The following is a 71,844-nucleotide window of genomic DNA, read 5'->3' as shown; positions in this document are numbered from 1 at the left end:
AGAGTCCTGGCCTCGTGGCAGTTGTTTAGACTGTGGAATTCTAGAATCACTAGGCCTTACCTTCTGGCATAGCCAGGCACAGATGCGGAGTTACATTTTTTGTCTGATGTCCCATGGGGTATTTTTTAACACTCGCCTGGAGGTGAGTGAGCTTCTGAAGTTGGAAACACTCTGCGGCATCATAAAAATTTTCTAAACCTGCTTATTTTGAAAAAGTATTTGATTCCATGTAAAATTAAAAGTACCTTTAGCAAGCTTTAGGATAGAAAGGCCTGATCACTCCTCCATTAAAGGTCCAGAGATGTGGAGTTTTCTTCTTTTCCTTTTAAGATTTCCAAAATGAATTTGGACTAATGGAATTCAATTAAATTCAATGGATATTGTACTTGGAGACTAATTTTTTTTTAAGAAACAGTATGATACTAGTGATGATACATATATATACATACACATATGCACATACATGAGAAAAGAATCTGGAAAGATACACTGAATCAAACTCAATTCTTTTTTTAAAGAATGATTTTACTTTTGGCTGCACTGGACCTTCATCGCTGTGCAGGGGCTTTCTCTAGTTGGGGCGAGCAGGAGCTACTGTCGAGTTGAGTTGTGCGGGCTTCTCATTGCAGTGGTTTTTCTTGTTGTGGAGCATAGGCTCAGCTGCCCCACAGCATGTGGGATCTTCCCGGACCAGGGATCGAACCCGTGTTCCCTGCACTGGCAGGTGGATTCTTAACCACTAGACCACCAAGGAAGTTACCCACATGAACACATACACACAGCCAAAGTGATTTTCCAAACTGCATTTCCAAACGAAATCGGGTTTTAAAGGCTCCCATTCAGACTCACATTAATCAAAATGCCACAGAGCAACTGGGCCAGTTCAGCTGAGCACAATACCTCCCATGAGGTCCTATCTTCCACTGGAGTCTACTGGGCATTTCTGCCTGAATGGGAGCCTGGGACAGGCAGCGTCCCCCGGATCAGCCCAGGAATACATGGAGCAGGCTCCATCTTCAGGAAGCCAGCAGACTCCTGGCAAAACAAGGGGGCAGAAGAGAAGGGTGGGGGTTTGTAAAGCCAGGAGGCCCAGGAGAGTTCCTTGGGTTTTTTCCTTCTAGAATGAAGTGCATTCCCTGTGTCTTCTTTATGACAGCCTTAGAAGGCTGGTGATGAAATCTGCTGCTCCACGGTGAAATGCCCACCAGCATTGCTTTCCTGGATGCCTTTTCCCTTGCTCTGGGGGTGAGAGCATCCTGTTAGGAGGTTTTCCAGGGAGAGAGGTACAGGAAATCATGTGACGCTGTTAGTGATTTTATTTATGCAGCACTTGCCCCCAGGATGAGGGAACAAAGGTGAGAGACTGACCCCCTAGGGCCTTGGGAGCAGAGTGCCTGCATGAATGGCAGTGTCCAGAACTTAATCCGTTAGGGGGTGCTTAGCTGCCTTTGTGTTGGAGGTGACCAGATAACTGGGCACTTCAGCTTCCTTCCTTTGGTAATATTCAGCTATTAATTCACACACTGTGACCAAATCAGCCTTTTTCGTTTTCTTTTCTTCTTGAGGAAACATGGGTAAGAGACAAAATGAGACTTCCCTGGTGGTACGGCGGATAAGAATCCGCCTCCTGCCAATGCAGGGGACATGGGTTCGATCCCTGGTTCAGGAAGATTCCACATGCCTCAGGGCAGCTAAGCGCATGTGCCACACCTAGTGAGCTCCTGTGCCTACAGCCCATGCTCCGCAGCAAGAAAATCACTGCAGCGAGACGCCCGCACACCACAATGGAGAGCAGTCCCCAGGCTCCACAGCTAGAACGCCCGCGTGCAGCAGTGAAGACCCAGCGCGGCCAAAAAGAAAGAAATAAAAATTTTCTAAAAAGATTGAATAAACCCACACTGAAAAGGAAGGAAAGACAAAATGATTTCTGTCAAGCATCTTCTTTCCTTCATTTTGGCAGCTAAGCTGGTTTTTAAACAACACGTACCTACGTTTCTGTCTCTAAACCATATTTTGATGTTACAATTGTTCTGATAGTGATAACTATCACTAATGGGGAAACTACTGAACACCTGTGGCTGCATCCTCTCATGTAATTTCCACACCACAGATGAAGCATTACTAGTTCCGTTTTATAGATGGAATTTATAGAAAAGCAAGGCAATCAATGAATGGGGAAATTCATTAATGAATGAAAGAATTATGAATTAATGAATGGAACAATTAACCAAGGAGCAATTAAATAACTTCCAGTTTATATAGCTACTAACTGAGGAAGCCAGAGTTTGACCTCAGCATATCCTCCTCCACCCACCATGTACCTTCCTTTCGACCCACCACCTCCACAAAATCTGCAAGATTTATTTTCTGTATAACTGACTTCACTCATACTTCACTCCATTCCGTTTTAAATAAGATCCCTTCAAGATCCCAAATAGTCTGGGAAATGTGTCCGTTGTAGGCTCAGCTCTCCAGCAAGTCCAAAGCAGTGTGGTATCTGTCGTTGAGGAAGGGGGATTTGTGCGAAATTTGGTTTTGTGACCATAAGCTGGCTGTAGGGCTGACACGCCACCTTTCCAGGCCCCATGAAACCCCAGCAGAGGACCCTGACAAGCTTCTCCTTGTGCTTTGAGTCAGGATTTCACAGACAGTGAACACAAAGACCTATCACCCCTGCAGAAGGGAGAGCAATGCTCTCCTTCATCCTGGTTCATGACAGCCAAGCCCCAGGCAGGCCCAGAGTGGGCCCTGTAGGGTGGTGGGCTGCCCACTGCCTGGACCATCCTCCTGGGCCCCTCGGGTCCCATGGAGGCTGATGCTCATACGACGCTTCTGAGTCAGATCTTCCTCACTGAGTGGAATTTAAGCATATATTCCACTATTTCAAACCCCCTGCCTCCCCCATGCTGCCTGCCTCATGGAGCTGACATGGCAGCTGCAGCAACTGGTGGGGTGTTAGTGACTGGAAATCGGTAAGTGCCGCATACCAAGAAACTGTTCTCGTTGTTGTTTAGTTGTTAGATCATGTCCAGTCTTCTGTGATTCCATGGACTATAACCCGCTAGGCTCCTCTGTCCATGGCATTTCCCAGGTTGGAATATTGGAGTGGGTTGCCATTTCCTCCTCCAGGGGATCTTCTCGACTCAGGGATTAACCCTGAGTCTCCTGCATTGGCAGGTGATTGCTTTACCACTGAGCCACCAGGGAAGCCCAGACCAGCGAGTAGCATTTTCAAAAATAAACATACGAAACCCTAAAGGGAGAAAGAAATGGATGGTAAGCACAGGCTCACTGTAATGCGGATGATATTGGGTGAAATGTGGCTTAGAAAACAGTCCTCATCCCTTATCCCACTTCCCAAGCTCCACATCACTGTCCCAGTGACGCATGACCAATTCCAGGGTAACTGTGCCCATCTGAAGATGGCCTGAGAAGAGGCCTTTCTAACCGTCTAAAGCCAAGGACGTCCCTTGTGTGTGAGATATAGATCATATACACATAAATCCCTCTGTTTCACAGGGAAGCGTTAAACACACGGCCCATACATAATAATGTCTGTCATTATTCAAGAAGCAGTTGTTGAGGATCTACTATTAATATGTGCCAGGCATTGGAAGAGACCAATACCTCCAAAAATTATTATAACACTGTCGTAAGTGCTGTTTCTCACGGGGTATTGAAATTAGAAAATAATAGTGGATTATATACAAAGAAATACAGGATCCCATAGAAGGAAGCAGATAAATCTGTCTGGGAGAGCTAGGGAACATGCCACAGAAGCTGAGCTTCGAGCTTTGTTTTAAAGGCACATAGGAATTCATAGGCAGAGAATTCGCAGGTTACATCAGGGAAATATTGTTGTTATTGTTTAGTCCCTAAGTCATATTCAACTCTTTTGTGACCCCATGAACTGTAGCCCGCCAGGCTCCTCTGGCCATGGGATTCTCCAGACAAGAATACTGGAGTGGGTTGCCATTTCCTCTTCCAGCAGATCTTTCTGACCCAGAAATCAAACCTGTGTCTCCTGCAATGCAGGAGATTCTTTACCCACTGAGCCACTGGGGAAATCCTTAAATATTCATTAATTGGGCTTCCCTGGTGGCTCAGATGATAAAGAACCTGCTTGCAATGCAGGAGACCTGGATTCCATCCCTGGCTTGGGAAGACCCCCTGGAGAAGGGAAAAGCTACCAACTCTAGTATTCTGGTCTGGAGGATCCCATGGACTGTATACTCCATGGGGTCGCAAAGAGTCGGACATAACTGAGCGGCTTTCACTTTCACTTTTTAGCTTTGCTAAGCAGCATGATGTGTTTATGATTGCACATTTGAGAATGAAAAGCCTGAGAGAACTGAATTTGTATGGTTTAGCATAACTTTTGGAGAAGGCAATGGCACCCCACTCCAGCACTCTTGCCTGGAAAATCCCATGGATGGGGGAGCCTAGAAGGCTGCACTCCATGGGGTCACTAAGGGTCGGACATGACTGAGCGACTTCACTTTCACTTTTCACTTTCATGCATTGGAGAAGGAAATGGCAACCCACTCCAGTGTTCTTGCCTGGAGAATCCCAGGGATGGGGGAGCCTGGTGGGCTGCCGTCTATGGGGTTGCACAGAGTTGGACACGACTGAAGTGACTTAGCAGCAGCAGCAGCAGCAGCATAACTTTGAGAGCCAAGGTAATGTGCATAGGAGAAAGAAAAGTCTAGGGGCTGGTTTGCGGGAAGATCACAAAGAACAAACTTTATTCATTAATTCATTTATTCAGAAAATATATATTGAACTTTATTCATATCCAGAAACTGGAGCTAATAGTAGCGAATCTTAAGAGGACTTAATTTTAATTAGATCCCATTTGTTTATTTTTGCTTTTATTTCCAGAATTCTGGGAGATGGATCATAGAGGATCCTGCTGTGATTTATGTCGGAGAGTGTTTTGCCTATGTTCTCCTCTAGGAGTTTTATGGGATCTAATTAAAATTAAAAGCTTCTGCACAACAAAGGAAAATATAAGCAAGGTGAAAAGACAGCCTTCTGAATGGGAGAAAATAATAGCAAATGAAGCAACTGACAAACAACTAATCTCAAAAATATACAAGCAACTTATGCAGCTCAATTCCAGAAAAATAAATGACCCAATCAAAAAATGGGCCAAAGAACTAAATAGACATTTCTCCAAAGAAGACATACAGATGGCTAACAAACACACGAAAAGATGCTCAACATCACTCATTATCAGAGAAACGCAAATCAAAACCACAATGAGGTACCACTTCACACCAGTCAGAATGGCTGCGATCCAAAAATCTGCAAGCAATAAATGCTGGAGAGGGTGTGGAGAAAAGGGAACCCTCCTACACTGTTGGTGGGAATGCAAACTAGTACAGCCACTATGGAGAACAGTGTGGAGATTCCTTAAAAAATTGCACATAGAACTGCCTTATGACCCAGCAATCCCACTGCTGGGCATACACACAGAGGAAACCAGAATTGAAAGAGACACATGTACCCCAATGTTCATCGCAGCACTGTTTATAATAGCCAGGACATGGAAACAACCTAGATGTCCATCAGCAGATGAATGGATAAGAAAGCTGTGGTACATATACACAATGGAGTATTACTCAGCCATTAAAAAGAATTCATTTGAATCAGTTCTGATGAGATGGATGAAACTGGAGCCGATTATACAGAGCGAAGTAAGCCAGAAAGAAAAACACCAATACAGTATACTAACACATATATATGGAATTTAGAAAGATGTCAATGACGACCCTGTATGCAAGACAGGAAAAAAGACACAGCTGTGTATAACGGACTTTTGGACTCAGAGGGAGAGGGAGAGGGTGGGATGATTTGGGAGAATGGCATTCTAACATGTATACTATCATGTAAGAATTGAATCACCAGTCTATGTCTGACGCAGGATACAGCATGCTTGGGGCTGGTGCATAGGGATGACCCACAGAGATGTTATGGGGAGGGAGGTGGGAGGGGGGTTCATGTTTGGGAACACATGTAAGAATTAAAGATTTTAAAATTAAAAAAATAATAAAAAACTAAAAAACTAAAATAAAATAAAATTAACAGGACTTAAGGAGAACAGAAATATCTACTACCATGCAGATTTCTAATCCCTGTCATCTCTCCTTCTAAATTTTCAGGAAAGTTGGTGTTCTCGTTAGCCTTTTGGTCTAGGGCTGGAAACTGAAGGCTGTATTTTCTAGTCCAAGGATGCAATGGATCATGGAGACCACTTCAGAGCTGAAGATGCTAGGTGTCAGATGCAGCCAGAAAAGAGTGAGTCCTTGGAATCTGCAGAATTTGTACAGGACGCAGGAGTGTGGAATGTGGGGTCCAAAGCAATTCTGTCTAGGTCTCTAAGGCCAGGGAGTCTCAACCCCAAATCCGTTCTTTCCTTTCTTGCGTCATCTTTTCCCACCACGTCCTAAATACTGGTGTTTAACAATGTTCTCCTCTTACTGCCCTCTTTTCTCAGTCTGTATGTTTTTCCAAGGGATTGTCAATCCAGGTCTGTAGCATCAGCAACCACTCCTATAATTATGACTCATAAATCTCTCTGGTTCCTGCCTCTCTTCTGAGCTCCAATCCCCTGTTTTTAAATTTGATACTGGACATCTCTTTTTGAACATCCTTCATGTAGTTAAGAATGAAAAACCAAAAGCATCATCTTCATCTTTAGTTGTGTTCGCCTATGTTCCCTGTGTTGGTTAATGTCTCCACAAACTGCTGAGGATGTCTTTTAATACGTCTCCTTCCAGTCAGGCTCTGAGTCCCATTAATTCCTAAACATTCCCTAAATTCATCTTGTTCTCTCTACCTGCTATGTGATCACTGTTGGGATTCATCATCTCTTACCCTGTCAGTTACAAAAGAGCCCTATTGGCCTCTCCTGTCCTCCTAATCGAATCCATCTTTCATACTTATAACAGAATGGAAAATACAATTACTGGTTTTCTACCCAAGATCCATTAGCTTATTTTTCCTTCCCGATGACTCAACTTATTTCTTCCTTCTTAATGGAACCTCAATTTTGTTCAGGCATCCTCCCCTCCCCATATAACCTCTGTGCCTTGGGGGACGCTGACCGCAGTCCTAGTTCTAGGAATTAGTCCAGTTATATAGGCGGTATCCCCCTCATTGTCAGCAATGAGTTAAAAATTAGTATGAAATCAATTCTGCCAAATGACACAGGAAGAGAGGTTTGTTGGAAGCCACTAGGAAATTGCTTCTTAGTCTTCTTAGAGGGCTGTGGGAAGCCAATCAGCAGACGTGAACAAGGAAACATTTAGTCTCAGTTGCTACTGGCAGCTGTTCTCCAACCAGTAGAAGAGCCAGCTTTAAAATGATGCCAGCAGTGTGGACAGCAGAATGGAGAGACAGATGGGCATCACCAGCTTCTGTAGTAACAGACTTCTATCATCTCTAGACTGACTCATTTCAGGTCAGTTCAGTTCAGTCCCTCAGTCGTGTCTGACTCTTCATGACCCCATGAATCGCAGCACACCAGGCCTCCCTGTCCATCACCAACTCCCGGAGTTCACTCAGACTCATGTCCGTCAAGTCAATAGGTGAGTCAATTGCCATTATGTCACTTAATTTAGGGGCTTCCTCAGTGGCTCAGCACTAAAGAATCCACCTGCAATGCAGGAGACGTGGGCTTGATCACTGGGTTGGGAAGATCCTCTGGAGGAGGAAATGGCAACCCACTCCAGTATTCTTGCTTGGGAACTCCCATAGACAGAGGAGCCTGGTGGGCTACAGTCCATGGGGTCACAAAGAGTTGGACGTGACTGAGTGACTAAGCATGTATGTAGTTAGTTTAAGCCTGTTTTAGTTGGCTTTTCTGTTACTTACAGCCAAATGTATTCTATCAGAGAACACAGAATGATTCTCAGAATCACAGAGTGATTTAACATAGAGATCATGTTATATAAATCTACCTGAAGCCTCTCCACTCCTAGAGACAAAAATCCCTTCTCACTGCTTCAGGGCAGAATGCACTGGAGGCTGCCTGCATGACTTGCAAGAGCTGATGGCAAACACCCCTTCTCAGATCTGCCTTTGGTGATGCCGTGGGGCACCCTGGAGTTGGTCACTGTGGGAGTATTTATACTCAGGAAGTTGGAAAATCCTGAAAGTCAGGGCTTTTTCTCCAGAGAGCTGTTGTTAAGCATTTGCCAGCACAGCGCTGCCTTGGTGTAACGTTCGAGACCTTTCTTAGTTGGCTCAGGTCTGCCTCTTCAGCTTCTTCTCCTTCCCTTAGTGTCCCTGTAGCTCTAGCCGGATTGAACTTGTCATTTTGAGTTCTTACTGAGAATGCCTTTTCCTTCATCCTCAGGGCTGACTTCCCCACCAGGCACATAAGTTACTGTGCATGGAGTCCATAGAACTTTCAGGGACCCATAAAAATGTCTTAGCTTCTTTTAAAATCAAAAGAGAAAAATGAACTTTTAGATAAAAGTGCTTTACAGAGGAGAAATATCATATGACAACATTTATATGTGGAATTTAAAAAGAAATGATACAAATAAGCTTACTTGTAAAACAGAAAGAGACTCATAGACTTAGAAAATGAACTTATGGTTGCCTGTATTTAAAATGGATAACCAACAAGGACTTACTGTGTAGCACAGGGAACTGTGCTCAGTGTTACGTGGCAGCCTGGGTGGACGGGGAGTTTGCAGGAGAATGGATACATGTATGGAGAAGGCAATGGCAACCCACTCAAGTACTCTTGCCTGGAAAATCCCATGGACAGAGGAGCCTGGAAGGCTGCACTCCATGGGGTCGCTAAGAGTCGGGCAATGTATGGCTGAGTCCCCTGGCTACCTGAAACTGTCACAACATTGTTATTTATACCTCAATATGAAATAAAAAGTTTAAAACATGGAATTAAAAAAAGAAAGTGCTTTAATATGTAATATTATATATTTGTCTTCCACCTGTTCCATCAGTAAAATGTAATTTTAAGTTATTTCTTAGGAGGAGAAAGCCCACAAGAACAAGTGTCCAGATCTCATGAAAGTTACAGTGTGACCCTAGCTCATCTATCTATCAAATTCATCCCAGTGAAGTTTTTCTAAACTCCTCCAAATTATTTATCCTACCCATCACAATACTGTGAAATATACTTTTGAAATAATTCTCAGGATAAGGTGTGATGTAAATAAATAAAATTTCTGTATAATAACACATCATAACAACACTCATAGGTATATAAATATCTACCCTCTTCACAAACCTATGAGTGTTTTTGAAAGCAGCCATTCTATTTTATTCTTCTCTGTAGCTCCAGGCTCTTGAATAGGCCTTTCACAACAGGTGCTATACGTCTTTTTTTTGAATGAATGAATGAGTGGATGAAAACCTATGTGTATTAGTTTGCTTAGGTGAACTAATAATAATATAATTAGTATAATAATAATATAAAATAATAGTACCAAAGTACCACCCACCAGGTGCTTCAATAACTATTTTTTAGTTTTGGAGGCTGGAAATCCCAGACCAAGATGTTAGGGCGTCCCTGGTGGCTCAGTGGTAGAGAATCTGGCTGCCAATGCAGGAGACACAGGTTTGATCCCCAGTTTGGGAAGGCCCACATGCCGCGAAGTAACTAACCCCATGTGCCACAGCTATGAGCCTCAGCTCGAGAGCCCGGGAACTGCAACTGTTGAGCCCATTGCCGAACCTGCTGAAGCCCATGCGCCCTAGAGCCCGTGGTCTGCAACCGGAGGAGTCACGGCAATGAGCAGTCCGCACACTGCAACGAGGGTAGCCCCCACTCCCCACAACTAGAGAAAAGCCCCACAGCAACGAACACCCAGCACAGCCGAAAGTAAATAAAGATTTGAAAACATCACACTGGTTTAACAAACATTAGATGTCAGCGGGGTCGATTCCCCTGAGGCCTCCTTCCGACTGGCAGATGGCCACCTTCTCCCTCTGTCTTCACAGGGTCTTTCGTCTGTGTGTGTCTATGCCCTAATCTCTTGTTTTTAACTCGATTACTCCTTTAGACACTTTTCCCAAATACAGTCATTTTCTGAGCTACTAACAGGACTTTGGCATAGGAATTTGGGGAGACACAGTACAGCCTGTAGCACTATGCTGTAACCTCTTATACTATTTGTTTTCATTTTGGCTTCCTCCCTGGGCTAGACTGTGAAGTCATGAAGGGCAGAAACTCTTGAGAGCTTCCTGTCTCCATTACCTAGTGGAGCAGTGCAGCCTTACCTGAGCGCATGGGTGGAAAGTATCATGGGAACATTGTGCACGGCCAGGAAGGGGGCATACTTCATGAGGCACACGCTTTGGTCACAGGAGACTGCAGAGGCTTCTGGGAGCCAGCAGCAGTGGGAGAGCATTGAGAGCGGGAGCTTGACCAGTCTGCCTTGAGCAGGAGCAGCTTGTGTTGCACTGCTTTACACTTTTGACTTTTGACTCTGACTTTTGACTTTGATGGATGCTTTAGAGACAGGCCTTAAAAAGCAAACACAGACTTCCCTGGTGGTCTAGCAGCTAAGAATCTGCTTGCCAATGCAGGGAATGTGAGTTCGATCCCTGGTCTGGGACAATCCCACATGCCAAGGGGCAACTAAGCCCATGTGCCACAAATTCTAAGCTGACACTCTGTGACAAGAGAAGCCACCGCAATGAGACACCCTGGCATCCCAACTAGAGAGTAGCCTTTTCTCCTCCTGACTGGTGAAAGCCCCAGTGCAACAAAGAGGACCCAGTGCATCCAAAAAGAAAAAAAATGCTTCTGGGTTTTTAAAAGCTTATTTATTAACAGTGATTTGCATAAAATAGTTTTGTAAAAGGGGGAGCTGTTTTCTTTTTTCCAACAGGTTTGTTAGGATGTCATGAATCACAGGAACACTGTCTGATTGTACCATCCCCAAAAGATGATGTATATACAGCTCAGGGTAATAAGAATGTTTTTGATGGGATGATGGGTTAAAATCCCAAGCCATTTCTTTCCACTCAAGCCATATCTTTCCACTGCATTTCTATCCTTCAGAAAACTGGAAATTATTCTAAGCTTCTAAGATGCCAAGAGGCCCTGCCGTGTGATACACGTTCTTTGGATTATATCCCATTTTTGATTCTGGTCGTTTTCGCTTCTCATCTCAGATCACTGAATGATGGAGCTGAAAATCCTTTTCCTCGTGTTCCAGCTGAGGAAACAGAAGGTCACGGAGTGGGTGAGGGGTTGAGTGTGATCTGAGTCTGTACCTCACAGTCTAGGATTATTTCCACACGTTCTGTTTCCTCTACCACCCAGTTCTCAGGCTTTGCTTTCAATCCCTTCTGAAACAGAAGTGGACTTGTATGTGAGTAAGAGGTCAAGTATCAGGTAGATAGATAAATGGCTGTGTGTGCATGTGAAATGCTTCAGTCACGTCCAACTCTTTGTGACCCCATGGACGGTAGCCTGCCAGGCTGTCCTGTCCGTGGGATTTCCCAGGCAAGAATACTGGAGGGGGTTGCCATTTCCTCCGCCAGGGGATCTTCTCAACCCAGGGATCGAACCCCAGTCTCTCGTGTCTCCTGCACTGGCAGGTAGAGTCTTTACCACTGTCCCACCTGGGAAGCCTGAGGCCTGAGGGTTAAAAACAAACCCGGGGGACCTTCCCTGGTGGTCCAGCAATTAAGAATCCACCTGCCTAAAGCAAGGGGTGTGGGTTCAATCCCTGGTCAGGAAGCTAAGACCCCGTATGCCTTGGGGCCAAAAACCAAAACATAAAGCAGAAGCAACATTGTAACAAATTTAATAAAGACTTCAACAATGGTCTGAGTGAACTCCGGGAGTTGGTGATGGACAGGGAGGCCTGGTGTGCTGCGATTCATGGGGTCGCAAAGAGTCGGACATGATTGAGCGACTGAACTGAACAATGGTCCACATCAAAAAAATCTTTAAAAAAGCAAACACAAACCAAACCTGGCTGGAGACAGTCATGCATGGAAAACAGCATTGCTGTTCCGCTGTTCACTCCTCAGCACGCCACGAGCTCCTCCAGCATGTTGATGCTGCTGGGAGCAGCAGGCACAGGTCCCCAAGTCACCCAGGATCCACAGCAATGGCTTGCAGAGACACTGCCACTGTTTGAATTATACTCTGTGTCAGTTTCCAGGTGTGCTGTGGAAAGTCACTTAGGGACCAGACTGTGGTTTTTCTGTCCCCGGTTCAGCGTGTGTTATCATGCATTTGCACATCAGACTGTCTGCCACAACTGCCAGGCTTCCTAATATGTGCTCAAGGAGATTTTAATAGTCACTGCAATTGAGGTTCCTAAACAAACCTGAATGGACCAGCAATGAACACTAAATGAGCCTAGAAATCAGGGAGTTTTCTAAGTGGAATTGCAGCAGTTCCTCTCGCTTCCAGAGAGATACAGAAGCACCATCCCCGTTTCCTCCCCAGTGACAGGATGCCTGGAGAGGCGGTTAATTGTTGTTGTTCAGTCATTCGGTCACGCGTCCAACTCTTTGTGACCCATGCACTGCAGCATGCTAGACTTCCCTGTCCATCACTATCTCCCAGAGTTCGTTCAAACCCACATCCATTGAGCCATTGATGCCATTCAACCATCTCATCCTTTTTCATCCCCTTTTCCTTATGCCCTTATCTTTCCCAGCATCAGGATCTTTTCCAATGAGTTGGCTCTTCGCATCAGGTGGCCAAAGCAGTGGAGCTTCAGCTTCAGCATCAGTCCTTTCAATGAGTATTCAGGGTTGACTTCCTTTAGGAAGGACTGGTTTGACCTCCTCGCTGTCCAAGGGACTCTCCAATCTTCTCCAGCACCACAGTTCCAAAGCATCAGTTCTTCAGTGCTCAAGCTTCCTCATGGTCCAACTCTCACAACTGTAGGGAAGTACTGGAAAAACCATAGCTTTGACTATATTAATCTTTGTTGGCCAAGTGATATCTCTGCTTTTTAATATGCTATCTAGGTTTGTCATAGCTTTTCTTCCAAAAAGCAAGCTCTTGGTAAAGTTTGGTAAAATGAGGGAACTTCCTGGTGGTCCAGTGGTTAAAATTCCACATTTCCACTGCAGGGGGCTTGGATTTGATTCTTGGTGCTGCAAGTGTGACCAAAATAAGGAGGATTATTTCATTAAAATGAGGCAGATTCTGCTGAGAGCCTTGCAATCTTGTCTCTGGACAAAGCTTACCCCAAGCCCACAGAATGCAGGCTGCAAAGCTCGCCTGGACACACCCCGTCCACTCTCCAGGTGTCTTAGCCGCAGTTGGCTTCAACTTCACAGCGTGCTGGGTCTTTCCTGACTCTATAGGGTGTCCATACACCTCCAGGGAAGCCAGAGTCATGCTTCAGCATTTGTCATAACACTTTCTGCAGTCGGTAATGACTCTGAAGCAGGAGGGAAGGGGCAAAGGGGCAGGGCACAACCTCTGAAAGAATGACATAGCCTGAGGACACAACAAAACAGATTAGAGTCAAATGGGTGCCACACGGCAGACAAGTCAACTTCAACTAGACCTTGATCCTCAGTATACGCTCCTTGTAACACATCTGCAAGCTAAATCACACACCCAAAGGATCCATGACAGTTCCAAAGCTGACCATCAAAGACCAAAAGGTGGTTGTTGTTATTGTTCAGTCATAGAGTTATGTCTAATCTCTGCAACCCCATGGACAACAGCATGCCAGGCTCCTTTGTCCCCCACTATCTCCCGGAGTTTGCTCAAATTTATGCCCGTTGAGTTGGTGATGATACCTAACCATCTCATCTTCTGCCACTCCTTCTCGGTGGCCCTATTCCTGGAAATCTCTGCTCTTTCCCCCCAATAGTTGGAATAATCCTCCCACTCACTAGCCTATGAAATTACCCAGGCCATGAAAGCTAACCACACCACATTTTGAGGCTGTGCTTGCCCTCTGTGATGGCTCAAGCACTTGTCTATAGAGTGTGTTTCTCCCAAGGCCTCTGTTGCCTTCTGAGATGGCCCACACTCTGTGCGTGGGGTGAGTTTCTTCTAAAAAAATCCACTTCTTACCCACCACTTTGAATCTTACTGAATTCTTTCTGCAATGAGACATCAAGAACCTGAGCTTCATTAGGTCCTGAAACCAGGTGTGTGATCTCAGTTAGAGTTTCAAAGAATAGCAAGGAGAGATAAGAAAGCCTTCTTAAGTGAACAATGCAAAGAAATAGAGGAAAACAATAGAATGGGAAGAGATCTCTTGAAGAAAATTAGACATACCAAGGGAACATTTCATGCAAAGGTGGGCATGAAACAGAAAGATATTATGCTCTAACAGAAACAGAAGATATTATGAAGAGGTGGCAAGAATACACAGAAGAGCTGTACAAAAAAGGCCTTAATGACCTGGATAACCACAATGGTGTGATCTCTTGCCTAAAGCCAGACATCCTGGAGAGTGAAGTCAATGGACCTTAGGAAGCATTACTGTGAACAAAGCTAATGGATGTGATGGAATTCCAGCTGGGCTATTTCAAATCCTGAAAGACGATGTTGTTAAAGTGCTGCACTCAATATACCAACAAATTTGGAAAACTCAGCAGTGGCCACAGGACTGGAAAAGGTCAGTTTTTTCCCCAATCCCAAAGAAGGACAATGCCAAAGACTGTTCAAACTACTGTACAATTGCACTCAGTTCACATGCTAGCAAGGTAATGCTCAAATCCTTCAAGCTAGGCTTCGACAGTACAAGAACCAAGAAATTCCAGATGTACAAGCTGGATTTAGAAAAGGCAGAGGAGCCAGAGATCAAATTGCTAACATCCATTGGATCATAGAAAAGCAAGAAAATTCCAGAAAAACGTCTACTTCTGTTTCATTGACTATGCTAAAGCCTTTGACTCTGTGGATCACAACAAGAAAATTCTTTAAGAGATGGGAATACCAGACCACCTTACCTGCCTCCTAAGAAATCTGTATGCAGGTCAAGAAGCAACAGTTAGAACCAGACACAGAAAAATGAGCTGGTTCAAAACTGGGAAAGGAATACATCAAGGTTGTATATTGTCACCCTGCTTATTTAACTTATATGCAGAGTACATCATGCAAAATGCTGGGCTGGATGAGACACAAGCTGGAATCAAGATTGCTGGGAGAAATATTGATAACCTCACATATGGAGATGACACCACCTTAATGGCAGAAAGCAAAGAGGAACTAAAGAGCCTCTTGATGAAGGTGAAGAGGACAGTGAAAAAGTTGGCTTAAAACTCAGCTTTCAGAAAACTAAGATCATGGCATCTGGTCCCATCACTTCATGGCAACTAGATGGGGAAAGAATAGAAACAGTGTCAGACTTTATTTTCTTGGGCTCCAAAACCACTGTAGATGGTGACTGCAGCCATGAAATCAAAAGATGCTTGCTCTGTGGAAGAAAAGCTATGACAAACCCAGTATGCGTGCGCATGCTAAGTCATTTCATTCATTTCTGACTCTTTGTGACCCTATGGACTGTAGCCCACCAGGCTCCTCTGTCCATGGGATTCTCCAGGCAAGAATACTAGAGTGGGTTGCCACTTCCTACTCCAGGGGATCTTCCTGACCCAGGGATTGAACCCACATGTGTTACGTCTCCTGCACCGGCAGGCTGTTTCTTTACCACTAGTGCCACCTGGGAAGCCCCAACAAAACTAGACAGCATATTAAAAAGCAGAGCCTTCACTTTGCTGACAAAAGTCCATATAGTTGAAGCTATGGGCTTTCCAGCAGTCATGTACAGATGTGCGAGTTGGACCATAAAAAAGGTTGAGCACCAAAGAATTGATATTTTTTGAACTGTGATGTTGGAGAAGACTCCTCAGAATCCCTTGGACAGCAAGGAGATCAAACCAGTCAGTCCTAAAGGAAATGAACCCTGAATATGCATTGGAAGGACTGATGCTGAAACTGAAGCTCCAATACTCTGGCCATCCGATGCAAAGAACTGACTCATTGGAAAAGACCCTGATGCTGGGAAAGGTTGAAGGCAGGAGGAGAAGGGGACGACAGAGGATGAGATGGTTGGATGGCATCACCAACTCAATGGACATGAGTCTGAGCAAGCTCTGGGTGTTGGTGATGGACAGGGAAGCCTGACGTTGCTGCAGTCCATGGGGTCACAAAGAGTCGGAAATGACTGAGTGACGAACAACAACAACCTGCTACTCACAAGCACGTAGTCCCCAGATTCGTTGGATCCAGAAGTTTGATGATGTTGACTCCCAATTACCTCACTACCAACCAATAAGAAGAATGTCAATGAGCTGATCACACACCCTACAACTGCACTTCCTTACCATGTCTTTCCCTGAAAACCATTAGGGAGTTTGGGCCTTTTCAGCACCAGCTACTTGGACTCCTTGCTTGATGCCTGCAATAAATGTGGCATTTTTGTTCACCACTGTGGTAGGAAAAGACTCCTCCATCAAGGGGACTTGGGGTCCTAATCACTGAGGTTCTCCTAGCCTCTAAGGCCCAGAGAGCAGACGTGAAGCTACAAGTAAGGGCTATAACATCAGCTTCACTACAAGGGCAGAGAGAATGTCTTTCTGTGGCTTTCAAATCTCATCATGCCCCTACCAGCCCACTCTGTGAAGAAGGATCATACAAGGAACCTAGGCCTGAAACTTCTCTGGTTTGGTTCAACAGCAAATCAGCTGAACAATCCCCCAAGCTATGTTCTCTGTCTATTGGGGAAGCTTTGATGGTGAGGAACCTGCTGCCATTGATGCCACACAGGGTCCTGTGTGCTCCTGGGCATGGAGGCCTTTTTGTCTCCCATTTCTTATAGGCAAGACTCCAGCCTCTATGGTCTTCTCTGAATCCCAAAGGGCAGAGTGGTTACTAATCAAAGGAAAAGGAGCCATGAAACCACCTGAGGTGAGATTTAAGGGATGAGAAATGTTCATCAAGATTAGGAGAGGACCACCTGAGACCCTGCACGTACCCATATCTTGTCAGCAACCCCACCCTTTTGAAACTGCAAAAGAAAGAAGAATGCAAGATTGTCACTGCCTTGATCCTTATCATCTCTCCCCACTCACCAGGGAGGGGGCCCAATTCTTGAGGCACGACCCTAGTGTGTTCCCCCTCCACCTGGCAAAGTCATAAAGCCACACTTTCCTTCTCCTCCATAACTCTGATCTGATATTTCTGTTTGGCATTGGTGCACAGAAAGCCAAGATTTTGGCAACACCATCAGAGGTTGCAGCTTCTGTGCTGGGAGGTGGGCATCCTATTCGGCTCCAGCCTCTTCCTAACTCACCTGGGCAACTGCCTTAGACATCCTGGTGTCCTCCCCTGCAAGCAGACCCGCCGCTGCTTCTAGCTCTCAGTGTGCACACACGGCTGAACACGCTGCCACGTGTGCCAGACAACCTGCCCCTGACAGCCCAGTGGAGAGAGGAGGCTCCTCTGTCCATGGGATTTCCCAGGCAAGAATACTGAAGTGGGCTGCCATTTCTTTCTCCAGAGGATCTTCCTGACCCGGGGATTGAACCGAAGTCTCCTGCAGTAGGAAACAGATTCTTTGCCATTGAGCCACCACGAAAGGCTGCTGTGAAGCCCAGTTCCTCCAGGAAAACAGACCGTAGCCCCTGAGAACTGCCAACCAGCTCCCTCCCTCCCTCAGGAGCTGTTTTCTTTGTTCTCAGGCACAATGGTTGACCAACACCCTTTCCTCTGAGGTCCTCTCCCCACCTCTCTAGAGATTTTCTTTTATAACAAGGTTCACTTGTGCGTGCTTCAGGGAGCTTGGGCCAGGTGGTCCCTGGGGCTTTTTCTCTGCAACTGGCCCCTTGCCTTGTTAAAGGAATAGGGACATCCCAACAGTCTCTGGTGGTACTGCGGGGAGCCTAGGAAAGGCTGACGTGCCTGGGTCCAAACACAAGAATAAGTTGCTCTCAGAAATCACTTACGAGCATTAGCCCAGATTAGCACAGAATACCACCTAGGACAGTAGCTGGTAAAGGATGTGAAGACACAGTAGTCAGAGGAGGGGAAAGGGGACCTTTGGTAAATATTCCTTAGCAGCCGCCCTCTCCAGCTCTCTTGCTCCTTTACCAATCCATGGGTAAATGATTTCTGTGACTTTGGGTGGGGGGTGCCCAGAACAACATTTTCCCTAGCAGTTCAGACGGTAAAGAATCTGCCTGCAATGCAGGAGACCTGGGTTCAGTTCCTGGGTTGGGAAGATCCCCTGGAGAAGGGAATGGCTACCCACGCCAGTATTCTTGCCTGGAGAATTCCATGGACAGAGAAGCCTGATGGGCTACAGTCCATGGTGTTGCAAAGAATCAGACACGACTGAGCGAGTGACTTTCACTTCACTTCACAGGACAACATCAGAGACCCCCCACCTCCAGGCAGAGTCTATGGGTAAAATTGGGATTAGCAGAAATACGGCAAGATGCTGAGGGAGGTAGTGTTTCTTGTGTCTGTTGATAGGCACGTTAAAGAGAGCCTTGGCTTAAAGAGAAAGGAAGGAAGGGAAAGGGCGTAGCGGGGAGGGAGGAAGGAAGGAGAAAAAGAAGAAAAAGGAAAAAAGAACTCAGCCCAAAATTACACACCATGAAGAGGAGAAAATATATTACAATCCAGAGAACCGCAATTGCATATGTCTTTTTTAAAATCAGCTCACCGGATTTTTCTGTAAAAATTAAAAAAGAGCAAGCAAATTAAAATTCCTTCCTGCTTACTTCTGAAAGAGTCTTAATCTCACAAGGGCAGACGATAAACAGAGCTCTCTTTCAGCAAACACTGATCCATTGATACAGAAATTGTCTCCTTTTCAAACAAAGGCAGATAGACAGGCCAGCTATGATCCCTTGTGTACCATCCTGTATGCCCCCTGCACCCCCCTGCCTTGGATACCTGCCTTGACCTGTTGCCAGCAATTGCTTATAAATGGCATAATGAGATTGTGCCAAGTTACTGAGCTTTGACCAAAGAAAATTCAGGCAGAAGGCAGGGTATATTGTAGACACATCTGCTTTTATTTGTGGCCCTCGTACAGAGAGAGTTTCAGGTTCCCATTTCCTGCCTTTCTTTGAAAGCAGCTTCGTCTTTTTCCTGGACTAACGCATTCATTGTATTTGCTGTAATCCAAACTCCAACATATAGAGCAGCCATTTCTAAGGTGGCATCTGCTTTTACGGCTGACACCATGAAAGCATTGCAGGCCCGAACTCCTCACCCATACCTAGCTATGTGTTGGTTTATAGTCATGGGGAGAGAGAAAGTGCTGGTTATTTGGTGTGTTAGTACACCGGCCCTGCCAGAACAAAGTGCTGCAGACTGGTGGCTCAAACGACATGCATTTCTCCCAGTTCCAGAGGCTAAAAGTCTGAGATCATGGTGTCAGCAGATTTGGTTGCTTCTGAGACCTCTTGCCTTGGCTTGCAGATAGCCACCTTCTCCCTGGGTCTCCATTAGGTCTTCTCCGTGTGTGTGTGTGGGGGGGGGGGGGGGGTGGGATTTGAGCCCATCCCAATGACCTCTATTTAAAAACCAATCTCCAACTACAGTTACATTCTGGGTTCCTGGGGGTTCAGTCTTCCATATATGAATTTTAGGATACACAGTCCAGCCCATTCAGTTCAGATCAGTTCAGTTGCTCAGTCAAGTCTGACTCTTTGTGACCCCATGAACTACTCCATGCCAGGCTTGCCTGTCTATCACCAACACCCAGAGCTTGCTCAAACTCATGTCCATCAAGTAGATGATGCCATCAAACCATCTCATCCTCTATCGCCCCCTTCTCCTCCTGCCTTCAATCTTTCCCGGCATCAGGGACCTTTCCAATGGGTCAGTTCTTCATATCAGGTGTTTGAAGTATTGGAGCATCAGCTTCAGCATCAGTCCTTCCAATGAATATTCAGGACTGATTTCCTTTAGGACTTCCTTTGATCTTGCAGTCCAGGGGACTCTCAAGAGTCTTCTCCAACACCATCAGTTCAAAAGCATCAGTTCTTCAGCACTCAGCTTTCTTTATAGTCCAACTCTCACATCCATATGTGACTACTGGAAAAACCATAGCTTCAAAAGCATCAGTTCTTCAGCACTCAGCTTTCTTTATAGTCCAACTCTCACATCCATATGTGACTACTGGAAAAACCATAGCTTTGACTAGACCTTTGTCGGCAAAGTAATGTCTCTGCTTTTTTAATATGTTGTCTAGGTTGGTCATAGCTTTTCTTCCAAAAGCAAGAACCTTGTAATTTCATGGCTGTAGTCACCATCTGCAGTGATTTTGGAGCCCAAGAAAATAAAGTCTATCACTGTTTCCATTGTTTCTCCATCTATTTGCCAAGGAGTGATGGGACTGGATGCCATGATCTTAGTTTTCTGAATGTTGAGCTTGAAGACAAACTTTTCACTCTGCTCTTTCACTTTCATCAAGAGGCTCTTTAGTTCCTCTTCCCTTTCTGCCATAAGGGTGGTGTCATCTGCATATCTGAGGTTATTGATATTTCTCCCAGCAATCTTGATTCCAGCTTGTGCTTTATCCAGCCCGGCATTTCACTTGATGTACTCTGCATATAAGTTAAATAAGCAGGGTGACAATATACAGCCTTGACGTACTCCTTTCCCAATTTGGAACCAGTCTGTTGTTCCATGTACAGTTCTAACTGTCGCTTCCTGACCTGCATACAGATTTCTCAGGAGTCAGATTGAAATTGAAGTCTTAAATTGAAGAAAGTAGAGAAAACCACTAGATCATTCAGGTATGACCTAAATAAAATCCCTTACAATTATACAGTGGAAGTGAGAAATAGATTAAAGGGATTAGATCTGATAGAGTGCCTGAAGAACTATGCACAGAGGTTCATGACATTGTACAGGAGGCAGGGATCAAGACTATCCCCAAGAAAAAGAAATGCAAAAAGGCAAATTGGTTGTCTGAGGAGGCCTTACAAGTAGCTGTGAAAAGAAGAGATGTGAAAGGCAAAGGAGAAAAGGAAACATATACCTATTTGAATGCAGAGTTCCAAAGAACAACAAGGAGAAATAAGAAAGCCTTTCTCAGAAATCAATGCAAAGAAACAGAGGAAAACAATAGAATGGGAAAAACTAGAGATCTCTTCAAGAAAATTAGAGATACGTTTCATGCAAAGGGAATATTTTCATACAAAGATGGGCACAATAAAGGACAGAAATGGTATGGACCTAACAGAAGCAGAAGATATTATGAAGAGGTGGGAAGAATACACAGAAGAACTATACAAAAAAGATCTTCATGACCCAGATAACCACGATGGTGTGATCACTCACCTAGAGCCACACATCCTGGAATTCGAACTCAAGTGGGCCTTAGGAAGCATCATTGCGAACAAAGTTAGTGGAGGTGATGGAATTCCAGTTGAGCTATTTCAAATCCTGAAAGATGATGCTGTGAAAGTGCTGCACTCAATATACCAGCAAATTTGGAAAATTCAGCAGTAGCCACAGGACTGGAAAAGGTCAGTTTTCATTCCAATCCCAAAGAAAGGCAATGCCAAAGAACGTTCAAACTACCGTACGATTGCTCACATTTCACATGCTAGCAATGCAATGGTTTGCTAGCAAACCTCCAAACCAGGTTTCAATAGTACCTGAACCATGAACTTCCAGATGTTCAAGCTGGATTTCGAAAAGGCAGAGGAACCAGAGATCAAATTGCCAACATCTGTTGGATCATACAAAAAGCAAGAGAGTTCCAGAAAAACATCTATTTCTGCTTTATTGATTATGCCAAAGCCTTTGTGTAGATCACAACAAACTGTGGAAAATTCTTCAAGAGATGGGAATCCAGCCCATAACATTTGGTAAAAATTATACTGTTATTTTGACTTTAACCCTTTTTCATATAGAGAACAGCCTAGAATATTAGAAACAAAAATGAAAGAAAAACACCGTTTGACCACGTCTGCAGATGCCAGTTGAGGATCTGGCCTATTCAAAGGGAACTTGCCATTTTAAGTATCATGTTGTGGGAAACTTTCTCTGTGGTAAATCAGGAGATGAGTTTTTTCATGTGATGCTTATTCAGTGACCTCAGAGGACTTGATCAATTAGTGCACTAAAGTGATGGATAAATAGATCCCTTAAGCACACAAGACTTCCTTTAAGATATATGTATGGAGCAGACCATTTATTGGGCTTTTGGGCTTAGAACTTGCCACTTGTGAGTCTAAATCAAATGCCTGTCTTTGATCAGCACATTTTCCCTTGTTGGGGGCTGTTAATTTTTTTCTTTCTAGATGATATTGTTCCATTTAGGTTTATTAGACCTTTCAAACAAAGGCTTTAAATCAGTCACATAATGCAGCATTATGACATAAGAATTTCTTGTGTGACCAATCCTAGGAGAAAAAAAATTATTAATTTTATTGAAGAAAAGACATGTGATTCTCCTCTGCACATGCTAGTGGAAGATCAAATCTTTAGACTAGTGTCTAGGAGATCAATAACCCAAAATAATTCTGCTGCAATGACAGGGCCCATGTCATCCTCAGCTTTCTCTTCTCAGTCTACCCTCCCACTTCCAAGCTTACATCTCCCACATCTAACTAATTCTCAGCTGGCATTGCTCTTGTGAACTTAGATCCCAGAGACTTCTGAGTACTACAGTTGCCCCCTTAATTCTCCCACAGACAATTTGAACCCAACATGATCCAAAGAGTCACCATTATTTTGCTCCCAAACCTGCTCCTCCTCCTGTATCATCCCTGTTTGGTCAAATGACACCATCATCCATCTGGCCTCCCCACTATTCAACTTCTAATTCGCTAAGACTCTACTTCATAAGACCTCTTGAAAGCACAATGTCTCTCTTTCCCTATTGCTGCTGTCCTAGACTCTGCCCTCAAGTGTTCTCCCACAGAGCACTGAAAATCTAACTGGTACAGGGCATATCATGGCTAACATCATGGTTAAGAGCTAACCAGTATCATGATTTGGACTCTGGAAGGTCTGGATTCAAATTCCAGTTCTACCACTTAATAACTGTGTGACTTTGGGCAAGGTACTTCATCTCCACAAGCCTTGACCTCCTCATCTGTAAGATACAGAACATGTCTAATTTCACATGAGATACCATATGCAAAGTACTTATTACAGTGCCTGAAATATAGTTCTTGGATCTGATCATCAAATTCTTCTGGTTGTGATGTTCCAGGGACCTCAGATTTCCTGGGAAGGGCACATAAGGCCAGACCCATCACCTGTTTCTGTCTCTTGAACCCTTTTACCAACCTGCTGTATCTCCACCATGCTGAACTCTCTGAAGTTTCTAGAATGAGCCAGGTTTTCTCTACTGGCTGTAACTTTATGTAAGCCAGATGCCCTCATGACCTGATCACATGCCTTCTTGTTCCCACCTTCTCTATCTTCAAAATCCAGTTCAGGACTCACCCTTCTAGGAAACCTGCTCTGGTCCCTTCAGGTTGAGCCTCATACCTCTTCTCCTCATTCTAGTAGCTTCCTCCTGTCATAGCACTGGTCACACTCAATTCTATTCCTTTCTGTGCTTATATCACTCCCTTTTCTTACTAGACATTGCCTTATGCCTTGTGTGGGTAATTCCTGTCACTGAGGCTTGTATATTGAAGGAATGGTAATAGCCAACACTTATTTAGCACTTAGCATGTGTCAGGGTAATATGACCCTAATTTCTTTTTGTTGAGCCCCACTAATGTTGAGTTTGTTTTGTTTCCTGGGGGCGGGGGGAGTAGGGAACAAAACCCTTTTTAAAAGTGTTTTGGTTATCTGATAAGATTTGGAAAACTTTAAGCTTGGCAGAAATCTGGTTTATCAACTAATAATGCTACTAGAGGTCTCCGTCTTCATGGGCTTCCCAGGTGGTGCAGTGGTAAAGAATCTGCCTGCCAATGCAGGAGACACAGATGACATAGCTTAAAACCAGGGTTCAATCCCTGGGTCAGGAAGATCCTCTGGAGAAGGAAATGGCAACCCACTCCAGTGTTCTTGCCTAGGAAATCCCGTGGAGAGAGGAGCCTGGTGGGCCACAGTCCATGGGATCGCCAATGAGTCAGACATGCCTGAGCATGCATACGCTACTCTCGTACGTCTCTGTATTCGTATTTGTTGCATATCTGTAAGCAGGAAGTTCATAGGGAGGAGGCTAAGACAGGTCCCCAAAAATCTGTTCCTCAAGCAGCCCTGAGTACTGAGAAGTCAGACGCTTTTTTCTTAGACCAGCGTCCTTTGGACTGTATTTGTCCTGGTGGTTGTTGTTTAGTTGCTGAGTTGTGTCTGACTCTTTTGTGACCCCACAGACTGTAGCCCTCCAGTCTCCTCTGTCCACGGGATTTCTCAGGTGAAAATACTGAACTGGGTTGCCATTTCCTTCTCCAGGGGATCTTCCAAACCCAAGGATTGAACCTGCATCTCTGGCATTGCAGGTGGATTCTTTACCACTGAGCCACCTGGGAAGCCCCTCTTTTGTCCTGGGTCACTCAACAAAACCTTATGAAATAAAACTCAAGAACACGGTGCTAAATGGAAGAAGTCAGACCCAGAAGATCGCACGTGGTATGATCCATTTATATGGAAAGTCCACAATTGCCAAGTCCACAGAGATATAAAAGTAAATTGGTGGTAGCCTAGGGGTGAGAGTGGGAACAGGAACTGACTGAAAAAGGACAAGAAGTGATTTTTTGGAGTGACGAAATGAACTAAGATTGGATTATGCTGCACAACCAATATAATCCTTGGTTGCACAACTGTGTAAATTTTCTAAAAAGAACTATCTAATTGTACATTTTAAATGGATTACTTTTATAATATATAATCTATACCTTAATAAACTTATTTTTGTATTAATTTCCTCTGAGAACATTCCTTAGTCCTACCTTGACTCCATGAGAGTCTGATTCCAGGAGCTGTTTTTTCATTCAGTCCCTAAGTCCTATCCAGCTCTTTGCGACCCCATGAACTGCAGCATGTCAGGCTCCCCTGTCCTTCACTACCTCCTGAGTTTGCTCAAACTCATGTCCATTGAGTCAGTGATGCCATCCAACCAGCTCATCCTCTGTTGCCCCCTTCTCCTCCCTTTAATCATTCCCCACATCAGGTTTTTTTCCCAATAAGTCAGCTCTTGGCATCAGGTGGCCAAAGTACTAGAGCTTCAACTTCAGCATCAGACCTTCCAATGAAGAGATCTCTCCAAACATTCCACCCTCTGGGAACTGCAAGTAGGTTTGGTTTGTGGTTTTACAGCTCAGCTTGAGGAAATGGAGATGCAATACTTTGAACCAATTATTCAGAGACTCTGAAGAAGTTATCTCAGTCTGTGACACATACCCTCCAGGGCACAATCCTACCTCTCACCTATGTTTATGCTGTAACTCAGATTCATGTACTTACCTTCCTAAATGGCATAATTTCACCAAAGATAATTTGGCATTATTGTAGCCACCCTCCAGGAAATTTTGAAAGAAATAAAATTATTTATTTAAGAGATATCTTAGAGCAAAAAGGAAGCATTTCCAAATATCCAATATTCTACATTTTTTGAATTGGTATGAGAAAGTGGGAAATTCTAAATTCTAAAACTACCTTAGAGATTCTTTGGCCAAGGCAAAGAAAAATGTGAGCAACATAAAACTGTTTCTCCATTTTAATTTCTTGCTGTGCTGTGCTGTACGACTCTTCAGACATTACAGACTGGAGCCCACCAGGCTTCTCTGTCCACGGGGATTCTCCAGGGAAGAATACTGGAATGGGTTGCCATGCCCTCCTTTAGGGGATCTCCCAACCCAGGGATCAAACCCGGGTCTCCTGCATTGCACGTGGAATCTTTACCGTCTGAGCCACCAGGGAAGCCCAAGAATACTAGAGTGGGTAGCCTGTCCCTTCTCCTGGGGATCTTCCCGACCCAGGAATCGAATCGGGGTCTCCAGCATTGCAGGCAGCTTCTTTACCGTCTGAGCCACCAGGGAAGCCCCTTTAATCCCTTAAGCACAACTAAAATATGATAGCCTTTCTTCTCACTAGTCCTCTTTCTTCACCCTGCGCTCCTCTATCTTTTCTGCCCCTGCCCTACCTCAATCGGCCCCTTTCCTTCCTGAAGAGCCAGAAACTTCAAAGTTCAATTATTTTTTCAATGTAAATCCTCCTCAGAACAGAGACAACCCCTTACAATTGATATTAAGCCCTCTTCTTGCTCTGAGCTGAGGGCCATTGTCAAAGTTTTTCCAAAGTCTTTGGAGCAATTTACAGAGGAGTTTAAAATAGTCTTAGGGGGACTCCCTGGTGGTGCAGTGGCTCAGACTCTGCACTCCCGATACAGGTGGCCCAGGTTCAATTCCTTGTCAGTGAACTAGATCCCACATGCTGCAACTAAGACCCACAACCAAATAAGCAAATATTAAAAAATAATAATAATAAAATAGTCTTAGAACATGTAATCCAAAACTCACAGATCTATACCAGTTAGTTCATGTATTAGCAGGAACATCAGATGCAAAATAAATAAATAAAGGTTGAAAAAGCAGAATGGGAAGATCTAAGGATGACTTAAAATGGCACAGGAAATCAGAGGAATTTAGAAAAGCTGCAGGTGTTGAACAAGATTTTTTGAAAGCTCCTCCCAGCTCTTCCCTATGAAAACAGATTGAGCTCTGATTCAGTCCTATATATCCATTGGAGAAACTAGAAACAGGCTCTTTTCCACCTATAGACAGCATTCCAAAGTAGATCCTTAAGCAATTGTGACCTCGCTTTTTATAAATGGCTTTAATCCAGAAATAAGGGATTTAATATACATGCAATAGCTAGAATGGAAAAGAGCCCCACTGCCAGACCTCCAGCCCCTTGCTGAGCAATCCAAAAGGAAAAATAAGGCTCAGAATAAACTCAAGATCTTACAAAAGTTTCAGTAAACTACAGTCCATGGGCCAAGACCCTGACCTTCTGCCTGTTTTTGCAAATAAAACTTTGATGGAACACAGTCACCCTTATGTTTACACGCTGTCTTGCTGCTTTCACAACACAGAGTTAAAAGACCGCAGCAGAGCTGCATGGCTTGCATAGTCCAGAATGTCACTATCTGCCTGCAGGAAAAAGTGGCCAATCCTTGGTATCACAAATAAAATAGTCATTAATCCCCAAAGGAGGGAATCTCTAGGCAAAGGCCCTTCTAGAAAGAACGAGGTAAAAACAGTTGTTCTGCCTTAGCTAAGAAACTAAAGGGGGAAAAAAATGAAGTGATTGACCAACTAAAATGCTCCAGTGGGAAAGTAAGCACTTAATTTTATATTTTATCCTTAAATCAGAAGGAGAAACCTCTTTAACTATTAACAGACAACACTGCCAAATTTTAATTAATTCAGGTGCTATAGAATAAAAATAATAATGACATAATATATAAACTTTAAACCTCCACTGTCTTAGAGTCAACACCAAGTCAGTTGGTGGGTATCTCTAATAACCTTCAAATGTTCCCAATGCCAAAACAGTCTCCCTCCAGACCTGTAACCAAGGTACAATCTTTCTTCCTCCTGAATCATCAGCTTCAAATGTAACTTAATAGGGATGGGTTACTGTGCAAATAAAATGCCAGATTAAATGTTCCCCAGGGGGCTTCTTCCTTGAAATCCCCCCAAAGTCCCCTATCACATGAGATCGTAGCTAATCTGGATGTTGACTTACTGTTACTCTAGTATCTGAATTAAGCCCAGATTGAAGATATCGAGAAGGTCCAAACATTTTTTAGGAATACGCGGGATTTAGGAGCTACAGTGAAGGTTCAGATTGATTTCTCTAAATCTCTGTTCAAACTGTGCCATGGTAGGCGCCGTGCAAGCCAGTTGTGTCCGACACGTTGCAACCTTCTAGACTGTGGCCTGCCAGGCTCCTCTGTCCATGGGATTTTTTAGGCAAGAATACTGGAGCAGGTTGCCGTTTCCTGCTCCAAGGAATCTTCTCAACCCAGAGACTGAACCCATGTCTCCTGTGTCTCTTGCACTGGCAGGTGGATTCTTTACCACTGGGAAGCCAAAATACATAGCATCCTGTTAAACAAGAAGCTAAAGAAGGACTTTGGAAAAGATCCTAATTCTGGGAATGATTGCGGGCAGGAGAAGAGGGTGACAGAGGATGAGATGGATGGATGGATGAATGGCATCACCCAGTCATCGGGCATGAGTTTGAGCAAACTCTGGGAGATAGTGAAGGACAGCGAAGCCTGGTATGCCATAGTCCATGGGGTTGCAAAGAATCAGACACGACTTAGCGACTAAAACCAATCACTAAAAGTCTTAACTAGGGCTTCCCTGGCGGTCTAGCGGTTAAAACCTGCCTGCCAATGCAGGGGACATGGGTTCAGTCTCTGGTCCGGGAAGATCCCACCTGCCAAGGAGCACCTAAGCCCATGTGCCACCACTACTGAAGCCTGTGCCCCTAGAGCCCGGGTCTCACAACAAGAGAAGCCATCACAAGAAGCCCTTGAACCTCAGCGAGGAGTAGCCCCCCGTCACTGCATCTAGAGAAAGCTCATGTGCTGCAACGAAGATGCAGTGCAGCCCCCAAAGATTAATACTAAAAAAAAAGCGTAACAGAAAAAGCTTTTACCAATCCACACTCAAGGTTGTAAATAGAACAGACATTCCTTGCTTCCCTGTAGTACCAAACCACATCTAATTTCATATTAGTGCCTCCTGAGGCTGCATATTTAACAGCTTGTAGATTTGCCTTCTGCTTACCTCAGCGCCAGGGCTTCCCTAGTGGCTCAGATGGTAAAGACTCTGCCCGCAATGTGGGAGACCTGGGCCCGATCCCTGGGTTGGGCAGATTCCGTGCAGGAGGGCATGGCAACCCACTCCAGTGTTCTTGCCTGGAGAATCCCCATGGACAGAGGAGTCTGGCTGGCTACAGTCCATGGGGCTGCAAAGAGTCAGACACAGCTGAATGACTAAGTATAGCATGTACCTCAGCATCAGTACTGATTTATTTTCATTGCCCAGGGGCAAGGAGCAATATGCCAGGCCCACTGTACCCCAGGGGTTTAGAATCTCCCTCCTACTTTTCACAAGTCTTCAGCCATGGTCTCAAGGACCTTCATTTCCCTAGGACTTACTCTTTCCTGGGCTTCCTAGGTGGCACAGTGGTAAAGAAACTGCTGCCAGTGCAGGAGGCGCAAGAGACTCAGGTCCCGACCCCTGGGTCGGGAAGATCTCCTGGAGTAGGAAATGGCAATGGGCTCCAGTATTCTTGCCTGGAAAGTCGCATGGACTCAAGAGCCTGGTGGGCTACAGTTCGTGGGGTTGCTGTGAGAGGCACACAACTGAGCAAGTATGCGCGCGCTACTTTTAACCACTATATCATGACTTTTTGCTGTGTTCTGAAGATGAGGGGAGCTCTGAGACTGTTTCCATCTGTTTCAGTGTTTTAGCTCAGAAAGGGGGAAGGTTTCCAAAGAGAAGTTACAGTTTTGTCAAAGTAAAGTTAATTTCCTAGGACATGTTTCATCCCAAGATATCCTGCAGGGGCCTGTAGCACAAGGCCTCTGTGCCCCCATCTCTTTGACTACAGGAAGCAGTATTCATTCAGCCTCCACGACCTTCCCCAAACTCCAATGGGCCGATTCAAGCAGTTGTTAATTGAGGAAGGGAGGGATGTGAGACTAGAGAGAAACAGTCAGGTAGGCTTTAGGCCAGGTCCTGCTTCCCCATCAAGGGATACATATAATAACATCTTTGAGCTATCTTGCCGATACTTAACTCCCCCTTCAGGTGGGGAAGTTAATGACTAATGATGGTATGCTGCCCACAAGCATGTAGGCCCCGGACCAGTTGGACTTGAACGTTGATGATGCCGACTCCTACTTATCTCACCACCAACCCAACAGAAGAATGTCCATGAGCTGATCACACCCTCTTTGGACATTAATATGAAACTTCTCCCGATCTTCCCCAAATTTGGACGCTTGGTTTGAGGGCATGAGCCCACTGGGTCCCCCTTTGCCTGGCAAAGCAATAAAGCTATTCTTTTCTACTTCATCCAAAACTCTGTCTCTGAGATTTGATTTGGCACTGGTGCACAGAGAAGCTGAGCTTTCAGCATCACCAAGGAGGTGACACACTGCAGGAACTTCAAAACTTTCCGAGGCCGGTTATTAAGAGACAACTAAGATTTCAGATCAATTATACTTCAATTTAAAAAACAGAAGAAGATTCTTGGGTCTCACTGGCAGCTGCAAGCTGTGGCTTCCAGCTTCTCTGAAATTGCCTTGTCACCATGAGACTTTACCAAGTCCTTGGTAAGCAAATATCTTCCCCGGGACTCTAAACAGGAATGGGGCTTGAATGAGTTAAAATTAGCTCTTAACTGTCTCCCTCTCTGGCCTTCCTGGTTACTATAAGCCTTTCTATGTATTTGTACATGAGACTCACCTCCATGAGGATCATCAGAGGCCAGTAATCTACCACAGTCTGCCTTGGTCCAGTGGCAAAGCTAAGCCACGTAAGTGCAGTAACCACAGCAGCCCAACTAGCCAAACTTGGTTTGTCTGTGTGCATTATTTTTTTATTTTAATTAGCTTATTTATTCATTACTGCAAATGGGTCTTCTCTAGCTGGAGTGAGCAGGGACTATCCTGTAGCTGCAGAGCTTGGGCTGCGCATTGCGTTGACATCTCTTGTTGCAGAGAATGGGCTCGAGGGCAGGGGCTTTGGTAGTTACTGCTGCATGTGGGCTCAGTAGTTGGGGCTCACAGGTTTAGTTGCTCTGGGCCATGTGGGATCTTCCCAGGACAGGGATCGAACCCATGTCTCCTGCACTGGCAGGCAGATTCTTAACCACTGGACAACCAGGGAAGTCTGGTGTGCATGTTTTTAATTGTGTGAAATAAATGCATAGGACCTGAAGTTTTCCATTTGAATCATTTTAAATTCAGTGACATTAATTACAGAGGCTATGCTGTGCAACCATCACCACTATTTATTTTGAAGTGCCCTTTCATCAACATTTCATCTTTCGAAACAGAAACTCTGTAGCCATTAAGCAGCAACTCACCATTCCTCTCCCCACACTCCCGGGCAACTTCTAATCTGCTTTCTTTCGCTAAGATTTGGAGAGTTTACCTAAGTGGAATCATACATTTGTCCTTTTGTGTTAGGCTTATTTCACCTAGTATAATTTTTTCATGGTTCATCTCTGTTGTGGAATACATTAGGATCTCATTTCTTTTTATGACTGAATAATATACTGTTGCAAATACCACATTTTGTTTATTTATTCATCTACTGATAGATACATGTGTTGTTTCTATTTTTGGCTATTGTGAATAATGCTGCTATGAACATTGATGTACAAGCTTGTGTACTGCTTAGGTCCCTGATTTCAATTCTTTGGGGTGTATACCTAGGAGTGGAATTGCTAGCTTATATGGTAATTCTGTTTAACTTTCTGAGGAACTGCCAAACTTTTTTTCACAGAAGCTGCACAATTTTACAACCTGATAGGCAGTGTATAAGTGTTCCAATTTCACTGCATCCTTGCTAACACTTGCTATGTCTGTTTTTTTTAATTATCACCATCATAATTTGTGTGACGTGGTAGCTCATTGTGGTTTAGATTTGCATTTCCCTTCATTCACTGGGTCAGGAAGAGTGAAGAAGGAAATGGCAACCCACTCCAGTATTCTTGTCTGGGAATCCTAAGGACTGAGAAGCCAGGTGGGCTACAGACGATAGGGTCACAAAACAGTCAGACACGATTTCCTGACAAAACAACAGATTGACTAATGGTATCTAGCTTCTTTTGATCAGCTAATTTTTGACTTGTATAACTTCTTCAGAGAAAAGTTTACTGAAGTCCTTTGCCCATTTTAAAATCAAAATATCTTCTTGTTGAAATATAGTTCTTTAGATATTCTGAGTATTAAACCGTTTCACATATATGATTTTTTTTATTTTTTATTTTTATTATTTATTTATTTATTTTTTAATTTTTATTTTTACTTAATTTTACGTTACAATACTGTATTGGTTTTGCCATACATTGACATGAAACTGCCACGGGTGTACATGAGTTCCCAATCCTGAACCCCCCTCCCACCTCCCACCCCATATCATCTCTCTGGATCATCCCCGTGCACCAGCTCCCAGCATCCTGTATCCTGTATTGAACATAAATGATTTGCAAATATTCTCTTCCATTCTTCAGGTTGTCTTTTAACATTCTTTAGTGTCCTTTGATGCATAAATGTTTTAGTTTTTTTTTCTTTTTTTAATTTATTTATTTTTAATTGAAGGATAATTGCTTTACAATATTATGTTGGTTTCTGCCAAACATCAGTGTTGACTAGCCATAGGAATACATACGTCCCCTCCCTCTTAAACCTCCTGTCCAAGTTTTAGTTTTGATGACATCCAACTGATTTTTTTCTTTTGTTGCTTGTGTTTTTGGTGTCAAACTTAAGAACACATTGCCAAATCCAAGGCCATGAAGATCTTCCCTGGGGCTTCCCTGGCAGTCCAGAGGTTGAGACTCTGCACCTCCAATGCAGGGGGCTCAGGGTTCGGAGAAGGCAATGGCACCCCACTCCAGTACTCTTGCCTAGAAAATCCCATGGATGGAAGAACCTGGTAGGCTGCAGTCCATGGGGTCGCTAAGAGTCGGACACAACTGAGCGACTTCACTTTCACTTTTCACTTTCATGCATTGGAGAAGGAAATGGCAACCCACTCCAGTGTTCTTGCCTGGAGAATCCCAGGGATGGGGGAGCCTGGTGGGCTGCCGTCTATGGGGTCACGCACAGAGTCGGACACGACTGAAGTGACATAGCTGCAGGGTTAGTCCCTGGTCAGGAAACTAAAATCCCACATGCCACTCGGCACAGAAAACAACAATTTTGCTCTTATAGTCTGACCCATTTATTATTTTCTTTGATCCATTTTGAGTTAATTTTTGTGATTGGTGTGAGGTAAGAGTCCAGTTTCATTCTTTTACGTGAGGCTGTCCAGTTTTCTCAGTACCATTTGTTAAAGAGACTGTTCTGTCTTCATTGAATGGTCTTGGCACTCTTGTGGAAAATCAGCTGACCGTGGATGTGACAGTCTATTTCTGGGCTCTCGGGTCTATCTAGTTCATTGGTCTGTGTGTCTGTCCTTATGCCATTTCCACAGTGTTTTGATTACTGGAGCTTTGTAGAAGGTTTTAAAATTGGAAAGGGTGAGCCTTCCATGTTTGATCTGTTTTAGGATCTCCTTTAAATCTGATGGTCCTTTCTGCTGAACAATCTTTGTTATTCATTGAAAATACACATTTCTCAGTATGTAGGTTTATCTCCTATGAAATCCTGTTTCTTCTCCCTTACTTATTTCCATTCATCATTACAATACCTTGACCCTGGTATTCTTCTTCTATTACTTGATGGGAAAACTCATAACCATCTAACTTCTGTTCATGAATGAATAGATATATCAGAAATTTTAGCAAAATGAAGACTAATCGTGTTGGTTGATGGGCCATATCATCGGACTGAACCAAAAAAATACTGTGTAACACATTTACTTTATCTCTAAAACCTGATCTTTTGGCAGTTGGAAAATCTGCCCAGATGGCAGAATTCACTCACCAGGGCTTGCCAGATAGCTCCAGATGAGAAGGTTTAATATATGCACAGAGGTTGTCCGTGGTTTTGGAATGCTTTCGAAACAAAAAGGATTCTTACCCTCAGCAGAAAACCCAGTTAGGAATGGGAGCATATCCAAGAAGAACAGAGTAAGGTGTGGGGGCCCTGAGCAAGAGTGAAGACCACCCCCTCTTCCCAGTGTTTGTGATCCATCCTGTGTTCTTTTTTTAGATGTAAACACTGAACCTAGTGTAAAGCTGCTGGCATATTATTTGTTTGCTTGTGTTTTTTTAAATTTAAGCAGACAATTTCTCTTAAAATAAAGTTGGCAAAGGGGGTGAGAATGAGGCTGAAGACAAACCTTGTTGTCTCCTGTGTGGCTGGGACTTACTTTACTCCTAACTCACTCTGGCTGATAGGGCACCCTTACAATCCGACAGAGGGTTTTGGGCTCTAAGTACCTGAAAGGACAAGCCAAAGTCTGGGAAGGAGTTAGGCTGCCTGGAATCCCCCATGCTGCTTTCAAAGGCAAAGAAGACTAAAATACAACTGGAAGAAGGATTTTAAGAAGGATAGACTCACTGAGAAATCAGTTATTTTAAAAATAGCAGATTTGAGAAATGAGAGAATTCTTTATTCATCTTTGATTTACAAAATAACAATTTAAATTTCAGATGTTCCCCCCTCTTAGCTGCATCCTCAAATTATCTCAGTGTAATTCTTGATCTGGGTTACCTTGCTCTCTCACCTAGCCTGTGATATATAAACAGGATGTCCTCCTCTCCTTCTTAAAATCTACTACCCCAAAGTGAAATGAAACCCACCCTCTTTCTTTGACTCAGGAGAAGATGGCTATTTCTGAATACATTTCTTTTTACTTTCCTAAAAGTTTTCCCTTAACTATTTAAGCCTAAAAATTTTATTTTCTAGTTACAGATGAACTATTTTCTTGGCCTTTTTTCTACCTTAATGGAAAAGCGAACTGAAGACTGTTTGGGGAACAGTTCCTTGGGAACTTCAGCTCCCAGAGACTGGAAACACCTACAGTCAGGGTATCTGAGCTCAGGTCTGGTTTCCTGGTCTTTAAGCCAGTTGTTCTCAGGCAAGCCACTTAAATTTATCCATAAAATATGAATAATAATATGCATTCCATCTGCTTAATCAGCTGTTGTGATGACAAAATGAGATAATGTCTGAGAATGTGCTCTTTAAATGGGACACAGTACAAAACATTGTTATCTGTGAGTGGTGGGATTATAGGCCATCTGATTTTCTTCTTTGTGTTATCTATAACTTATACTTTAAAATATAACATTTAATTATACTAAATGTTCTATATTTTTAAAAGAAAGCATACAGTGCTATACAAGTAAAAGTTATTAAAATCAATCTTCTTAATGGTGTCAGGGTGTCTCTGTGGGATCTGGGCATACAGAAAATAGTTAAGCTATGTATATAAACATTAGATTGGGAAAAAGTGGAAACAATGACAAATATTCTTTTCTTGGGCTCCAAAATTACCACAGACAGTGATTGCAGCAATGAAATTAAAAGACATTTGCTCTTTGGAAGAAAAACTGTGACAAACCAGCTGCTGCTGCTGCTAAGTCGCTTCAGTCGTGTCTGACTCTGTGCGACCCCATAGATGGCAGCGCACCAGGCTCCCCCGTCCCTGGGATTCTTCAGGCAAGAACACTGGAGTGGGTTGCCATTTCCTTCTCCAATGCATGAAAGTGAAAAGTGAAAGTGAAGTCACTGAGTCGTGTCCAACTCTCAGCGACCCCATGGACTGTGGCCTACCAGGCTCCTCTGTCCATGGGAATTTCCAGGCAAGAATCCTGGAGTGGGGTGCCATTGCCTTCTCCAGTGACAAACCAGACAGCATATTAAAAAGGATAGACATTGCTTTGCTGACAAACATCCATCTGGTCGAATCTAGACTTCGTCCAGTAGTTATGAAGAGATGTGAGAGTTGGACCATAAGGAAAGCTGAGCACAGAAAAATTGATGCTTTCAAACTGTGGTGCTGGAGAAGACTCTTGAGAGTCCTTTGGATTGCAAAGAGATCAAACCGGTCAGTCCTAAAGGAAATCAACCCTGAATGTTCATTGGAAGGACTGATGCAGAAGCTGAAGCTCCAATAGTTTGGCTACCTGATGTGAAGAGCTGACTCAATGGAAAAAACTTTGATGCTGGGAAAGATTGAGGGCAGGAGGAGAAGGGGACAACAGAGGATGAAATGGTTTGATGGCATCATCAACTCAATGGACATGAGTTTGAACAGACTCCAGGAGATAGTGAAGGACAGGGAAACCTCGTATGCTGCAGTTCATGGGTTTGCAAAGGGTTGGACACGACTTAGTGACTGAACAGCAACATAAACATTAAGCAAAATAGAAATAGGACTTTTGATAGTTCTAAGAAGTAAACCAATTCTTAGAAAATTGGTTCGTTTAGATACAACAAATGGCTTTACCTAGAGGTAGCAGAGTCCTATGACTGAGAAATCAACCTCTAGTTTCTCCAATGCCTGCCAACACCGAGTGTTCACCGAGTATCTTTCCTCCGGTTGTCAGATCTTCCAGCTCTGTGAGAGGTCTGACTTTTTTCTTTTGGTTGCACTGGCTCTCACTGCTGCTCATGAGCTTTCTCTAGTTCCAGCAAGCAGCAGCTACGCTTCATTGTGGGGCACAGGCCTCTCTTTGTGGGGGCTTCTCCTGATGCAGAGCACAGGCTCTCAGCCCACAGGATTTAATAGTTGCAGCAGGTGGGTTCAGTAGTCGTGGTGCATGTGCTTAGCTGCTCTGAGGCATGTGGAATCTTCCCAGACCAGGGACTGAACCATGTTCCCTGTACTGGCAGGGAGATTCTTATCCACTGTACCTCCAGGGAAGTCCTGACCACTGTTCTTTGTCATCACACCTCATGCCTGGGCAGCCACGTGTTCATCAACAGCTTTAGGATGGCACCACACAAAATTCTGGACCAGTCTGCATAGCTCTCTCCTCTCCATGTTCTGCCTGATGAGTTTCAGCTGCCTCTGTTCTCCATGGTTCCAGAACTGAACCCTCCCCACACTGCTGGAATTCTGGAAGTGCTTCTGGATGGCGAGTCTGGGCAATCAAATTTGTTACTGTCTTATTTGTGATCACTCTCTCAGGGACCACAGTCCCTTGTTGCCTGTTATCTAGTAAGCAAAAGCAGCTGTTTCCTAGGTTTTGTTCATTTTTCTAGTTGATTTGGGTGGGAGAGCAACATTGGTACCAGTGACCCCATATAGCCAGAGTCAAAAGTCCTCAAACAAATTTTTGAAGTTAGGCCCTTCGTCTCCTAAAGGAGATTGCTCATATTCTGGATTAGAAATTTGATGAGTGCAGAACTTTATTGGGTTCAAAGGAGCAAGAAAAGAGGCTCCAGGTGGGCATCTAATATAGGCCAATGGCCTAAGGATCATGATAAATAGTAGCCGATTACCCAGAGGGCAGGCTCCAAGAATAAGGGAAACACTGAGAGGTCTTCTTCTACTTCACACTTTTGCCTGGAGCCCACGTTGGGAAGGACAAGGGGCAATGATGGCTTTCTTGATCTCTAGGTCCATATATTTACCTGCCACTTACCTGCCACTGGTCTTCTAAATGGAAGCTCCCCATTGGCCTCAAAACTATGTGGACTTCCCTGGTAGTCCAGTGATTAAGAATCTGCCTGCCAATGCAGGGGACATGGGTTCAATCCCTGGTCCAGGAAGATCCCACATGCAAGGGGGCAACTAAGCCTGTGTATCACAACCACTGAGCCCACACTTCCGTGCAACCAGGGAAGCCAGTGCAATGAGAAGTCACTCTCTGAAGCCAGAGAAAGCCATGCACAGTAGAATCCAGTGCAGCCAAAAATGAAATAAATAAACATAAATTTAAAATATATGTATCCAACCAACTTCTTCATTGTTTCCTCCAAAGACTGCTCCTCCTCCTTACATTCCTTCATATGGGAGAATCAGCAGCATTCACCTGCTGTCTTCCCTGAAACAGAAAGTTAGGCCACCCCTTGCCTTCTCTTTCCTCCCTCGGACCTAGTCAGTCGCTGATACCTGTCAGTCTGATGGCCTCCACTTTACCCATGATGAAGGCACCTTGTCCATCTGTGTTCTACTATATGCCTCATATAATAGGTGTTCAAGAGACAGTTACTGATGGACTTCCCTGGTGGTACAGTGGGTAAGAATCCGCCTGCCAATGTAGGGGACATGGGTTCGATCCCTGGTCCCAGAAGATTCCATATGCCACAGAGCAACTAAAGCCCACGTGCCACAACTGCTGAGTCTGTGTGCTGCAGCCACGGAAGCCCCTGTGCCTAGAGCCTGGGCTCTGTGTGCAGCCACGGAAGCCCGTGTGCCTAGAGCCTGTGCTCCGTGTGCTGCAGCCGCGGAAGCCCGTGTGCCTAGAGCCTGTGCTGTGCAACAAGAGGAGCCAGTGCAGTGAGAAGCCTGCGCACCACGACGAAGAGCAGCGCCCTCTCCACAGCTAGAGAAAGCCTGCTTGCAGCAACGAAGGCCCAGTGCAAGCCAAAATGAATGATAAAGAAATAGGCAAATTATCGTTTAAAGAATGAGAGAGATAGTTACTGAGTGAAAGAACAAGTGAATAAATAGATCCTCACTGAGGGCTAAGGCCTTCTTTTCAGATGAACAGCTATGATAGTGTATAAAAGACAGCAGGCAAGAAACCCTCCAATTCATTGACCACAACTCTGCCAAAGGGATTGTTCTACAGTGCTCTCAGTTCTTGTTATTCTTGTTATTCACTGGAGTTATGTATCAAACCATTGCTCCTGGAGGGAAAATATAGGATTCGGTTCCTGAAAGCCTCTGGTCATAACATTTTCATCAGCTAATCAGTATATAACCTTGTCTTATGTGCATTTCTGTTTAAGGACACCTTACTTAATCTATCTCACTGATTCATTAATATTGAAGTCACAGCCACAGCATGCCTATGCATGCCTGGACAGTTTTACCTAACACAGTGTTTTCTCCATAACACACATCAGCGTGTTCATGCCTAGAGGAGCAGGACAGCACTTCAGCATTTAAAAAAACAAAACTACCAACAAAAAGTGCAAAACTTCCCCTCGCAAAAGAGGGGGCACTAAATAGACTACAAACAGTACATCTTTTAGGGTAGGAGTTGACGCAGGAAGGCAGAGATCCCCGTGCTCCACTTCAGCTGGGGATGAGAGCTGGGAGATTCAGATTTTTCACTTCTCGGTCCACGCCCACAGATGATCACAAAGTACTGCAAGTGTTAATTTTGAGCTTACAAATAAATTTCACCAAGTAGACAAATTGGCAAATCCAGAACCTGCAAATATAGAGCCTGTAAATGATGAAGATGGATCACAGAACTCCATCATGTCACTCCCTGCCTGAACCCTCGGTGCCTTATTCCTGCCACCAAGAAACTGAGCTTTGTCCACCCCACCTCAATAATAGAACCAGGTCTGCATATTTAACTTCTGAGCTTACATGCTGGTCTCCTGTGCTTATTGAGAGGAGAAACTGTGTTCCTTTCACATAATACAGTGGCTGGCACATAGAAGTTATTTAATATATAGTAATTTTTTAGAAATAAGTTAATAAACCAATAAAGTGAAAAAAATAATGGTAGATCTCAGGGTATCTAGGATAGATGACAGAGAAGCCAATACTTTAAAACTGATTTCCAATTTATTGTTAATAAATTGCCCAGAGTGAGTGCATAAATCTATTTAACTTATTAATTAAACTTTAGTACCAAACTTGCCACCAAAAAAATTGAAAAGGTTGTAATCACAGCACTCTTTACTATGCAGTTGGATTAGCTAATTGAGCTGAATAAAGCACAATTCACTTTTACTCTGCTGTGTGGAACACTGATGACTTTGTCTAGATTAATTCTGTCTGATGCTCCTGATTCTATTTACATTCCAATTTCCCTTTGCTGTTTGTGTGGATTCCTGGCCAATATGTGCTGAGAGCTTTTGGTCTTCTTCCACTTTCTGTCCCGTCCATTTTAACCCCATTGTTTGATATTCATTTAAATAGTGAGTAGTGCCAAATGGGGAAACTCCATGATTTTCAGTTCAGCTGTTATCTAAATGGGATTTGCAAATAATTTTCCAACCAAAAGATTCTTGGAAATGCTGGCCATTATATAGAGGGCTTTTGAATGGTTTGTTTCAACTTGATTTGTGTCAAATGAATGGCTTTTACTGTGTGTGACAGTCCCAGCGATCAGTGTAGTAATTCTCTCCACTCTCAATTTATTCAGGATAAAAAGCACACACATATGGACACCTTATCTTTGACAAAGGAGGCAAGGATATACAATGGAGTAAGGACAATCTCTTTAACAAGTGGTGCTGGGAAAACTGGTCAACCACTTGTAAAAGAATGAAACTAGATCACTTTCTAACACCACACACAAAAATAAACTCAAAATGGATTAAAGATGTAAACGTAAGACCAGAAACTATAAAACTCCTAGAGGAGAACATTGGCAAAACACTCTATGACATAAATCACAGCAGGATCCTCTATGATCCAACTCCCAGAATTCTGGAAATAAAAGCAAAAATAAACAAATGGGATCTAATTAGAATTAAAAGCTTCTGCACAACAAAGGAAATTATAAGCAAGGTGAAAAGACAGCCTTCAGAATGGGAGAAAATAATAGCAAATGAAGCAACTGACAAACAACTAATCTCAAAAATATATAAGCAACTTAAGTCCAGAAAAATAAATGACCCAATCAAAAAATGGGCCAAAGAACTAAATAGACATTTCTCCAGAGAAGACATACAGATGGCTAACAAACACATGAAAAGATGCTCAATGTCACTCATTATTAGAGAAATGCAAATCAAGACCACAATGAGGTACCACTTCACACCAGTCAGAATGGCTGCGATCCAAAAGTCTGCAAGCAATAAATGCTGGAGAGGGTGTGGAGAAAAGGGAACCCTCTTATACTGTTGGTGGGAATGCAAACTAGTACAGCCACTATGGAGAACAGTGTGGAGATTCCTTAAAAAATTGCACATAGAACTGCCTTATGACCCAGCAATCCCACTGCTGGGCGTACACACAGAGGAAACCAGAATTGAAAGAGACACATGTACCCCAATGTTCATCGCAGCACTGTTTATAATAGCCAGGACATGGAAACAACCTAGATGTCCATCAGCAGATGAATGGATAAGAAAGCTGTGGTACATATACACAATGGAGTATTACTCAGCCGTTAAAAAGAATACATTTGAATCAGTTCTGATGAGGTGGATGAAACTGGAGCCTATTATACAGAGTGAAGTAAGCCAGAAAGAAAAACACCAATACAGTATACTAACACATATATATGGAATTTAGAAAGATGGTAATGATGACCCTGTATGTGAGACAGCAAAAGAGACACAGATGTGTAGAGCAGACTTTTGGACTCAGAGGGAGAGGGAGAGGGTGGGATGATTTGGGAGAGTGGCATTGAAACATGTATACTATCATGTAAGAAACGAATCGCCAGTCTATGTCCGATGCAGGATACAGGATGCTTGGGGCTGGTGCTCGGGGATGATCTGGAGAGACGATGTGGGGTGGGAGGTGGGAGGGGGGTTCATGTTTGGGAACTCACGTACACCCGTGGTGGATTCATGTCAATGTATGGCAAAACCAATACAGTATTGTAAAGTAAAATAAATTAAAAAACAAATAAAAAAATAAAAAAGGAAAGCGTGTGTAGATATGTAGTCTCTGAGGGTAATTCTCAAATCTCTATATGCCACCAGTCATAAAATACTAGAGGCTTCCCTGGTGGCTCAGTGGTAAAGAATCTACCTGCAATGGAGATTTGGGTTCCATCCCTAAGTTGGGAAGATGCCCTGGTAGAGAGCATGGCAACCCACTCCAGTATTCTTGTCTGGTGAATCCCATGGACAGAAGAGCCTGGCAGCCTTATATAGTCCTAGGGTCACAAAGAGTCAGACTCTCTCTGACTGAAGTGACTGGGCACCCACACGTCAAGTACTATGTTGCTTTGTTAAAGATATCTCTTATACCTCTTCTCTCCATCCTTAGATCCAGGTCCTCAGTCTGGGGCCCAGCTTTAGCTCCCACATGGATAGAGGAAGACATTCACTTCTTAATTGTTCTTTCCTTCTTTCAGTGCGCCCATTTCTTCCCCTCCCCTACCACATCTGCCTTGAGCCCTGCCACATTAATGCTCTAAAACAGATTTTGCTCTCTCTTTTGAGGGAGAGAGCTCTCACCAATGTGGTGTGTGTGGTCGACTCTGTTCTCATAGGTTACCTCTGGAGATTTTCAGCATTAAATGATTCCTGGCCAAGAAAAAAAGCATAATCATCTCATTCCCCAGATGGGTTTGGATGCACACTGGTAATAACATCAAGTCTAGCTCTAAGAGGAGACAGTAGAGCAGAGCCAGGCTGGGTCTTTAAGGAATCCCACATGAGATGACACCATACTTTAATGCTGTATCAAGGTCTTGGGCTGCTTATCTCATCACCACTATCTGGACAGTTGGACAGGTTCTATTGGGAAATTGATTTTTTTTCTTTGTTTCTATGCTTCTGCACTAGTAGGTTCAGTATTAAACATGAGACCTTTTGTTTGAAAAAATCAAGATGCAGATTTCATCATTCCTGCACTAAAAATATCTGTGCTCACTCTCTGCTGAAGAGCAAAATCCCTGAGCTCTACCTGAACTTTATGGCTAATGAGCCCACCTGGTCTCTGGCATTCCTCAGCCTCAGTTACCTCCTTCATTCAGATTACCATCCTCATTCTTGCTCACAGGCGCCCTTTCCATCTCCATGCTGTGGAGCTCATGTGGGCCTGTGTCCTGGAAAGCGAAAGTGTTAGTCGCTCAATCATGTCCAACTCTTTGCAACCCTGTGGACTGTAGCCTGCTAAGCTTCTCTGTCCATTGAATTCTCCAGGCAAGCATACTGGAAAAGGTTACCATGCCCTTCTCCAGGGGATCTCCTCAACTCAGGGACTGAACCAGGGTCTCCTGCATTGCAGGTAGATTCTTTACCGTCTAGCTACCAGGGAAGACCTCCTATCCTGGGAGCCTCTCTTTTAACTCCTTAAAGGCCCAGAGAAGTCCAGCCCCACTTCCAAGGCCTTTCTCTGTTACTGGTCCCTATCTATGAACTCCTGTAGTCTGTAGCATTCTATTTTGATGCTTATATTATTCAATAATACTTTTTATGTTCTTAACTCTTTCATAAATTTTTATCTGAACTGTAAGCTCCTGGGGATTCAGGACTTATTTTAAGCCAGCACTGTCTGATAGAAACACACATTGTGAGCCACAAATACAAGCCTCAAATGTAATTATAAATGTTCTAGAAGCCACATTAAAAAATAAACAGATGAAATTAATTTTAATAGTATATTTATTTAACCAAATATATCCGAAATATTATTTCAAATGCAATCAATTATTAATAAGATACCTTACATTCTTTATTTCATCCTAAGCCTTGGGAATCAAGTGCACAGCACATCTCAGTTTGGAGCGGCCACATTTTGGGTGCTCAGTGACCCTTTGGGGCTAGTGGCTACCATACTGAACAGCTTAGCCCTTGATATCCCACATGGGTGGGTGATGGTATAACATACACAGAGAATGTGAGTCAACACATTGCTGTCACACTGGAGGAATGTCTCCGGCACAAGTTTCAGTCCTTGACCCTGCTCTGTTTATGGTTTTTATTGTTGGCTTGGGTTGTGCAGTGGTTAAGAACATCCACTCTGCTGCAATGGATATATAGTTAACAATACTTTAACATTTGAAAAGCAGGTAGACTTCATGTTATGTGTTTATTACCACAATTAAAAAAAAAAATAACATCTGCTCTGAGTCAGAGTGACCTTAATTTCAAATCTCAGTACTACCAAACTACATATGTGAATGTGGGAAAGTTAATTTTCTTCTCTTAACTCTGGTTTCATCATCCATAAGTGGGGATAATTACACCAGCCTCAAAGGAGTGTTGTGAAGAAAGTGAGATACTGTCTGTAAAATGCCTTACCCCAGTACACAGAACACATGAAGCCCTTAAAAATACGGGGCTTTACCACTATCATTATCACCATAAATGGTGTATTTATTAATGTAGCAGATGAGATAATTCTGGGAAAGACAGATTAAGTTAAAGAATGAAAAAGCTTTTCCCAAATTGGATGCACTGGGTTGAATAAAGCAAGCTGAAATTTCTGTAGATAAGTGAAAGTATTGCATTTAGGTTAAAAAAAATCCAACTACACAAAAATAAGCTTGCAGCTGAATTGTAGTTCATGTGAAAAGAAACAATTATTTTATAAGTTGAAATTTAATTCTATAAATTAAAATTTATATTTGACTAAATATAGTTGGGATAAAATTATACCTTTTATTTCATTACATATTTAATGTAAAAGCAAATAGTACAAAAGGGTATAAAGAAAAAGGTTAAAAAAATCTCCCTCTGAGAAAGTCCCTTTCCTACTCCTTAGAAGTAAGGAGCCACCTTCTTACATGTCCTTCCAGGAATGCCTGGTGCCTAAATAAACATATATCTGTTTACCCTTTAAAAGTTTTAACACTTATGGGGATAGACTGTTATTCTCTAGTGCAACTTACTTGAAAAGGGGTTAAAAGTAAAGCCGGATTAAAGGTCAATATTATTCCTAAATGGGATGTGTCAACTCCAAACTTTAATTTGATTTTAAACTTCAAAAGAAGTAGGCTAATGGTAAAATGAAGTAAATAGTCCAATGCTATTTAGAACTTGTCAAACACATCTGGGATTTTTCACTTTCATATGGACACTATCTTTTAAGAAAAACACTGACAAACTGTATGTGTCTGGTGGAGACTGATTAAGGGGACAAAGAATTCAAAACCATTGGCGGGCTGCAGGACCGCAGGATGTTTAACCGGAGGTAGGAAAATCCCAGAGGAATGTGCCAGCTGTTTGCGTGGGAGGAAAAGCAGTCCTAACCACCTCAAGGAGCACTGCTGGGACTCCCTGGCGCTTCAGTGGCTGAGACTCTGCAGTCCCAGTGCAGGGGGCCCAGATTCGATCCCTGATCAGAGAGCTAGATTCCACATGCCACAACTAAGACCCAGTGCAGACAAATAAATTAATTTTTAAAAAATGTATCTCTTTTAAAGGAGCAGTGTTGGAGCAGAATCAAGTTTCCAATCCTAGTGTTAGTCATGTCCGACTCTTTGTGGCACCATGCACTGAAGCCCACCAGGCTCCTCTGTCCATGGGATTCTCCAGGCAAGAACGCTGGAGTGGGTAGCCATTCCCTTCTCCAGGAGATCTTCCCAACCCAGGGATTGAACTTGGGTCTCCTGCATTGCAGGCAGATTCTTAACCATCTGAGCCACCAGGGAAGCCCCAAATTTCTAATAGTTGGAGGCATATTTTTGAGTTAGTAAAGACTCTTGTGGAGATAAATGAGATGATGCATGTAAAAGGGCTTTTAAAGTTGCCACCACTGAGGACAATTATTTCTAAAAATTCGAAAAGTCTGAAATCTGAATGGACGAATTTCACCCAGTTTGACCCCCGATTATTTCAGATGTTTACGGAGAGGGTGGTACATCATAAGCAAAGAGAATTGCCATGTTCTTCAAAGCATTTCATTCCTTATCTCAGCATGATTTATTTTATATCTCTGAGCCTGGCTCATTGCTTGGCACAAAGTAGATCAAAGTGCAAAAAAGAAAGGAAGGAAGAGGTGAGGGAGGTAGGAAGGAAGGGAGAAATGAATAGACGATATTAATCCAAGTATTTCCATTTTCTTTATTATTTTTCCCTTCCACTCCCTTGCCCATCTATATCTCAGTCTCCTCCTGCCTGGATTCTTCACACACACTACTCTAGTTCTCCACCCACGAGATTTGAAGACAGTTCCTTTTCATCTCTGAAGGGCATGTTATTGTCTGGTTAAGCTCCTCAGCTAGGGGCTTCATCTTGCACTTCAGAAAATCAAAGTGCAAGTGGTGGATTTTCCCCAAACGTTCCAATTCATTTACTGCATTTTCTAGGTTTGTGCACTCTCTTTGGCTTTTTTTTTTTTTTTTTTAACTTCAAAGGCCTAGCGAGTGAAGGCGTTTCCAAATACTGGTTGAAAGGTGCTCTCACTGTGATCTCTTCCATTTCAAGTATTTTAACCATCACCTCTAAGTGTCCACTCTGGTTCAGCCTTTCCCAACCAAACAGCTCCCTGGATTCTGTCTTTGGCATCTCCCCAGTAAGAAAACAGTGGCCTTTGTCAAGATTCCATCCTTTACGAGATAAGCAAACCTAAGCAAACCAGCTACCTTATTCCTTATTCATCAGATGGAGCTCTAATGCTCACCTCCCAGAGGCTGTGCAGGCTAAAGGAGAAAAATCTATGAGAAATCTATCAAGTGTTAGTTTTTTGTTTCCTATCCTTTGCTTGCTGCTGCTAAGTCACTTCAGTCGTGTCCAACTCTGTGCTTTGTTTACTGCCACCTAATTCAGGCCTTCATTTCCTCTTAATTCAAATATGCATTAGCAAGGACTTCCCCGGCAGTTCAGGGGATAAGACAATGCAGGGAGGGTAGGTACTATCTCTGGTCTGGGAGCTAAGATCCCACATGTCTCGAGGCCAAAAAACCAAAATACAAAACAGAAGCAATATGTAACAAATTCAATAAAACTTTCAAAACAGTCCACATCAAAACAAACAAACAAAAATCTTTAAAAAAAGAAAAGACGCATTTGCAATCAACTCAACTATTCTCCCTGGCTCTAGTCTCTGCCTCCACCTGCAAACTACTGAATATGCAAGTGCCAGAATGATCTAAGTTTCAGGCTATGTTGCTTTAAGGGGCTTCTCTGGTGGCTCAGACAGTAAAGAATCTGCTGCAATGCAGAAGACCAGGGTTCAATCCCTGGGTCAGGAAGACCCCCTTGAGAAGGGAATGGCTACCCACTCCAGCATTCTTGCCTGGAGAATTCCATGGACAGAGGAGCCTGGTGGGCTATACAGTCCATGGACTCAAAAAGAGTTGGACACAATGGCATCACTGACTCGATGGACATGAGTCTGAGTGAACTCCGGGAGTTGGTGATGGACAGGGAGGCCTGGCGTGCTGCGATTCATGGGGTTGCAAAGAGTCGGACACGACTGAGCAACTGAACTGAACTGAATGACTAACACTTTCACTTTCATGTTGCATTTAAAATGCCTAATAGCTCTTTTACCAAGGACCCACCAACATGGGTCGCGTTCGCACCAAAACCATAAAGAAAGCGGCCTGGGTCATCATTGAGAAGTACTACACGCGCCCGGGCAATGACTTCCACACCATCAAGCGGCTGTGCGAGGAAATCGCGATTATTCCCAGCAGGAAGCTTTGCAATAAGATCGCAGGCTACGTCACACATCTGATGAAACGGATTCGAAGAGGCCCGGTGAGAGGCATCTCCATCAAGCTGCAGGAGGAGGAGAGAGTGAGGAGGGACAATTACGTGCCTGAGGTCTCAGCCCTGGATCAGGAAATCATTGAAATAGATCCTGACACTAAGGAAATGCTGAAGCTCTTGGACTCTGGCAGCCTGTCCAACTTGCAGGTCACTCAGCCTACAGTTGGGATGAACTTCAAAACACTGCGTGGAGCCGTTTTAGTCTTTCTGCTGTGCTCTAATATTTTCAATAAACCTCGGACAACAACAGCAACAACAACAAAAATGCTAAATAGCTACCCCTGTCTAAGAAATAGACTCTAAATTTCCAAGTACTCGTTCTGAAACCTTTCCTGGTCTAAGGTTAAGAGCTGTGACACCCTTTGTCTTCCAAATGTAACCCTCCTTGCAAACAACCAGGACTCTTCCCATCCCGCCCTGGTCTGGCTTCACTTGAAAGCCTACTTACCCTTCTAGCCCAGTTTAAAAGAACACACTCCTAGCATACCTTTTCTAACCCCCTCAAAGAATCTTTCCCTGCTGGAACTGCCAATGTTTGCTTTCTACTTCTATTACAACGTCACCTCTCCTGATAGACTGTACATGACTTGACGTCATGGATTGAACCCCAGCCATCTTTATGTTCATCATAGAGCTTAGCCTTGGGGTTTACACATAGTAGATACTCAAAGTGACATCTAATGATACATTCTTGAATTTTTAAAAATATCACTAGGTGCCTAGCATCGTGTCAGTTGCTATGGCAGCTACAAAAAGCCTTGCCCTTGTCCCTGACTAAATAAACAAAATATTGTTGAGCTCACAAAGCAACCACGTAAGAGCAACGTGTAAGAATCTAGGAGACACTGCTTTGGGAAAGACCTGCAGTGTGCTTCCTTCATTCCTCCTCCTGGAAAGAAAAAAAAAAAAGAAAGGAATAAGAATCTATGATTACATGCTAAGTTCCTAGTTCACTTAGTGTCTACACGGTTGTATATAAAGATCTTTGAAACGATTTGTGTACATTTTAAAATTTATAGCTTGCTTTAGAAATGACAGAAACATAAGAAATTTTACCTTGGAATAAATACATTTGCTAAAATTGAGGCCAAATACATTGCACAACTGATCTCAAAGTATTCTAATTTTAGGTCTGGCCACAAGAGAACAATGTTTACCGTGGACAAGAAAACATGGTTTTCTCTCTGGTTAGCAGAATTTAGGGCATTGACTCTAAAAAGACAGCTCAATCAACTTACAATGTATTTTTCAGGTTATTTCTATACTATCCACAACCTAAGTTATTAAACATTTAGAATTACAAAAAAGCACAAAAGGACTCTGTAATGTTCCAGAAAGCACATGCCAAGTGGGTAGGGGTTAGAGATGGAATGAAGAAGTGGCTGGATTGGCGGAAGGAGAGGATGCAGGGAGATGAGGATGCTCTCAGTGAGTCTTTGAAAGTTCACCCCGAGATCAAGTGCACAGCTGGCTGAAAAGGCTGGGAAACGAAGCTGAGATACACTGAGTGTCATCAGATGTGAAGTCAGAGCTCTCAGGCCCAGGACCTGGACACTGATCTACAAAAAAGTCTAAGAAGAGGTATGGGTTAATGACTACAGCCCTGAAATAAAAGTCTGTATTTTCTGACTTCCAAGAGCTTGTGAACAACAAACAAAAGAGGGAAAAGACTGATTTAGCTGCATAGGAGATGGCTAGGGTTCACTCTGATTTGAGGTCAGAAGGCTGGCGTTTCAGACTTAAAGTAAAAACACATATTTTTAGAAGTTTTAAAAAATTACTTCATTTCTGATATAAGCATGAACCTTAAAGGGTACTTATATTTGCCTTTGAATAAGCACAAACTACTGAAGAAGGAAATGGCAACCCACTCCAGTATCCTTGCCTGAGAAATTCCATGGGCAGAGGAGCCTGGTGGGCTATGTATCCCATGGGGTCACAGAGTCGGACATAGCTTAACTACTAAACGACAGTAAAGCAGGTTACTATCTGACGTGCCCCATGGGTGTTAAAATATTTAATGGGCTCTTGCATAATTATGTTTTGAGTTTCTGCAGAAATTTCTCTTCACACTGGAGGTTATTGTTTGTTAATATAAATGATTTCCCCTCGTTGAGCATATACCTGCACATAGAACCTGCCTTGAAAATTGTAGGGTTTGCATCATGTAAACTGTCTCTCTTGTCCTGGCACCAGGGACCTCATTCTGTTATCACACTGGCTCCAACCCTCTTTCCTTCTGGCCTTGTGTAATCTGCTCAAGTACATGCTTTCAGTGATTTAAGTGCCCACATAGTTTGAAATTATTTCTTTTCTTATTGCACCATCACACAACCTGTTACCACCTTACGTCAATGATTTCTGCTAATTACTGTAGGATAGACAGCAATTTGACACACCAAATTAAAACAATCCATGCCAGGGTGTGAAGGAAAGATCAAATGTCCCATCCCTTCCTCTCCCCTCTCCCTTACTCTCACACAAGCAAATCTGTAACTCTCCCAGACACCCACTGTTTGAATAAGCAAATGAATGAATATCTGAAATCAGGAAATGTAACTAGGCAATTGGTGAAAGGTGAGGCACAGTGATGAGAATGAGAATTCTGGGCACTGGGTGGGGCGAGAAACCTTCATGACACCCTTGGATCACACTGCTTGCGCTGGGGCTTCTCCATGCTCCTCTCACCAGGTTGCCAGGGTGTATCAAGGACGTCTGCCAGTGTTGCAGATTGATTCTGGAGAGGAGTCTATGGGGAATGGTAGATAAAAGGGGAAACCCCCCCAAAATTGCAGGGCTCTTTAATGTCTGAGAGTGTTCAGAACACTTTATAATTGTGATCCCGTTGAACGCATTTAGAACAATTAAGTCCCTTTTATAACGAAAGCCAACAGTAGGCATTATAATGTATCCATTCTCTATATACGGCATTAGTTTTTAATCTGCAGTGAGGCTGTCTCTGCAAATCGATCTTAACCTCTTATCTTTACTGTCTCTAATCTGGTTGTAACATCTGTCGTTTTTATTCTTCCTCCAAAAGACAGAGCCTTCTTTCTTTCTCTCCCTCTCTGAGATGTGAATCGTATTTATTTTTGCCTCAGAGTTGAAGAATAGTTTCTGAAATATAATCCTTTTCTTCACTCTCCTAACATTTCCATTGAGAACTACTCTTGTGTTCACAACCAGGTTGAAGGACATGTTTGGTCGCATTTTGAGGTTTCCAAAGATGACTCTTGGCTCCTCTTGGCCAAGCTCTTCTTGACTCGGCGCTCCTTTTGGCTGCTGTCGGTATGGACAAAGGTATGGACGTCACCGTTTACAGAAAAGGCCTGTGGGCCATCGAGTGAACTAGTGACTAGCCCAAGCCTGGGGGCCCCAGCTCTCCCGGCAGGAAGTCACACTTAGCAGGAGGCGGTCTAGATTCAGCCCTCGGGGACGGGCGGGAGCGGGGGTGGGGTGCGGTGGGTTCCTCTGGCCAGAGCCCCGCCTCCTTCCCCCGGTCTCCGCGGACCCCGCCGGCTGCGACCACGCCGCCTCTAAGGACCCTGACCGCGGGCGCGATCCCAGCACTACCAAACCTCCCTGACGCCCTGCCTGCCCCGAGGGGGAGCCTTTATACCCCGATTCGCCGCACCAACTGGCCTCGTCGGATGGCATCTGAGGTGACCCTCGCCTATCAGTAATTACAAGCAGCTTTGGAGTCTAGTGGCGGAGCCCACCTTGCCTGGAGTGGGGCAGCCAGGGCAGGGCTCGACTCCACGAGGAGGGCCGGCAGGCGAGAGTCCCAGGAGGTGCTAAAGGTGAGCCAGGGACCGGCCCGAGGATGGGCGCAGGGGTGGAGGCTAAGTGGGCGGGGCCGCAGGAAAGCGGGGGAGGCGGGGCGTCAAGAGGGCGCGGGCGCGGGGCGGGGACTCAGGGAGGGGGCACGGGCAGGGGGCAGGGCAGGGACGCAGGGAGGGGGCACGGGCAGGGGGCGGGGCGCGGGGGCGGAGGCGCGGAGAGGGGCGGGGCAGCGAGGTGGGGAGGGGAAGTGGGCGGAGCACCCCCGGAAAGGGGGCGGGCTGGGGAGCAAGGGCCCCAGGCAGCGGCGGCGGCTGCGGACCCGAGAGCGCGCGGTCAGGCCGGACGGGATGAGCGGAGCCGGGGCTGCTGGCTCCGTGCGCGGGCTGCGGGTGGACGGGCTGCCTCCGCTGCCCAAGAGCCTGAGCGGGCTGCTGCACTCGGCGTCGGGCGGCGGCGCGTCGGGGGGTTGGAGGCACCTGGAGAGGTTGTACGCGCAGAAGTCGCGCATCCAGGACGAGCTGAGCCGCGGGAGCGCGGGAGGCGGCGGGGCTAGGGCGGCGGCGCTGCCCGCCAAGCCCCCCAACCTGGACGCCGCGCTGGCCCTGTTGCGCAAGGAGATGGTAAGGGAGGTCCGCGGGCCGGAGCGGGGGTCCTTCCCAGCTGGGCTCGCCCTTCTGGGAAAGTTCGCCGGAAGTCCCCGCGCCACCCGCCCGTCTCAGGCTCTTTGGCCCCAGGCGCCGACGAGTACAGGGACACTGGCCTCTCAGCTACCCCGTTTTGCTTGTCCTCTCTGTGCCCACTACTGGACCCTCGCCCAGGGAGGTACCCCTTCCAGAAGGCAGCTTTCTGGAGACCCGGCGCTGCTCGTCCGGCCCCAGCAGGCTCAGAGACCCAGGAGGCGCGGCGTGGGGCTGGCGCTTGGCCTCGGGCCGGGGGCGGCTGGTCACCCCTCCCCAGGGGGCAGCAGATCTCCCGGGGTCGAGGGGGGGCGGCCTTCACTGCCCCCGCGGGGTTAAGAGCTGTGTGCAATTGTGTTTTCCTGCCCTGAAGAGGACAGCTTTTTGTCCGAGCGAGTGTAGACTGCGGATTGGAACAGCTCTCGCCCCCTCCCCCTCGTCCAGGGCGCGTGCAGAATCGGATTACAGCGGAGCGGCTCCTGCCGGCAGATGCCGGGAAAGTGGCCGCTCACCCTGATAGTCTCCGCGTGGTGGCCGGTTCCCCAGTCCCGCTAGAGAGGACTGGGGCGGTGGCGTCTTCGCCGTGTGGGTGAAGTCCATGTGGGTTCTTCAGGTTGTGCCTGGGCTGCAAACAATGGGGTTTGGTTTTTCTCGGTGGTTGGGAAGTATGTTAGGTGTTCGTGGACTAGGACTAATGAGTTAAGGAGAAGCCAAAAGCAGCTCAGGGGTCTCCAGCTTTCTCCAAGCTTAGGCCAGCTCAGAAGACAACAGAAAAACTTACTCCTAACGCTCCTGCAGGCCTCTGATCACCTTTCTTGGACACTCTCTCTGTTTAGAATTTGCCCTTTCCTTTTACCTAATGCAGAGTCCCCCCTCTCCTGGCACAGGTAAATACTTTATTAAGGAAATCTAATATATGAAAAATTTTTTTGTCCCCCAAAATAAATTGGCACCTAAATTTATTATAGGAATCCTTTAAATATGCTTTTAGTGTATTAAGATATTATTTAGAAAAACTCAATTTATGCATTTCTTTCGGGAAAATATCTGTCCTGAAAAGTAAGAATTAAATCTAGAAACAGCGTTAACACCTTTTAAGCAATTCAGTATTGTCTTCCCACTCTGTGGCTGCCGTTGAAGTGATTTCCAGTTCTCCCTGAGAAGATTTTCTAAGCTTCTTACAGAATGACTTAAATTTCAAGCCAGCTGTTTTTATTAATTAATCAGCATTAATCAACACCAGCATTGCACAGCTGGAAAGCTGTGTTTTCATTAGATAAGCTTGCACCCAGTATGTTTAGTCTGAACTTGGATGCAGCAAAAATAAAGAGGGTGAAACAGGAAGACTCATCCTGGTTAATTTACGGGACCAGAGACAGGAAAACCTCAGGCCACTCCCCTTGTGAAGCTCTCTCTGGTTTATAAACATGCTCTGGAGTCTTGCACACTCCCAAGTAACCATGCTGTTCCTGAAAGTGTTTTTCCAGGTCCCTCCTGGTGCAACCAAACTACAGTCACAGCCTCCTTCTAATTATGCCCTGGACCAGAGCTCTTTCTCAGCCTATCGGAAACACAAGAAAAATAAACAGCCGTCTGATATTTAGCTGAGATAAAGACAAAACATGGCTACAGGCCTTAACAAGTCCCTTTCAAGGAATGTCACAAAGTCTTTAGGAGTGCTCTGGGTTTTTTTGCCTTTTTTTTGCCCCACTAGGGTAGTGGGGTCTGAGTGGTCGCTTCAAACTGAGGCTCCCATGGGGGTGGGGGTGGAGGCTTGCAAGATTAGAGGTGAGAGTTTGTGCTTGAATCATCTGCCCAGTAGTCTGTGTTGATCTATTTAATTTGAAGGCCTTAAGTAAACTCTGTGCCCGGGGAACTAACAAGAAGTCCTGGCAGACTGTAGTTAGTTGCTTTTTAAACAGTCGTATACAAGCGCAGAGGAGCAGTAGTGTGGAGCCCTCAGAATGCGACTGCATTTTAAGAAGAGAATGGGTGATAGAAAATCCAGACTGACGTGCGCTCCTGTTGGAATAGGGCAGGTGTGGACATTCCAACTGAGAGGACGGGTTGGGGCCAAGTGGGCAGAGGAAAGCCTCAGGAATAGCAACGGAACAAGTAAAGCCAGAGAACTGGCTTTGAAGAGTTAATGTGAAAGGAAGGTGCTTAGAAGGGCGAGCTGGCTGAGCTTGGGAGGTACTGGAGATGTACGTGGAGCGATGAGAGCCTGCAACAGCCTGGAGATCCCGGAATGTGAAACGAGAATCACATGGGAGACACTTCATTGAAATAGAATCCACAGGACTTGCTGGGTAAATATCAGAGTCAGGATGGTGATGATAAGGAACCAGACATGACTTGTCTTTTTTCCAATAGTTTTATTTATGCTATTTATTTGACTGTGCTGGCTTTTCTTTAGTTGTGGTGAGCACAGGCTACTGTCTAGTTGCAATGAGAGGGCTTCTTATTATGGTGGCTTCTCCTGAAGAGGACAGGCTCGAAGGTGCTCAGGCTTCAGTAGTTGTGGCTCCTGGGCTCTAGAGCACAGGCTCAGTAGTTGTAGTGCATGGACTTAGTTGCTCTGTGGATGTGGGATCTTCCTGGACCAGGGATTGAACCTGTGTCTCCTGCATTGGCAGGCGGATTCTTTACCACTGAGCCACCAGGGAAGCCCCGAGCAATAACTTAAGTTTTTTTAATGGAAAGTGCCCCTAAGCAAAACAATAATTATAGTCGAGCTTCCCTGATGGCTCAGTTCAGTTCAGATAAGTCGTTCAATCAAGTCCAACTCTTTGCGACTCCATGGACTGCCTGCCCCACGCCAGGCTTTCCTGTCCTTCGTCAATTCCAGGAGCTTACTCAAACTCATGTCCATCAAGTTGGTGGTGCCATCCAACCATCTCATCCTCTGTCATCCCCTTCTCCTGCCTTCAATCTTTCCCAGCATCAGGGTCTTTTCCAATGAGTCAGTTCTTCGCATCAGGTGGTCAGAGTATTGGAGTTTCAGCTTCAGCATCAGTCCTTCCAGTGAATGAATATTCAGTGATTTCCTTTAGGATTGATTGGATCTCCTTGCAGTCCAAGGGACTCTCAAGAATCTTCTCCAACATGCTTCTTCAAAAGCATCAATTCTTCTGTGCTCAACTTTCTTTATAGTCCAATCCTCACATCCAAACATGACTACTGGAAAAATCATAGTTTTGACCAGACAAACCTTTGTTGGCAAAGCAATGTCTCTGCTTTTTAATATGATGTCTAGGTTGATCATAGCTTTTCTTCCAAGGAGCAAGCGTCTTGTAATTTCATGTCTGCAGTCACCATCTGCAGTGATTTTGGAGCCCAGAAAACGGAGTCTATCGCTGTTTCCATTGTTTCCCCATCTATTTGCCATGAAGTGATGGGACTGGATACCATGATCTTAGTTTTCTGAATGTTGAGTTTTAAGCCAGCTTTTTCGCTCTCCTCTTCCACTTTCATCAAGAGGCTCTTTAGTTCTTCCCTTTCTGCCATAAGGGTGGTGGTATCTGCATATCTGAAGTTGTTGATATTTCTCCCGGCAATCTTGATCCCAGCTTGTGCTTCATCCAGCCTAGCATTTGGCATGATGTACTCTGCATATAAGTTAAATAAGCACGGTGACAATATATAGCCTTGACGTACTCCTTTCCCGACTTGCAACCAGTCTGTTGTTCCATGTCTAGTACTAACTGTTACTTCTTGACCTGCATACACATTTCTCAGGAGACAGGTAAGGTGGTCTGGTATTCCCATCTCTTTCAAAATTTTCCACAGTTTCTTGTGATCCACACAGTCAAAGGCTTTGGCATAGTCAATAAAGCAGAAGTAGATGTTTTTCTGGAATTCTCTTGCTTTTTCGATGATCCAGTGGATATTGGCAATTTGATCTCTACTTCCTCTGCCTTTTGTAAATCCATCTTGAACATTTGGAAGTTCATGATTCACATACTATTGAAGCCAGGCTTGGAGAATTTTGAGCATTACTTTGCTAGCGTGTGAGATGAGTGTAATTGTGCAGTAGTTTGAACATTCTTTGGCATTGCCTTTCTTTGGGATTGGAATGAAAACGGACCTTTTCCAGTCCTGTGGCCACTGCTGAGTTTTCCAAATTTGCTGGCATATTGAGTGCAGCACTTTCACAGCATCATCTTTCAGGATTTGAAATAGCTCAACTGGAATTCCATCACCTCCACTAGCTTTGTTCATAGTGATGCTTCCTAAGGCCCACTTGACTTCGAATTCCAGGATGTGTGGCTCTAGGTGAGTGATCACACCATCGTGGTTATCTGGGTCATTAAGATCTTTTTTGTGTAATTCTTCTGTATATTGTTGCCACCTCTTCTTAATATCTTCTGCTTCTGTCTCCTAATGGCTCAGTAGTAAAAAAAAATCTGTCTGGCAGTGCAGGAGACATAGATTCAATCCCTGATCTGGGAAGATCCCGCACGCTGTAGCGCAACTAAGCCCCTGCGCCATGACTCTTAAGCCTGTGCTCTAGACCCCGGGGGGCCGCAGCTGCTGAGCCCACATGCCGCAGTTCCTGAGGCCCGTGCGCTCTAGAGCCTGTGCCCAGCAACTGGAGCAGCTGCTGCAGCGGGAAGCCTGAGCACCACAGCTAGAGAGCAGCCTCTGCTCGCCGCAACTGCAGAGAAGTCCTCGAGGGAAACAAGACGTGGCACAGCCATAAATAAATAAATACATAAATAATAACTTTAAAATTACCGTCCTAGCACCTGATCACTTTACTATTTGGGGATATCTCCTGGTAGGCACAGTGTAAATGTTTTCCTTCAGTTCAGTCACTCAGTCGTGTCCGACTCTTTGCGACCCCATGAATCGCAGCACGCCAGGCCTCCCTGTCCATCACCAACTCCTGGAGTTCACTCAGACTCACGTCCATCGAGTTGGGGATGCCATCCAGCCATCTCATCCTCGGTCGTCCCTTCTCCTCCTGCCCCCAATCCCTCCCAGCATCAGAGTCTTTTCCAATGAGTCAACTCTTCTCATGAGGTAGCCAAAGTACTGGAGTTTCAGCTTTAGCATCATTCCCTCCAAAGAAATCCCAGGGCTGATCTCCTTCAGAATAGACTAGTTGGATCTCCTTGCAGTCCAAGGGACTCTCAAGAGTCTTCTTCCTTACGTCATCTTATTTGATTTTTATAACTTCTCCACTAGATAGATACTGAAAGTCTACATTTTAAAAAATAGGATTCAGAATTTAAGTAGCTCACCTAATGTGACAATCTCAGCCAGACGTGTCTGCCTCCAAGACCCTGTTAAATCATAGGGTTTTACTGCTTTGAGGGGACACATGTTGCAAGTATTTTTTAGGTCAGTGTATATTAAAATGTCTTAACTCCATGGAGCACCATTATGTGGCAGTAATAACTTTGGTCATTCATCACTGGGAAAATGGGGGTCATCACAGCAATAAGGGAGTCAGGAGAAGTGGCTGCTTATGGGGGAAGGTGGTTTGCTGTCGCATCGGTGGAAGAGTATGTTAAACGTTTCAGAACGTGGAGCCAGAGGCTGGCAGAGCCTGGCCTGCAGATAACTGATTGACGGATGTTCAGGGCAGAACACGGGGAGCTGGTGTTGAGGGGCGCCTGTGTGGGTGACGCCCTGCTCTGCTTTGAGCGTCCTGATGTCCACTGGAGTTTCAGCACTTCCTGTGCTAGTAATGGGCTTTCTCTGAAGTTCTGTGCCGTTGTGAGCTCCCTTCCCCTCCCCCAGCGAGCCCATTTGGAGAGCTGTGAGGGTCAGACAGATGCTTTTTGCTCTTTAGACCTGAAAGCATCCTTTAAAACAAGAAGTTCAGATTGTTCTCCCCCCCACCCCCCCAACATCAGAGAGTATATTTGGATTGTATCAGACAGATGTTTGCCACATGTCTGCTGCTTATAAAGTGCTGTGGAGGATACAGGGCTGAACTAGGGTATAGGGCTGAACTATCTAGGTGTTAAGGAGCTTATAACATCTATCAGAGGTGGGCATCTTTACAGGAATACAATTGCTGTAGTTTAGACCGTGTGTCACTTTTCATGTCTGAAGACTTTATTAATAATAGAGACTCAGTTTGAACCAGCTCTTGCAAAAGGAGAACCTTGTAGGGCTGGATGTGTACAGAGGCAGCCTAGAACCAGGGTTGGTGGGGAACCCAGGAAGGCTGCTGCAATCTTCTTTACCCTCCTTTCCCCCCCCCCACTACATTTTGGAATGTGACTGTCTACAGTGTCCACACTCCCAGTTTCAGCTATGCTTCTTACTGCCACTTTGGAAATACTGTGTGGAAGAATACCAGTGGGCCCAGCTTGGGGGGTCTGGACAGCTATTGGTGACTGAGGCCAAGATCGTGTTTTATTTACTAAGGTGATGTGACTGTGTGGATGGGGTGCAGGGCTGGGCATCCCTAAAAGAAGAGTTTGCAGAAATGCTGGACAGCCAAAATATAAGATATCTAGTATTTTTAAGCATTTTTTCTTTTTTAACTTTTTATTTTATATTGGGGTATAGCTGATTAACAAAACAATGTTGTGATAGTTTCAACTGAACAGTGAAAGAACTCAGCCAAACATACACATGTATCCATCTCCCCCAAATTCCCCTCCCATCCAGGCTCCCACATAACGTTGACAGAGCTCCATCTGCCGTACTGTAGGTCCTTGTTGGTTATCCATTTTAAATATAGCAGTGTGTACATGTCCATTCCAAACGCCCTCACTGTCCCTTCCCCTCATTCTCCCTACACCCCCACCCCACTGCCATAAGTTTGTTCTTTAAGGCTTTGAGTTTTTTTTCTGTTTTGTAAATAAGTTCATTTGTATCATTTTATATTTCACATATAAGGGATGTTGGGTTTCCCTGGTGGCTCAGACAGTAAACAATCTGCTTGCAACCCAGGAGACCTGGGTTCAGTCCTGGGTTGGGAAGATACCCTGGAAGAGGGTGTGGCAATCCACTCCAGTATTGTTGCCTGGGAGGTCTCATGGACAGAGGAGCCTGGAGGGCTGCAGTCCATAGGGTCACAAAGAGTCAGATATGACTGAGTGACCAGCACCTCCACTTTCTTATAAGGGGTGTCATACGATATTTCTCCTCTGTCTGCCTTCCTTCACTCAGTATGACAATCCCTGGGTCTATGCATGTTGCTGAAAATGGCATTTTTTCCTTTTTAATGGCTGAGTAATACTCCATTGTGTATGTTCCATATTCTCTTAATCCATTCCTCTGTTGATGGGCGTCTAGGTTGCTTCCATGTCTTGACTATTGTAAACAGTGCTGCAACAAACATTGGGGTGCACGTATCCTTTCGGATCATGTTTTTCTCTGGATATGTGCCCAGGAGTGGGACTGCAGGGTGCTATGGTAGCTCTATATTTAGCTTTTTAAGGAACCTCCATACTGTTCTGCATAGTGGCTGTACCAATTTTACTCCCTGCAGACCTCTTTCTGGATAAAAATACTTTGGCTTCAAGGGCCCCACAGCTTGAAAGATTTTTATCTGGTATGCTGACAGGCTAGCTTGGCTCAGAGGATCTTCGTTGGCATTTCAATCCTTGTATGTGGTTGAAGCACACACGTGACTCTCAGAGTCCACAGGGATCCTGGCACACATCTTTCCTTGCAGGGTTCTTCAGAGACCACTGCCCAGCAGCCCTGTAAGTTTAGCTCATCAAGCTTCTTAGGTCCTCAGAAGCATCACATGAAAATGTAGAGGCAGAAAGAGAGCCTCAGACATGGGGTCGGGAGATGGCAGATCTCTGAGGATTCTTGAGTTCCACTTCTCAAACCATCAGCAGCACCTTTCTAAATAGTAACTTTGAAAACTTTCTGCCTCATTTTTTCTTTTTTTTCCAAACTATCCAATAGTTGTTTTGGTTACCCACCTGTGAGTGGGAAGTTGTCCACACAGAACTTTTGAATTCCTGAACTGCAATGGTTTGGGTGAAGAATTGAATCTGAGAAAAAAGGTTTGATTCCTGAGAGCAGCAACACTTCGCTAAGTTGTATCCAACTTTTTGCCACCCCATGGACTGCAGCTCACCAGGCTTCCTTAGCCTTCACCATCTCCCGGGGCTCGCTCAAACTCATGCCCATCTAGTCAGTGCTGCCATCCTACCATCTCATCCTCTGTTGCCCCCTTATCCTCCCACCTTCAATCTTTCCCAGCACCAGGGTCTTTTCTAGTGAGTTGGCTCTTCCCATCAGGTGGCCAAAGTATTGGAGCTTCAACTTCAGCATCAGTCCTTCCAGTGAAAATTCAGAGTAGATTTCCTTTAGGATTGACTGGTTTGATCTTGCTGTCTAAGGGACTCTGAATATTCTTCTCCAGAACCACAATTTGAAAGCATCAGTTCTTTTGGCGTTCAGCCTTCTTTATGGTCTAATTCTCATATCCGTCCATGACTACTAGAAAAACCATAATCTTGACTCTATGGACCTTTGTTTGTTGGCAAAGGGGTGTCTCTGCTTTTTAAGACACTGTCTAGGTTTTTATAGCTTTTCTTCCTAGGAGTAAGTGTCTTTTAATTTTAGTTGAGACAACACCTAAATGCCTGACAGCCTTGTGTGGTGAACTAGAAACCAGGAGACGGGCATGAGCTTGAATAGCCCAGATCCCCGCAGAGTTCAGTCTTCACCCTATACGAGGCAACAGGGTCTCAGAGAGGGGGTTTGAGTCTTTAAATGGGCTTATGGTTGGAGGTCCAGTCTCAAGGCAAGCCCACGAGTGCCATTTGGAATAAGAGTGTTAGCTCTCAATGCAGGATTCTTGGTTGGCCTTGGTCAAAGGAGATTGGGGATGGCCACTGGCCTTTAATATCGTGTGGACACCAACCCTTTTTCTTGCTTTTTATGTCAGTTGTCTAAAAACACTAGACACTGACATGAAGTTTTCTGTTTATTGTCCAAGAACTTGGTTTCCTGATTTTTAGCTTCAGATTTTCTTCCTTTCCTGAATCTACTCTCGCAGAGAGGCAGTTTCAATTAGTTATCATTCAAGAAAATGACAAAATGCAAACTAACCTTCAGATGGGTATTGAATTCCCATGTGTCGTGAGTCAAGTCATGCTTTTTCCTCTAGTCCTACTTGACTCTTAGAATCAGCTGCGTTCTGTGTGCATTCCTCATCGTAACTAGTGAACTCTCAGGCCTTTGACACATCCTCGATGAATGGTCCGCTGTTTGTGATCCCAGAATTGAGGGATTGGAAGGAAAGCATCCCATTTCCCTTCTCTGCCTTCTCCCCTGCAATTTCATTTTCATAATTTAAAAAAGTTTTTTTTACAGAAATAGTCACCCAAGGGAATAACAGTTCTTACATAGGAATATCTTTTGCAGTGATATATAGTAGTATTCTATAATAATAATATATAACAGTGATACAATAGTATACAATTGTTGAAGAGAATGTGGTAACTATGTAAATGAACATAGGTGTTCAAGGTTTGGAAAAGTGAATTACAAAACAGTACCTAAATACATTTGTATGTGCAGTGTGTCTTGAGGGAGGTATGCTAGACAGCTAAAAGTGGATATGCTTAGAACAGTAGTTCTTAAATTATGGTCTGAGGACACCTATGGGTTCCCAGAGCCTTTTGTGGGGGTGTCCATAATTAGGTGGTGATCATATGGGCAAATGTGACTTTCCAAAATAGTACCTAAGGAAATATTTGGAGGGTCTACATTCAGTGAATCAATTTTCCACATTTTTCATGGAACTAACGCTTGGTGCATGGTTAAAAGATCCATTCAAAATGCAAGACTGGTGGGTTTTAATGAAACAGTGTTAAAAGCTCATTGGCATAGTTTCAAATTCCACACTGGAGCCAGCTTAAGGATAGTGCCAAATAAGAATATCCACTGTTAACTTGAAAGGTGGTTTAAATGCTCCTTTTTCCCAAGTACATACCTATGTGAGGCCAGGTGTATTTCAACTAAAAAAGCGTGTTATGAAAGATCAAGTACAGAAGAAGATAAGCCAGACATTAAAAAGATTTCTTACACAATCCCATTTATAAAAATGTGATTTATGTTAGCAGTGGGTGTAGTGTTTTTGAATGGCTTTATATGACAGTTTCTCAATTTTCATTTCTAATGAGGTAACTATTGATAGGTATAATTTACATAAACAGGAGCTCTTTGGGACCCTCAGTAATTTTAAAAGTCTAAAGGGGTCCCAACCAAGACCAAAACACTCTAAGATTGCTGCATTAGGACATGAAATTAGGGAAGACTGTATAATTATGAGCCATTGAATTTTTAATATAGCTAGAATATTTTAGTTTTGTAATTGGGAAAGGATTTAGTAAAGGAATATGCAAAGACATGTCTTAAAGACAGTGGCCAATTGCCTTTTTTCTTTTTCCTTCTCTGCGTAGGACAGAATGAGAGGAAACAGGCTTCATTGGTACAACCATTATTGTAGGTTAGAGATGGACAGGATGTCTTCACTAGCACTGCTGAGCTGCAGAATGGGCTCCATCCACCAGCGTGGGCGCCTTCAGGTGTAGCTCCTGGTCTGCTTGCTCTCTGTCAATCACCAGGGCTCTTTTGAGGCAGTCCTCAGCTCGGTGGGGCTGCAGCATTAAGAGGAGATGAGGTTGACAGACGCATACCCCCTGGGGAGGAGCTGAGTGACTGATGAAGCCTGCTTAGGGAGCCCAGAATCACAGTTCACCTGGGGGCTTGGGGTCCTGCAGGAGTATCTCCGGCCAGCTCAGGCAGCTGAGTTCATAGCTCTTTCTCTGTTAGATCAACACTGATGAAGCTTTTCTCTTTGGTCTTCTCCTTTTAAACAGTATGCAGGTCAGCGTTCTGTCAACACATCCTTTATTCAGAAATCAGGTTATGATCCATTAAGTCACTGCGATCTTTATTACATTCCAGTCCTGCGGATGCATACTAGACACTCATTAAATTTGGGGCATTTACTAATAGTGTTGTCTAAAATAAATTTACAAGCCATTTATTATGTTTTTAAAAGTTCATTATGAGTTAATACATATTCATGGTAGAAAATCTGGAAAACTCAGAAAGGTGAAAGTCAAAGAGTTAGTCAGTCATGTCTAACTCTTGTGACCTCCATGGACTCTCTAGCCCACCAGAATCCTCTGTCTATGGGATTCTCCAGGCAAGAATACTGGAGTGGGTTGCCATTCCCTTCACCAGGGGATCTTCCCAACCCAGGGATCGAACCCAGGTCTCCTGCATTGCAGGCAGGTCCTTTACCATCTGAGCCACCAGAGAAAATTCAGAAAAGCCAATAGTAAGAGTCACCTGTGATCTCAGCAGCGTGCTGCCCCAGCGGACATGGCGCCCTCTCCCGGTGTTGTCTGTGTGGGCAGCGCAGGCTGATGGTCAGGCATGCGTGCTGGAGCCCTGCCGCCTGGCTGCAGCCCCCTGCTCTTAGTGAAGGGCCGGCATCTGTCAGGGCTCAGTTTCCTCATGGTAGCAGAATCCACACCTGCTTCACAAAACAAGGATGAGGATTACCTATTTGTGTACAGCTGAGATTTTCTACTCCAAAGCCACTAGCGATGAACTGGTTAGCTGGCGAAAAGTTATATGATACTTTAAAGCTTTTGATAGGCATTGCCAGTGAGTCCTGCTGAGAGGTTTTACAAGCATGCAGCCCTACTAGCAATGCACATAAGTTATATGCTTTATTATAACTGCTAAGTCACTTCAGTCGTGTCCGACTCTGTGCGACCCCATAGACGGCAGCCCACCAGGCTCCCCCGTCCCTGGGGTTCTCCAGGCAAGAACACTGGAATGGGTTGCCATTTCCTTCCCCAGTGCATGAAAGTGAAAAGTGAAAGTGAAGTCGCTCAGTCGTGTCTGACTCTTAGCGACCCCATGGACTGCAGCCCACCAGGCTCCTCAGTCCATGGGATTTTCCAGGCAAGAGTACTGGAGTGGGGTGCCATTGCCTTGTCTAGTTTTTAAAATTAAGAGTAACTGCTTGTTGGAAAAAAATTTTTTTAGCAGTACAGAAGGCTGTAAATATCCAGTCCCACTTTGCAGAAGTAAATTCTGCTCATGGACATTTTCTCTTCTAGTCAAAAGCTTGCATGCGTGTATGCCTAATGTATAAAGTGAGGTCCTGCTCAGCATACTATTCTGTACCTTGGACTTTTGTGCCTAATGGTGGGCGTTCATCAGTGTCCTACTCTTGTACTTAGAGAGCTGCTCTTTTAAGTAACTGCCTGGTTTTTATCGTATGTGTGTGTGTGTTCAGTTGCCAAGTCGTGTCTGACTCTTTGTGACCCCATGGACTGTTGCCCACCAGGCTCCTCTGTCCATGGGATTTCCCAGGCAAGAATACTGGAGTGGGTTGCCATTTGCTTCTCCAGGGGATCTTCCCAACCCAGGGATCAAACCTGGGTCTCCTGCATTGCAGGCAGATTCTTTACCACTGAGCCACTACAGAAACCTTTTTATTGTATGACTATAACATGATTTTCTCAGTCAAGTTTCTATCATCTGTTATGTTTCAAACTAAAGGTTCCCCCACCAGAGTTTTTCTGCATCTGTCTCCATATTTTGAGGCCCCCCGTTCTTGAGTCTATAGCTTAACTTCAGACCTATACATCCCTTGTACCATGTGAGGTGGGGTATTTTTCATCTTCTGGTTGAGGAATCACAGCAGTAGGAAATAGTGGACTGGCAGGGGAGAGGCTCATCGCAGAAGGACCCCAGCGTGACCGCTGGGGCTAAGCTGTGCTGGCGCCAGGTTTACTCCCCTCCCCCACCCTGGGCCCAGTATGGACCTGGGTACAAATAAGACCGTCTCCTCGTATGTTTGTCTTGTTTTCTACTCATTGCTGTATTTCAGAAAAAGTTGCTTTTATGTCTCTTGAAAAAGACATAAAAGAGTTTCATACAAGCAGGAGAATTACCCCCACCGTTTGTTTTTGGGCTTTCCTGGTGGCTTTTGGTTTCTTAAATAAAACAGACTGTTTTTCTTAAGTATATTTTTTACTTCTAAAAACTTCCTAAAATTTTTCATGATGCTTTGTTTGCAATCAACATTAATTTCCCACTGCAGTTCTCTTTCATCTCCTAAGCCTCGTATCCTAATGGTAACATTTCTATTATCATCTAAAAGTCAGGAAGCACTTCCTCCCTAACCTTACCTTCCAGGGATATTCAGGGACTTGGCAACCCGAAACCCAGCTGGGAGCCACCATCCTGTCTGAGGTGTGTACATGTGGCCAGCCCATTGTGAGTTTTGAAACTGTTTGGAGGGTGGTTCAGGATTGTTTGGCCCTATTGTTGGAGATGCTGGGGATGAGAGAGCCACCTGTGTGTACAGCAGGCGCGGTGATCAGGAAGGAAGCAGGAAGCCTGAACAGAGAGAGGAAGGAGTCAGGCCAGTTTAAAGCGTGGAGATGAGTGGCTTGTTCTTGATTGTCTCAGAGGTCTATGGCAAGGGGCTACAAGCTTCCCTGGTGGCTCAGAGGTTAAAGCTTCCGCCTCCAATGCGGGAGACCTGGGTTCGATCCTTGGGTTGGGAAGAGCCCCTGGAGAAGGAAATGGCAATCCACTCCAGTATTCTTGCCTGAAGAATCCCATGGACGGAGAAGCCTAGTAGGTTACCGTCCACGGGGTCGCAAAGAGTCGGACACGACTGAGCGACTTCACCTTCATCTTCAAGAATTCTGTACTTTTCTAAAATGAGGCTGTCTGAATTTTTCGGCTGGGTTTTCAGAAAAGAGCTGTGTTTTCTGAATCCAGCTGTGACTCAGCGCCTGTCCTTTAGGGAACACATCACTAAGGTGACGTGCTTCTGCAGCGGGATGAGGACAGAGGTGAGGGTTAGTGGGCTTGCTGAGGGCGTGTGCCCCTGCCTCTCCCCACTGTTTTTCTGGAATGATGAGAAGTTCTTGTTTGTGAGTGATTTAATCGTGTCCTAAAACATAACTGCAGTTTAGTTCTGTTGGCCGGGCCTTCTCTCTGCTTCCCACACCCCGGAGTCTTATGCCCTCCTGTTGAGAGCCTGCTCTATGTCCCTGCTTCCCAGCTGCTGGCTCTGCAGTGAGCACTCAGGAAGAAATCTTCGTTTGTCTCTTTTCCTGTCAGGCAAGAGGTGAGTGCTTTTCTGATGACATGGTGAGAACCATGTGGCCTGTGGCTTTCCTCAGGGGCACCTTGGGGTGGAGCCAGGAGCCTGTGGATCCCAAACCCACTGCCGGGCCACTTCACCACCAGATGCTCTCTGGGAGGGCATCGGGGTCTCTATAGCTTTCCCTTGGTCACCAGTGTCTGAGTTTCCTCCACAAGGATCTGTACTGGGTGCTGAGGGACCCAAGGGGCAGATGGGTCCATGCTTTCTGGGTGTGTCCTCACGTGGGAGAAGGAAGACCATGTGCACCCACAGCAAAGGTAGAGAGTGGTCATCGCCGTGAGACAGGCAGAGATGGTGAGGGAAGGTGAGGCGCACTGGTGACTGAGTCCGTCCAAGTCAGAAGAGAGGAGGGGGAGCTGGTGTTGCACTGACTTGTTGCTGCGCTGGGTCTTCATTGCCGCACGCGGACTTTCTCTAGTTGCGGTGTGCAGGCTTCTTGTTGCAGTAGCCTCTCTTATTGTGGAGCATGGCCTCTAGGGCTCTAGGGCTTCAGTGGTTGAGGCTTGCAGGCTCTACCGCACAAGCTCAAAAGTTGTGGCGCGTGGGCTTAGTTGCTCCATGGTCTGTGGGATCTTCCTGGATCAGGGATTGAGCCGTCTCTCCTGCATTGGCAGGTGGATTCTTAACCACTGGGCCACCTGGGAAGCCCGGGATGCAGTGGGAAGCAATTATCTTCCAATTTAAAAAAATTAAAAAAGGTAAGGAAAAAACTTGGAGAATTAAATAAAATGAATCTGATGCTATTAAAATAAAAAAAAAAACAACAGGGCCAGGGGGCAGTCAGGAGGAAGGGGCCTCCCTGGCCGGTGGAAGAGGCACAGGGAGAATTGTCCAGATCAGATTATGGGATGCCGCCTAGGGATTTTCGATTTACTTCTAGAAAATTCAGGTGAAAATGTTTAAACTACCTCAGCAGGGGAAGAGGTGTCCTGGGTGGGAAGCTAGATTGCTCCTGTATGTACTTAGCTCCTGTCCTCCTGGCTAATCTGGAGGGTTGCTGGTGAACCAGAGGAAGCTGAATCTCACGTCTGAAGAAGGAGGCCCTGAGAAGCCAGGCTGTGGGCATGCACATGTGCTGTGTTTAAATCTCTGTTAAATTAGTCCAAACCCTTGGCATCTGTTGGCTTGTGTAACAGGCGTGTATAGGACTCTGCTGTATTCCTAGGTGGGTCAGACTTGGTTTCTAGGCCAGCGTTCCGCCCGATGACAAGGCAGCTTTGTGAGTCACCGGCTGCCACAGTGCAGAAAGGTCCAGGTTATGATCCAGCTCCCAGCCTGTGCGTCTCCCACGTAGGCCTGGGAAAGCCTCGGACACCTCAGCACCGAAGGAGAGCAACCTGGAGCCGCGCTCGGGGCGGCATGCGTTGAGGGAAGTCACGGCTTCTGCAGTCACCCGTGCCCACCTCCAGCGGTCCAGGAGAGTGGCAGGCCTGGCCGATGGCACATCGCTCTTCTACTTTTTCCTTCACAGTTTTGGGTTCGCTAGAGGTTAAAAACCCACCTGCCATTGCAGGAGACATGAGAGATTCGGGTTTGATCCCTGGGTCGGGAAGATCCCCTGGAGGAGGGCATGGCAACCCACTCCAGTATTCTTGCCTGGAGAATCCCATGGACAGAGGAGCCTGGCAGGCTGCTGTTCATGGGGTCACAAAGAGTCCGACAAGGCTTAGCAACTTAACAACAACAAAATAGCCAATTAACTTTCGAGAGTAGGATGCCTTGGAGCGGAGCGTGCCTGGGGCCACACCCCCAGTGTGCTGGAAGTCTCTTCCTGGGAACAACTTCTTTAGAAGTTCTACCATAGAAGGAATTCTGGGACGATGGGACTCACGTTGGAAACAACATGGCCTGCCTCTCTACCTGGTCTTCCTTTGAGTATCTTGGCTAACATCCCAGGTCAGTGTGAGTGGCTCCGTTTCCGTGGTCTGTTCAGAAGTACCAGAGAGGTCACTGGTGAACAAGAATGGTTGACGGTGTGAAGAGTGACCTGGAATTTAGTCTTGTCACCAGATAGCTTCTCTTGTGTAGAAAATATCATTGCTGGGTAATTATAAAGACTACATCTTTTGACATGCTCTGTGTTTCTTTTAAAAATATATTAATATTTAATTTATTTTAAATAATTTTTAAAATATATTTTAATTTTAATTTTTAAAATTATTAAAGTGTGATACCACATTTACAGGAGACTTGAAAAATACAGAACAAGGTTACATATAGTTCCACTATCAGTTCAGTTCAGTTCAGTCGCTCAGTTGTGTCCAACTCTTTGCAACCCCATGAACCACAACCCCATGAACAGGCCTCCCTGTCCATCACCACCTCCCAGAGTTCACTCAGACTCAACGTCCATCGAGTCGGTGATGCCATCCAACAATCTCGTCTTCTGTCATCCCCTTCTCCTCCTGCCCTCAATCTTTCCCAGCATCAGGGTCTTTTCAAATGAGTCAGTTCTTTGCATCAAGTGGCCAAAGTATTGGAGTTTCAGCTTTGGCATCAGTCCTTCCAACAAACACCCAGGACGGATCTCCTTTAGTATGGACAGGTTGGATCTCCTTGCAGTCGAAGGGACTCTCAAGAGTCTTCTCCAGCACCACAGTTCAAAAGCATCAATTCTTCTGCACTCAGCTTTCTTTATAGTCCAGGTCTCACATCCATACGAGACTACTGGATAAACCATAGCCTTGACTAGATGGATCTTTGTTGACAAAGTAATGTCTCTGCTTTTTAATATGCTGTCTAGTTTGGTCAGAAGTTTCCTTCCAAGGGGTAAGCGTCTTTTAATTTCATGGCTGCACTCACCATCTGCAGTGATTTCGGAGCCCAGAAAAATAAAGTCAGCCATTGTTTCCACTGTTTCCTCATCTATTTCCCATGAAGTGACGGGACCAGATGCCATGATCATAGTTTTCTTTAAGCCAGCTTTTTCAGTCTCCTCTTTCACTTTCATCACACACCACTATATATTAGTTATTTTTTTAAGTAGATAAATTAAGACGTTAGTTGGAGTTTTAATATCAAACCCTCAAAAATTAATGGACTAAATACACAGATAAGTAGAGGGATACAGTAGGCCAGAAAAGGCACTGTGAGCCAATTCAGCATAATTAAGATTTATGCAATTTCCACACCGCAGTAGGGTACCCATCCTGTTCAAGTTCCCCTACAGTGTAAACTAGGAGACACTGAAACATATCCAGGGACATAAAACAAGGTGCAAAGATTTCACGGTCTAAAGGTATTGAAATCATACCGAGTCTGTTCTCATATCACTGTGGAATTATGTTAGACATCAGTATCAAAAGACATTTGGAAATAACCCACATAATTTCAAGTGCGCTGTGACATCTACCAAGCGAGATCTTCAGCTTAGCCATTGAAAGCCTCAATAAAGTTAGATGAAAAAACCCACATATTCCGTGTTTGTGTGTGCTCTTTGCTGTGCATCTTGAGTGCGCTAGTGTAGTGCTTGGTATGTGGGAGACATTTGGTTGCTGTTTATTAAAATAGTTGATATTTCATTTAATCCTCCCAGTAGATTAAGAGAAATTATTTCATTTTGTCATCAAAGCATAGAGATGATAAATAACTTGCTCGAGAGCCCGGAAGCAGAAGGGCCCAGGGCAGGACTCCTGGCATCTGTTTAGTTTCCCATCTTGAGAGTCCCTGAGGTTGACTGCTCAGCAGCTTGCTCGGCGTCCCCATTCCCAGTGGCCCTGGACCTGGGCCGGAGTCAGAATCTAAAGGCTTCACAAGAGTGGTCCTCACGCACCGGAGAGAGTAGATGTGCTGGTCTGGGATGCATTTCCAGATGAATTAACCCCTCTCTCTCTGGGATTGATGAGAAAGAGGCATTTTCCTGTCCTGAATATTCTCTTTTTCCTGAGATAGGCCACTGGGGGGGGAGAGGAGCTTGAAGATAAATGTGTGGCTTTGAAATGTCCTTTGTTCCATTATCACTTGGGAAAATAGTTCTCAGGGGAATCTGTAGAGGCCCAGGTCTTACTCCCCAGGTTCTCTCTGGGGAGTGACCCCACAGCCATCTTAGGAGATGTCCTCTTATCCAAAGGAGAGGGAGTCTGACTCCTTGTGAGTCTGCAGACCCAGCTGATTGGAGGGTGGGTGCTCCAGGGGGCAACGTATGACGCTAACTGCCGAGCTGCTGGTTCTGGCACAGAGACTGTTGCCCCAGGAAGGAGAGAGCACGTGGGGGTCTCCTCTGAATCTGATCATAGCAGGAAGAGATGGCACCTTTGCATCTTGGAGTCCAAAGTGAAGCTGGCTGGGGCTCTCAAAATGTGCAAGGCTGTTGTTCTGCAGGACGGGCCAGATCGCCAGGCGATGTTCTGCAGGCCGGGCCCGCTGCCCCACACGTGTGGTTGTTCCCTGACATGTTGGGTGACGTCTGAGGTGTGGGCATTGCATAGTTAAGGTTTTCTCAAAACTGAAGAGCCAGAGCATTCAGGTGATGCTGTGAGTCACTGGCCATGTGGAGAGAACATGCTGGCACGGGCAGGTTGCTGACGGAGAGCACCGCTAAGATTCCACTCTGTTGCTGACATCTCGCTTTTACCTCCCTGCCCCATCCCTCAAGGTTGGCCTCCGACAGCTGGACATGTCCCTGCTCTGCCAGTTGTACAGCCTCTACGAGTCCATCCAGGAATACAAGGGAGCCTGCCAGGCAGCGGCCAGCCCAGACAGCACTTACGCTCTGGAGAACGGCTTCTTCGATGAGGACGATGAGTATTTCCAGGAGCAGAACTCCCTCCAGGATGGGAAGGAGCGAGGCCCGCCAAGGGACCTGACGCTGCCCGTCTCCCCACTCCCCAGCGGCGACTGGGTCCTGGACTCCATGTAAAGGGTGCAGGAGGCAGGCCACTGTCAGCATGGGCTTCTCTTCCGTGGGCCGTCCTCGAGCCTGTGGGACCAGCATTGCCAGCTTAATTTGCAGGCGGGGAGATGTGCCTGGGCGTGGGGGCCGTGGTCTGTTTGGAGGGCTACTTTCTGCTGAGTGATCTGGAGGTGCTCAGCAATCTCCTCACACCCCAGTCCTGAGACCCTGTGGCCAAGGGTTTATACTGAGAGAGTAATGAGAGGATCCCTGGAGAAGACCTCGTGTTCTGGGCAAGATGAAACAACTTGTATATAGCTATATTTCTACCAGTGGGGTTTGCTTCGGGTTTGCAGTGTGTGAGAGCTCACATTTCACTGCTGCCCTTCCTCAGGACCTTCTGCTGCCTTTCTTGCTGTTTCATGAGCTTCAAAGCCACGTGGTTGAGCTTTATTTATTTGTAAGGTGCATTACTAATTGTCCAGGGGACTCAGTAAAAAAACTGTACTGAGAAAGTAAACCTTTCAGGCCACACCAATCAAGAGACTTGCATTCTCTGAACCTGTCCAAATATTTTGTGTCTTTCTCTGTGCTTCAGAGATGGGTGGGAGACAGTGCAGAGATACCTCGAGTTGGGAAACAAAACTGGGGCAAGCGATGTGTATCAGTCACCGTGAGGTGGTGAACGTTTTCGGTTTTAAAGATTCTGGGTACCAGCTGTAGTATGTTAGAAGGCAAACTGTTCCACTCAATACGGTGATCACCTGAAGCCTTACTATATTTATTAAAATCTTTTATGAACACTTTACACTTTGTAGGTTAAAAGTAAAGATAAAAGGCTAAACTGTCTGTGGTTGTATATTATTTTGGTCTGAGTTACGACCCATCAACTTTCATAACTCGAATGCAATGAATCCCATCAGTGACTGGAAGAAAACTGCTGTTTGTTCCCTTGCCATTTAGAATTTTGAAAGACGCTTTGTTCCACTGTTGGCCCATCCTTAAGGCTGTTTTATCGGTAGACTGCACCATACTTAGGTCTCAGTACTGTTCAGTCATTGCATACTCTGGACCCCTTGCTCCTCTTCTCTTTGGTGCAATAATTGCTTATTAGGACCTTTTTTGGGTCAGAGTGAGGAAGGAAAACTCACCATTGTTAATCAGCCTGTTAACAGCCTGTTATGCACACAACACTGTGTCGGGAGCTGGGGTGAGGGGCAGAGGAGAAGAGGTCTCCTGCTCATTTTCTGTGTTGAAAATGGTCATTGAAATGAGGGGTGGCAGTAAATTGCCTTTAGCATGTGGCCTGACTGGTGG

At 44.9% G+C, this 71,844-nt stretch overlaps 2 protein-coding genes across 2 annotated transcripts; both read left to right on the top strand.

Annotated features, from left to right (window-relative positions):
- Nucleotides 1-46,880: 46,880 nt before the first annotated feature.
- Nucleotides 46,881-47,396, top strand: LOC138430442 (small ribosomal subunit protein eS17-like). The gene has a single exon (XM_069572655.1). It carries the CDS (start codon nt 46,887-46,889, stop codon nt 47,394-47,396), a length of 510 nt encoding a protein of 169 aa, XP_069428756.1. The 5' UTR covers nt 46,881-46,886.
- Nucleotides 47,397-51,095: 3,699 nt separating this feature from the next.
- Nucleotides 51,096-71,376, top strand: FAM89A (family with sequence similarity 89 member A). The gene is made up of 2 exons (XM_069572561.1): nt 51,096-51,496; nt 70,291-71,376. Exons 1-2 carry the CDS (start codon nt 51,224-51,226, stop codon nt 70,552-70,554), a joined length of 537 nt encoding a protein of 178 aa, XP_069428662.1. The 5' UTR covers nt 51,096-51,223; the 3' UTR covers nt 70,555-71,376.
- The last annotated feature ends 468 nt before the right edge of the window (nt 71,377-71,844 follow it).

The sequence above is a fragment of the Ovis canadensis genome, chromosome 25 (genome assembly GCF_042477335.2).
Source record: "Ovis canadensis isolate MfBH-ARS-UI-01 breed Bighorn chromosome 25, ARS-UI_OviCan_v2, whole genome shotgun sequence".
NCBI classification, from domain to species: domain Eukaryota; kingdom Metazoa; phylum Chordata; class Mammalia; order Artiodactyla; family Bovidae; genus Ovis; species Ovis canadensis.
Note: the sequence above shows the minus strand (reverse complement) of the source record. Positions and strands in the feature narration are given on the sequence as shown.

What these genes read in the sequence shown, in the direction of transcription:
- LOC138430442 (XM_069572655.1), top strand. Translation starts at nt 46,887, where the DNA reads ATGGGTCGCGTTCGCACCAAAACCATAAAGAAAGCGGCCTGGGTCATC.
- FAM89A (XM_069572561.1), top strand. Translation starts at nt 51,224, where the DNA reads ATGAGCGGAGCCGGGGCTGCTGGCTCCGTGCGCGGGCTGCGGGTGGAC. An exon ending in CCCTGTTGCGCAAGGAGATG is followed by an intron (nt 51,497 to 70,290) that starts GTAAGGGAGGTC and finishes CCATCCCTCAAG; the next exon opens with GTTGGCCTCCGACAGCTGGA.